General features: G+C 45.2%; 1 protein-coding gene across 2 annotated transcripts; it reads left to right on the plus strand.

Moving 5' to 3' along the window:
- The first annotated feature begins 13,956 nt into the window (after positions 1-13,956).
- CLTB (clathrin light chain B) lies at positions 13,957-57,283 on the plus strand. 2 transcript variants are annotated; one of them, XM_069764205.1, is made up of 6 exons: positions 13,957-14,283; positions 48,025-48,074; positions 53,038-53,155; positions 53,778-53,889; positions 56,190-56,243; positions 56,718-57,283. In XM_069764205.1, the coding sequence occupies exons 1-6, from the start codon at positions 14,100-14,102 to the stop codon at positions 56,887-56,889; spliced, it is 690 nt and encodes a 229-aa protein (XP_069620306.1). In that variant the 5' UTR covers positions 13,957-14,099; the 3' UTR covers positions 56,890-57,283. The 2 variants fall into 2 exon arrangements, with proteins under 2 accessions (XP_069620306.1, XP_069620307.1); XM_069764206.1 differs by lacking the exon at positions 56,190-56,243.
- Positions 57,284-72,089: the final 14,806 nt, after the last annotated feature.

The following is a 72,089-nucleotide window of genomic DNA, read 5'->3' on the forward strand; positions in this document are numbered from 1 at the left end:
TTCTTACGAAGCCACTCCTTCGTTGGCCTGGTGGTGTGCTTTGGATCATTGTCATGTTGAAAGACCCAGCCACGTTTCATCTTCAATGCCCTTGCTGATGGAAGGAGGTTTGCACTCAAAATCTCACGATACATGGCCCCATTCATTCTTTCATGTACCCGGATCAGTCGTCCTGGCCCCTTTGCAGAGAAACAGCCCCAAAGCATGATGTTTCCACCACCATGCTTTACAGTAGGTATGGTGTTTGATGGATGCACCTCAGTATTCTTTTTCCTCCAAACACGACAAGTTGTGTTTCTACCAAACAGTTCCAGTTTGGTTTCATCAGACCATAGGACATTCTCCCAAAACTCCTCTGGATCATCCAAATGCTCTCTAGCAAACTTCAGACGGGCCCGGACATGTACTGGCTTAAGCAGTGGGACACGTCTGGCACTGCAGGATCTGAGTCCATGGTGGCGTAGTGTGTTACTTATGGTAGGCCTTGTTACATTGGTCCCAGCTCTCTGCAGTTCATTCACTAGGTCCCCCCGCGTGGTTCTGGGATTTTTGCTCACCGTTCTTGTGATCATTCTGACCCCACGGGGTGGGATTTTGCGTGGAGCCCCAGATCGAGGGAGATTATCAGTGGTCTTGTATGTCTTCTATTTTCTAATTATTGCTCCCAATGTTGATTTCTTCACTCCAAGCTGGTTGGCTATTGCAGATTCAGTCTTCCCAGCCTGGTGCAGAGCTACAATTTTGTTTCTGGTGTCCTTTGACAGCTCTTTGGTCTTCACCATAGTGGAGTTTGGAGTCAGACTGTTTGAGGGTGTGCACAGGTGTCTTGTTATACTGATAACAAGTTTAAACAGGTGCCATTACTACAGGTAATGAGTGGAGGAAAGAGGAGACTCTTAAAGAAGAAGTTACAGGTCTGTGAGAGCCAGAAATCTTGATTGTTTGTTTCTGACCAAATACTTATTTTCCACCATAATATGCAAATAAAATGTTAAAAAAACAGACAATGTGATTTTCTGGATTTTTTTTCTCAGTTTGTCTCCCATAGTTGAGGTCTACCTATGATGTAAATTACAGACGCCTCTCATCTTTTTAAGTGGTGGAACTTGCACTATTGCTGACTGACTAAATACTTTTTTGCCCCACTGTATATAACTACAGCTGTTCATAAATTGTAACAACTCTGCTGGCATAACTGCATAGCCTCCCATGTTTTTGTGTTGGGATTTCTGTCTGTTGCCGGCTCCATATTCTGTGCCTCTGCTCTCTGCATGCTTCCTGGCTGTGTGCAGGTACGGACTGGGGCTGAAATTCAGCCCTGGCATTTGAAATCACACAGGCTCATGTTGTCTCCGTCCCCAAACACCAGATGGGGATATATTACCAATATTACTCTGGATGGAGGAAAGGAAGATTTTCTACAAGACCAATATTTCTAATGATACCTGTGGCCTGCTGGGGTAAGTGATGGAGTCAGTGACTTTGTGCTGAGTCGCCCGCCAGGGCCGTGTGGTACCCGGTACCGGGTCCGGTGTTCTCAGGGGGATGTCACGGTGGCTACCTGGTCCGTGGCCCTGGGAGCCCATGTAAAAGGGCAATAAAGTTTATGTTCGTGACGCCACCTGTGGTATTCGGTCAGTGGGGACCGACGCTGCTTTAAGGGGTCCTCTCGGGTGACGGTATGGCAGCTAGATGGTTCAACTTCCCACAGGTGAAGTATATCCCCAGGGCTCCCGGTGTGTAGATGGAAGATGGTGAATGGCGCAGTAAAGAACGAGGACACAGGTTTGCAGTCTCTTGACCTGGTTTACTGAAGACTTCAGGCAGCCACAGTCCAGGGTACCAGATCACAGGGTAGGCAGGGTCCAGCCGGCTTGGAAGCGAATCCAGGGTCCCCTTTACCAGGTGGAGTTAAAAGCCTTCCTCTAGGGTGGTGGTGTTGTAGTCCCTTACTGCCTATGGCTTCAGATAAGGTCCTCACAGGTCTTCTCTCTGTCCCCCTTATAGGATAGGACAATACCTGCATGACAGGTAACTTGAGCCTTTTGACAGGGACTCTATCACGCCCCGGGTTCTATGTGTTACTGTGTCTCAGGTGTGTGTGGCGGACAGGTAACTTGCACTTCAGCTGTCCTGACGGTTTCTGATGTAAGTCTTAGGGCTCCTTCTCACTTGCGAGAAATACGTCCGAGTCTCGCAGGTTAAAACCCTGCTCTGGCGCCGGCACTCCAGAGCGGAGCGTGCAGCTCCATGTATTGCTGTGCGGCTGCACACTCCGCTCTGGAGTGCCGGCGCCAGAGCAGGGTTTTAACCTGCGAGACTCAGACGTATTTCTCACAAGTGAGAAGGAGCCCTTAATGTCCCTTACAACCTCGGTGGTCCGGCTACCGGTTATCTGCGATTTGCCAGGGAGACAGTCTGCTCGCTGCTGTCCTCCGCCTGGTGTCACTCTCCTGCGCTTTGCTCTCCTGCACGCTCACTGAACAATGTTCGGCTTTCTGTATGTCTCTTTCCAGGAGCTGCAGCACTTTCTCATGGCTGCACGGTCCCTTCAGACCTTCTAACACTCTATGTCGGTCTGCTCTCTTCTGTCTCTCTGACAATCTGACTTATCTTTCCCTCCAAACCACAATATATATTGGGGAGTCACCTAGGAATTGGATCAAAAGCTCCCCCTTGTTGCCTGGAGTGTGAACATGTTGTGTGTATGGTGGTTACCTGATAAGAGTTATCCTTCATCGCTTCAAAACGTAACATCACTCTCCCCGTGAGGAAAGTAATGCTACTGTGATGACCAGGACCCTGGGGCGTCCCAGTGCTCCGTCACAACTCTTAACAGTATGAGTGTCTTGAGAACACAGAATCTGTCAGCAACTTAGCAGTCAAGGCAGCCCATGACCAGACAGGCCCTTCTGGCATATGCCAGAATTGCAATTTGGCCAGTCCAGCCCTGGCTGTGTGCATAGGGGGCGGCACCAGAACTCTCTGGTTCTTATGGAATCAGGGTGCACCTGTCTAATGCGTTCCTGACCAATTACCAAGGGCCTCTAGTAATTAGGGCAGCTCCACCCTGTGGACTGGGCCTGTGCAATGTCTAAACTCAGTGTCTAGCTTCTGAGCTGCCAGGCCTTGCTCTGTGTTCCTCCTTCTCTGGAGGCTTTTCTCCTTGCCTTGCCTTGATCTTGTTTGTGTGCCCTCCAGGAGGCTGTATATCCTGGACTCAGTGTCTGTGTCCTTGCTTTGCCTTGTTTTGGTCTGACCGCCCTCCAGGAGGCAGAATATCCTAGTCCCTGTCTCTTTGTTCTTGTGCCTTGTCTCGTTCCATTACCTTGTCTGAACTTTGTCCTATGTGTCTCCCTCTCTCCTTGTCTGTGGCTTCTTTCCCCGCTGTGTCTTTCCTTGTGTCCTCTCTCTTTGCCTGGGCTCCGCTCTCTTGCAGCTTCACCTCTGCTCTGCACTCCTGTGGTTCTGTTCTTTCAGCTCTGCTTTGCTCCTGCTGCTGCAGAACCTCTTGCTGCAGCTCTTCTCCGCATACCTTGCGGTTCAGCTCTGCTTTGTTCCTGCTACTGCAGAACCTCTTGCTGTAGTTCCTCTCTGCTTACCTTGTGGTTCTGTTCTGCTTAGGCCCCGCTGCTGCAGAACCTCTTGCTACAGCTCTCCATATACTGTTGTGAATTCTGTGGCTGAGTTCACTTCTGTGGTCACAAGTGGTATTGCAGTCTCTGGGCTTCCTCCCTCAGGTGTTTTGGTGAGCTCGTTGGCTGCCTTGCTATTTAGCTCCACCTGAGTCTGTCTTCCTTGCTCCTTGTCAATGTTCCAGTGTTGGATCTGAGCTACTGCATCTTTCCTTGGGCCTGCTGCTCTGCTAGATAAGTGCTTCTAGTTTGTTTTCTGTTTTTTTCTGTCCAGCTTGCTATTGTCTTTTGCTGGAAGCTCTGAGAAGCAGAGGGGTGCACCGCCGTGCTGTTAGTTTGGCACGGTGGGTCTTTTTGCCCCTTTGCGTGGTTTTCGTTTTAGGGTTTTTTGTAGACTGCATAGTTCTCTTTGCTATCCTCGCTCTGTCTAGAATATCGGGCCTCACTTTGCTGAATCTATTTCATTCCTACGTTTGTCTTTTCATCTTGCTAACAGTCATTATATGTGGGGGGCTGCCTATTCCTTTGGGGTATTTCTCTGAGGTAAGTCAGGCTTGTATTTCTATCTTCAGGCTAGTCAGCTCCTCAGGCAGTGCCGAGTTGCATAGGTAGTTGTTAGGCGCAATCCACTGCTGCTTATAGTTGTGTGAGGATAGATCAGGTACTGCAGTCTACAGAGATTCCACGTCTCAGAGCTCGTCCTATTGTTTTTGGTTATTGCCAGATCTCTGTATGTGCGCTGATTACTGCACGCTGTGTTGCCTGATTGCCAGCCATAACAGTACAAGGAGCCACACCAATGATTCCCAATAGAGGGAAAAAAGAAATCCTGACATCATTTTTTTTTCTTAGCTCTGTCTTCAGTCTTTTTTTTCCCCTAGACATTAGAGTGCTTCAGGACACAGCTGTGGACATGGATATTCAGGCTCTGTGCTCCTCAATGGATAATCTCGTTGTAAATGTACAAAAGATTCAAGATACTATTGATCAGAAATCGATGCTAGAACCAAGAATTCCGATTCCTGATTTGTTTTTTGGTGACAGAACTAAGTTCCTGAGCTTCAGAAATAATTGTAAGCTATTTTTGGCCTTGAAACCTCATTCTTCTGGTAATCCTATTCAACAGGTTTTGATTATTATTTCTTTTTTGCGCGGCGACCCACAGGACTGGGCGTTTTCTCTTGCACCAGGAGATTCTGCATTGAGTAATGTTGATGCATTTTTCCTGGCGCTCAGATTGCTTTACGATGAGCCTAATTCAGTGGATCAGGCTGAGAAAAATCTGCTGGCTTTATGCCAGGGTCAGGATGATGTAGAAGTATATTGTCAGAAATTTAGGAAATGGTCAGTACTCACTCTGTGGAATGAATCTGCACTAGCGGCTTTGTTCAGAAAGGGTCTCTCTGAAGCTCTTAAGGATGTAATGGTGGGATTTCCTATGCCTGCTGGTTTGAATGAGTCTATGTCCTTGGCCATTCAGATCGGTCGTCGCTTGCGCGAGCGTAAATCTGTGCACCATCTGGCGGTACTGCCTGAGAGTAAACCTGAGCCTATGCAGTGCGACAGGACTATGACTAAAGTAGAACGGCAAGAACACAGACGTCTGAACAGACTGTGTTTCTATTGTGGTGATTCTACTCATGCTATTTCTAATTGTCCTAAACGCACTAGGCGGTTCGATAGCTCTGCCGTTATTGGTACTGTACAGTCCAAATTCCTTTTGTCCATTACCTTAATGTGCTCTTTGTCATCGTATTCTGTCATAGCGTTTGTGGATTCAGGCGCTGCCCTGAATCTGATGGATTTGGATTATGCTAAACGTTGTGGATTTTTCTTGGAGCCTTTGCGGTGTCCTATTCCGTTGAGAGGAATTGATGCTACACCTTTGGCCAAGAATAAGCCTCAGTACTGGGCCCAGCTGACCATGTGCATGGCTCCTGCACATCAGGAAGTTATTCGCTTTCTGGTACTGCATAATTTGCATGATGTGGTCGTGTTGGGGTTGCCATGGCTACAAACCCATAATCCAGTATTGGATTGGAACTCTATGTCGGTAACCAGCTGGGGTTGTCAGGGAGTACATGGTGATGTTCCATTTTTGTCTATTTCGTCATCCATTCCTTCTGACATCCCAGAGTTCTTGTCGGACTTTCAGGATGTATTTGAAGAGTCCAAGTCTGATGCCCTACCTCCGCATAGGAATTGTGATTGTGCTATCGATTTGATTCCTGGTAGTAAATTCCCTAAGGGTCGTTTATTTAATTTGTCCGTACCTGAACACACCGCTATGCGCAGTTATGTGAAGGAGTCCCTGGAGAAGGGACATATTCGCCCATCGTCGTCACCATTGGGAGCAGGGTTCTTTTTTGTAGCCAAGAAGGATGGTTCGCTAAGACCGTGTATTGATTACCGCCTTCTTAATAAGATCACTGTTAAGTTTCAGTATCCCTTGCCATTGATTTCTGACTTGTTTGCTCGGATTAAGGGGGCTAGTTGGTTTACTAAGATTGATCTTCGTGGTGCGTATAATCTGGTGAGAATCAGGCAGGGAGATGAATGGAAAACGGCATTTAATACGCCCGAGGGTCATTTTGAGTATCTGGTGATGCCGTTCGGACTTGCCAATGCTCCATCTGTTTTTCAGTCTTTTATGCATGACATTTTCCGTGAGTATCTGGATAAATTCTTGATTGTTTACTTGGATGACATTTTGATCTTCTCAGATGATTGGGAGTCTCATGTGAAGCAAGTCAGAATGGTTTTCCAGGTACTGCGTGCTAATTCCTTGTTCGTGAAGGGATCAAAGTGTCTCTTCGGTGTGCAGAAAGTTTCATTTTTGGGGTTCATCTTTTCCCCTTCTACTATCGAGATGGATCCGGTTAAGGTTCAGGCCATCCAGGATTGGACTCAGCCGACATCTCTAAAAAGTCTGCAGAAATTCCTGGGCTTTGCTAATTTTTATCGTCGCTTCATCTGTAATTTTTCTAGCATTGCCAGACCATTGACCGATTTGACCAAGAAGGGTGCTGATTTGGTTAATTGGTCTTCTGCTGCCGTGGAAGCTTTTCAGGAGTTGAAGCGTCGTTTTTGCTGTGCCCCTGTGTTGTGTCAACCTGATGTTTCTCTTCCGTTCCAGGTCGAGGTTGATGCTTCTGAGATTGGTGCAGGGGCGGTTTTGTCACAGAGAGGTTCTGGTTGCTCAGTGTTCAAACCATGTGCTTTCTTTTCCAGGAAATTTTCTGCTGCTGAGCGTAATTATGATGTGGGCAACCGAGAGTTGCTGGCCATGAAGTGGGCATTCGAGGAGTGGCGTCATTGGCTTGAGGGTGCTAAGCATCGCGTGGTGGTATTGACTGATCATAAGAACTTGACTTATCTCGAGTCTGCCAAGCGCTTGAATCCTAGACAGGCCCGTTGGTCGTTATTTTTTGCTCGTTTTGATTTTGTGATTTCATACCTTCCGGGCTCTAAAAATGTGAAGGCGGATGCTCTGTCTAGGAGTTTTGTGCCCGACTCTCCGGGGTTATCTGAGCCGGCGAGTATCCTCAAGGAAGGAGTCATTGTGTCTGCCATCTCCCCTGATTTGCGGAGAGTGTTGCAGAAATTTCAGGCTAATAAACCTGATCGTTGTCCGGCCGAGAAACTGTTCGTCCCTGATAGGTGGACTAGTAAAGTTATCTCTGAACTTCATTGTTCGGTGCTGGCCGGTCATCCAGGAATCTTTGGTACCAGGGAGTTGGTTGCTAGATCCTTCTGGTGGCCATCTCTGTCACGGGATGTGCGTGCTTTTGTGCAGTCCTGTGGAATTTGTGCTAGGGCTAAGCCCTGCTGTTCACGTGCCAGTGGGTTGCTTTTGCCCTTGCCGGTCCCGAAGAGGCCTTGGACACATATTTCGATGGATTTCATTTCTGACCTTCCCGTTTCTCAAAAAATGTCGGTCATTTGGGTGGTCTGTGATCGCTTTTCTAAAATGGTCCATCTGGTGCCCTTGGTTAAATTGCCTTCCTCCTCTGATTTGGTGCCTTTGTTCTTCCAGCATGTGGTTCGTTTACATGGCATTCCTGAGAATATTGTTTCTGACAGAGGTTCCCAGTTTGTCTCGAGGTTCTGGCGAGCCTTTTGTGGTAGGATGGGCATTGACCTATCTTTCTCCTCGGCCTTCCATCCTCAGACTAATGGCCAGACCGAACGAACCAATCAGACCTTGGAAACATATCTGAGATGTTTTGTTTCCGCTGACCAGGATGATTGGGTGTCATTTTTGCCGTTGGCTGAGTTCGCCCTTAATAATCGGGCCAGCTCGGCTACCTTGGTCTCTCCATTTTTCTGCAATTCTGGGTTCCATCCTCGTTTCTCTTCAGGACAGGTTGAGTCTTCGGACTGTCCTGGTGTGGATTCTGTGGTGGACAGGTTGCAGCAGATCTGGACTCAGGTAGTGGACAATTTGACCTTGTCCCAGGAGAAGGCTCAGCTTTTCGCTAATCGCAGACGCCGTGTGGGACCCCGACTTCGTGTTGGGGATTTGGTTTGGTTATCTTCTCGTCATATTCCTATGAAGGTTTCCTCTCCTAAATTTAAACCTCGTTTTATTGGTCCGTATAGGATTTCTGAGATTCTCAATCCGGTGTCTTTTCGTCTGACCCTCCCAGACTCCTTTTCCATACATAATGTATTCCATAGGTCGTTGTTGAGGAGATACGTGGCACCTATGGTTCCATCTGTGGAGCCTCCTGCCCCTGTTTTGGTGGAGGGGGAATTGGAGTATATTGTGGAGAAGATTTTGGATTCTCGTGTCTCTAGACGGAAACTCCAGTATCTGGTCAAATGGAAGGGTTATGCTCAGGAAGATAATTCCTGGGTTTTTGCCTCTGATGTCCATGCCCCAGATCTTGTTCGTGCCTTTCATGTGGCTCATCCTGGTCGGCCTGGGGGTTCTGGTGAGGGTTCGGTGACCCCTCCTCAAGGGGGGGGTACTGTTGTGAATTCTGTGGCTGAGTTCACTTCTGTGGTCACAAGTGGTATTGCAGTCTCTGGGCTTCCTCCCTCAGGTGTTTTGGTGAGCTCGTTGGCTGCCTTGCTATTTAGCTCCACCTGAGTCTGTCTTCCTTGCTCCTTGTCAATGTTCCAGTGTTGGATCTGAGCTACTGCATCTTTCCTTAGGCCTGCTGCTCTGCTAGATAAGTGCTTCTAGTTTGTTTTCTGTTTTTTTCTGTCCAGCTTGCTATTGTCTTTTGCTGGAAGCTCTGAGAAGCAGAGGGGTGCACCGCCGTGCTGTTAGTTCGGCACGGTGGGTCTTTTTGCCCCTTTGCGTGGTTTTCGTTTTAGGGTTTTTTGTAGACTGCATAGTTCTCTTTGCTATCCTCGCTCTGTCTAGAATATCGGGCCTCACTTTGCTGAATCTATTTCATTCCTACGTTTGTCTTTTCATCTTGCTAACAGTCATTATATGTGGGGGGCTGCCTATTCCTTTGGGGTATTTCTCTGAGGTAAGTCAGGCTTGTATTTCTATCTTCAGGCTAGTCAGCTCCTCAGGCAGTGCCGAGTTGCATAGGTAGTTGTTAGGCGCAATCCACTGCTGCTTATAGTTGTGTGAGGATAGATCAGGTACTGCAGTCTACAGAGATTCCACGTCTCAGAGCTCGTCCTATTGTTTTTGGTTATTGCCAGATCTCTGTATGTGCGCTGATTACTGCACGCTGTGTTGCCTGATTGCCAGCCATAACAATATACCTTGCGGTTCAGCTCTGCTTTGTTCCTGCTTCTGCAGAACCTCTTGCTACTCTACAGCTCTTCTCCACAACCTTGCGGTTCCCCTCCTGTGTGAACAGGTCTCTACCTGTTTCTCCATATACCATTCCTTCCTATCAGAACCAGTACCTGCACCCGCTGTTTGAACAGGATCCTACCTGTTCCTCCATACACCATTCCTTCCTACTAGAACCAGTACCTGCACCTGCTGTGTGTACAGGATCATACCTAATTCATACACCACTTTTACCTGTTTCTTCTCTGCCATGTCTGCCTGCCCTGTGTCTCTGCCGTTCCTGCCAGCCATGTGTCTCTGCCGTTCCTGCCAGCCCTGTGTCTCTGCCGTGCCTGCCAGTCCTGTCTCTGCCGTGCCTGCCAGCCCTGTGTCTCTGCCGTGCCTGCCAGCCCTGTGTCTCTGCCGTTCCTGCCAGCCAGGTGTCTCTGCCGTTCCTGCCAGCCAGGTGTCTCTGCCGTTCCTGCCAGCCCTGTGCCTTTGCCATTCCTGCTTGCCCTGTGTCTCTGCCGTTCCTGCTTGCCCTGTGTCTCAGCTGTGCCTGCTTGCCCTGTGTCTCAGCCATGCCTGCTTGCCCTGTGTCTCAGCCGTGCCTACTTGCCTACTCATCCAAGTTTCAGCAGTGCTCATCTGCCAGTCCTGCCTGTCACCCGCACCTGTCCTAGTATTCCTGTCTCCCAAGTCGGATCAGCAGCCAGAGCCAGACACCACCCTGGAGTGGCACCTGGCAGCTGCCTGCCGCACAAGCCTGACCTCACCATCAGAGGCTCCAGTGAAAACCAAGGCAGCTGTCCTAGTCACGCCCCTTCCAGAGCAGTCTGGTTTGGGGCACAGTGGGTCCACAAACCCCCTGGCTCACGCCCACCAGTCAGCGCCAGAGTCTGACAGACATAAATATTATACTGTAGCCTCCTCTTTACCCCATACAATCTTGTTCACATGCACTTTAACTGTATAGTGCAAATGGCACTTCGCCCAGCATTGTTATCATTGTTTCTTTTTACAATACCATATAATTAAGACATCTCTTACTGGATTCATACAGTTATTATGCATGGGATTAGTTTGACCACTTTGTTAAGTTAAATTTAGTATATCATCTTGATTGTGTTGCCAATCTTTGCTGCATCTTTTTTGTCTGACATGAGGCATCCTTTTTAATTGATTTTAATTGTATTAATAAAATCTCGCTCATTATTCTACACACTCCTTCTTTCTCGGTTTCTTCTGAGTTTTGTTAGTATCTTTTGTTACTGAGTGTAACCTATGCTGCAAAGGTGGTCTTATGGACAAATATGTGTATCTAAATAATAAAATATGATGCAAACAAAGGTGCCCCCAAACAAAGTATGACACAGCCAAAGTGAATTCATCCATGGTACCCACCACCCTTAATCCCACCTACAAAGAATGGAGAGGTGACCTAATCACAGTATGATTCTCCCCAGACAGCCCACCATACAGCAGATTGTCCACATAGTCCTCCATATAGTATAATGGGCCCCACATAGTGCTTTATACAAAATAATGGCCCCACATAGTACTCCATACAGTATAATGGCCCCACATAGTGCTCCATGTAATAATGAGTCCCACATAGTGCTCTATACAGTATAATGGCCCCAATAGTGCTTCATACAGTATAATGGCCTCACATAGTGCTCCATATAGTATAATGGCCCCACATAGTGTTCCATACAGTATAATTATTTATTATCATGCTTTGTTTATATAGCGCTATCTTATTCCCCAGCGCTTCACAAACATTATCATCACTGTTCCCAATGGGGCTCACAATCTAAATTCCCTAACAGTAGGTCTTTGGAGTGTGGGAGGAAACCAGAGGATACCCACCCAAACATGGGGAGAACATACGAACTCCTTGGAGATGTTGTCCTTGGTGGGATTTGAACCCAGGACCCCAGCACTGAAAGGCTGCAGTGCTAACCACTGAGCCACTGTGCTGCACTACATGGGCCCCACATAGTGTTTCATACAGTACAATAGCGCCACATAATGCTCCATACAGTATAATAGACCCCACATAGTGTTCCATAATGTATAATGGCTCCACAGAGTGCCCCATACAGTATAATTGCCCCACATGGTCCTCCATACAGTATAATTGCCCCACAATGTCCTCCATACAGTATAATTGCCCCACATAGCCCTCCATACAGTATAATTGCCCCACGTAATCCTCCATATGGTATAATTGCCCACATAGTGCTCCTTATTGTATAATTGCTCCACATGGTCCTCCTTACAGTATAATTGCCCCACATAGCCCTCCATACTGTATAATTGCCCCACATTGTCCTTCATACAGTAAATTTCCCCATATAGTGCTCCATACTTTGTTTCTCATTGTCAGAATGTTTGTTCAGTTCTCCATGAACTTCAACAAAATGAGCGATATGCAAGACTCGAGAAATGCCTCTTTGAATGCCAGGGGTTACCATTTCTAGGTTATATAATTTCCTCTGAAGGTTTGCAGATGATTCTTTCAGAAGATTTCAGCAATTCTAGGCTGGTCACGAATGGTGGGCTTTTAAGTTCTTTACAAATTGCTTGACTTTGCCTATTACTAACGGATAGTTGACCAAGAACTATTCCCAATTGATTCTCTCACTGTTCTGATGGGGAGGGGCGTGAATGCTCAAAGTGGATGGACTTTACAATTCAAGCATTCAATCTCCTTTGCACAGTGCCATTCCTGGCTTCCTGCTGCACAGGTTACCTACTTGATTTTTTTATGGACACATTGGACAATCTTAACAATTATTATTATTTTATGTAATGAGCACTTAATTTTATCAAATGTGAATGGTACAATCAAGAGATAACTGCCATCACAATAATTGCTACATGTTCCTGTTTTAAAAAAAATAAGAATGTATTATTTTTTTTCATAGGCACTGAAAAATGTGTGCTATTTTTTACCGACTGTCCAACCCTGCAGCAGCTTAGCGCCATTCAGCTCAAGGCATAGCCACGTGGCTGAAAGCAATGCTCCACAAGTAAAAACTGTGAAGAGAACTTATCCCATACATTTGACTCTCAGTCACTTGTCAGCCACAAGATGTGAGCCCTTAGAATCACCTCTTACCTGATGGCATGGTAACGATGTCATCACTGCCTGGTACGATATCATCTCTGTGGCATATTGCCTTGTACGATGTCATCGCTGTGGCATATTGCCTGGTACGATATCATCGCTGCAGCATCATGACTAGTACGATGTCATCGCTGTGGCATATTGCCTGGTACGATGTCATTGCTGTGGCATATTGCCTGGTACGATATCATTGCTGTGGCATATTGCCTGGTACGATATCATTGCTGTGGCATATTGCCTGGTACGATATCATCGCTGCAGCATCATGTCTAGTACGATGTCATCGCTGTGGCATATTGCTTGGTACGATGTTATCGCTTTGGCATGATGCACATGTATTATGGTGACAGACTGGCTAATCAAAAGAAGAGTTACGTGTGCCATCAGTTAGGAGATGGTTTTCACTGCTCCTGCCTGGTGGCTATAGATTACGTACGTGGCTGATGGAGCACGTCCTGTGAGTTGATTCCCACCTTCTTAACCCTACTACTATGCCATATATCACAGAGATGAGAATACTAGTGACGAGCGAGTATACTCGTTGCTCAGGTGTCCTCCGAGTATTTGTAACTGCTGGGAGATTTAGTTTTCGTTGCCTCAGCTGCATGATTTATGGCTGACAGCCTGAATACATATGGGGATTCCCTAGCAACCAGGCAACCCCCACATGTACTCAGGCTGGCTAGCAGCCGTAAATCATGCAGCTGAGGTAACGAAAACTAAATCTTTGAGCAGTGACAAATACTCGGAGGACACCTGAGCAACGAGTATACTCGCTCATCACTAGAGAATACCACTTTAATTGTATGTAAGTCCGCAAGGACAGGGTCCTCTCCCCTCTGTACCAGTCTGTCACTGTAAATTTGTTTACTGTAAATGTCGCTATCTATAACTCTGTATGTCATGTACAGCACCATGGAATTAATGGTGCTCTATAAATAAATAATAATAAACACAGAGAAGTCTCCAATCAGGGGCCTTATCTGCACAGCGTCTCTCACGCTGGAGGACCCCAGCCTCCTATAGCCAGCGCAAGCTCATCAATTTCAATGGGAACGTTGCAAAGTGTCTCTTCAGAGAGGAAGAGGACTAGAACTCTAGCGCCACCTACTGGAAGTAGCGATCGATACTTCTTGGAATGGGAACGTTGCAATGCCACCTTCTTCCTGCTGTGGCGCTGCAGGGAAATAAAACACCTGCGTGAACGCTAGTCCGGGTTGCAGCATACGTAAAGGGTTTGTACAAACCAAAAAAACACCGTGTTTATTGAAAACCGGATGATGGCGGCGGCAGACTTAGCGGAATGCTCAGCGCACGCATACACCGAGCATAGTGAGAGACGGTGGACGCTGGACATGACACAGCAGAATGACGGAGTTCCGGGGAATGGCAGGCAGGACAGCACCACCTGGCGGAGGATCCCGGCCCTGCAGCCGCTCTGATGTCACCGCTGTGGTCCTGCCTCTAGAGCGGGTGCCGCTCATTGTGCCCTGGGAATGGCTCGCACCTCCTGCTAGGATCTGCCCCGATCGTGCGCTCCCCGGCTATAAGGTCAGACATACAGCGCGGCTGAACGGAACCGAACATGTCTGACGATTTCGGCTTCTTCTCCTCCTCCGAGAGCGGAGCTGCCGCAGAGACAGAAGAGGACCCTGCCGCCGCGTTCCTGGCCCAGCAGGAGAGCGAAATAGCTGGCATCGAGAATGACGAGGGCTTCGGGGCAGTGCTGGTGGGCAGCCAGGCGTCTTCTATGGAGCAGTCCGATCTAGGTAACTCCACAGCAGAGCTTGTACAAGTGCTCACATCCTCAAGGTCAAGGGTAGATGAGCAGGTGCAGGACTGTGTGCACCACTGTGTGCATGCTGGGATTCATGGCTGCTAGGATTGCTGGTGCTGGGACCATGGTACAAGCAGTGAGGTCCAAATAATCACTGTGCCAGAGGAAGTAAATAGAGCCATAGCGTCGGACCATCTGCCGTAGCGTCGGACCATCTGCCGTAGCGTCGGACCATCTGCCGTAGCGTCGGACCATCGGCCATAACGTCGGACCATCGGTCATAACGTCGGACCATCGGTCATAGCAGCGGACCATCGGCCGTAGCGTTGGACCATCGCCGTAGCGTTGGACCATCAGCCGTAGCGGCGGACCATCTGCCATAGCGTCGGACCATCTGCCGTAGCATCGGACCATCTGCCGTAGCGTCGGACCATCGGCCATAACGTCAGACCATCGGTCATAGCAGCGGACCATCGGCCGTAGCGTTGGTCATAGCAGCGGACCATCAGCCGTAGCGTTGGACCATCGCCGTAGCGTTGGACCATCAGCCGTAGCGGCGGACCATCTGCCGTAGCGTCGGACCATCGGCCATAACGTCGGACCATCGGTCATAGCGTTGGTCATAGCAGCGGACCATCAGCCGTAGCGTTGGACCATCGGCCATAGCGGCGGACCATCGGCCATAGCAGCGGACCATCGGCCATAGCGGCGGACCAAAGGCCATAGCGGCAGACCATCGGCCATAGCTGCAGACCATAGGCCATGGCGGCGGACCATAGACCATAGCGGTGGACCATTGAGATGCAACAAATATTTCACGTAAAATCGAGATACATGGCCATAAAAGTGGTTGACATTTTTCAAATCTCATCCTTTTTTTTTTTTTCTTTCTCCCCACCGCCTACCCTTACTGCTAGAGTTATGTTTGGCGAAACCTAAATCCAGGTGTCCCACAAAATGTAAGGATGTCTGCTATCAGCAAAGTGTACATGGAGATTTGTGGCTAGCCCTTCCCCCGCTGTAACGTCTCATACCCACAGGGACCCCTACAACTTGCCTAGTCACTGGTGCATATTTGTGAGTGGGTCTAGCCATAAAGCAAGGCTGCTCAGAGGATGTCTTTTATTTCTGTGTGTAACTTTAATTAGCCCACCATAAAAACCTACCCCCTAGCCACAAAATCAGTTTCTGATTGTTTGGGGCCCATTGCTGGAATCCCTGCCAATCCTGAGAACAGGGATAAGTTGTTACGGTGGGTTAACCCCTTTAACATGAAAGGATGAGCAGCTGTAAGTACAATTTGCCTATTTTATGGACTTGTCCTACTTCTATTCCAAAGAAAGAAGGATACGTTGACTTTCCAAATCTCCGGAGACCTCATCCTAGTGTAATATTGTCGGAATGATGTCTCTGCTTGCTGGTGTGACCGATGCCGCAGAAGCCTGGCAGCGTGCCTGCTCTCGTACACTGCTCCCTTGTAGAAGGGCTGCTGCTCGGACATAACGCCGGCGTCCTGATTCCTGCCGCCGCTTGGCACTCAGACCTTTCTTAGTATTTCCACGTGATATTTGCACTCAGCCGTGGAAAGGTACATCCACTGCAAGTTCCCGCAGCTTTCCTCCCAGATTTCTGTGCTGGGCCAGTAGAAACCCACATCACCTACTGCACAGCCATCAGGGGTCCTGTTCTAGAAATAAATCTTGTAAACCAAACACAAGTTGTAATATTTTTCAAGTGGAAGGAGACAAACTTTGTAAATGTTTACAGACTGAGCCCACTGTATTCCCTGTTCCCAGAAATGTAATATGTGTAAACACAAGTCTATAGAAAATAGACCCGATTGTAGCAATGTGTGCCATTAGGAGCGATAATACTCTGAGCACTGCTATATCTCCCACATCTGTTATTGAGGGGTCCACTTCCTTGGCCACATTGTAAATCGCTGATATCTCCCATAGAGATTGATAGGCCATAGTATAACTGAGGGCAGGGACAGACGGCCGTATAAATCGGAGCGATATGGGAACACTGTGCACAAACTGGCTGGCGGCTCTCCGAGTCTGCAAGCTTCATGTATTTCTATGCAGCTGTCACGCTCAGCTCCAGACAGCGGCACGCTAGTCCGGGACTAGGTTCAGATATTGCTCTGATTTATACGGACGTCTGACTCTCAGACTAATGTTATTCAATGGGGTTGTGCACATGTCTCAATTTTTTCCGTGGACCGGCCTTGGGAGTCAGTGAGTCCGTGGAAAGAAATCAGACTGCACGCGGATAACGTCCATGTGCTATCCAATTTTCACAGACTGACAGAATGGAGAAAATGGAGACCCTTTTTTTTTTTTTTTTTTTTCTATCATCTCGTGCGTGAAAATCGAAACTCACTTTCATCAATCTCTGATCATAGTGTATTTAGCATAATCAGACCGATTCTCTCGTAGGAGAGAAAATGCGGTCGTGTGATCACTCACACTGGTCTATATTACGGAGGAGTGCAATACAAGAAATTCTCACATTGCACTCCGACCAGTCAAAGAGGCAGATCTGCGGTTTTTTTTTTTTATATATATATTTTTTCTCATGCCGATTCATCATGAGAAACAAACCGCATGCTGCGATTAGCAGCAGCATGTCTCACACGGGGCGCACCTATTGAAGTCAATGGGTGGTTGCAAAACATTGAACTGCACTCGGATGTCATCTCAGTGCAGTCTGATGTACGCCGAGACAGGCAATGGACAAGATGGAGAAATTAATCTCTCCTCCACATCACCTGTGATCCAATTCTGGCATACGAGATGATCAGATCACAATAAAATGACACTTCCCACACGCAGCAGATTTTGGGCTGAGGGTCATTAGTATATGGCATCCGATGCTATACGGTAATGTTACCATGTCCTAACTCTGAGTGTGGCTTAGTACTGTTTAATGGCACCATAGATTGGCCTATAACCATTCTGTATGGAACTAAAGTGATGCCATATGGGCTCGGTGCCCACATCTCTACCAGCTGAATAGAACCTTGGGGCTCATATTTGGATATACATATGTTATTTTTTTCCACATATAGCTGAAAAAGTGAGAAATGACTCATTATACTGTGCAGGCTGTATGCCAGTGTATGTCTCCACAGATGGGTCATTCCATGGTAGCTTACGTTACAACACAATATAGTAACTTACGCTACAAAGATGATGGTAACTTACCTTACAATAAGTTTAATCCGTAACATATTGTAACGTAAGTTACCATCAGCTTAGTAACGAAAGTTACCATACTGTGCAGTAACGTAAGTTATCTATATTTCTAGTAAGAAAAACTGTTGCTTTTAACTTGAGAGGTTAAAATAAATCTTTTAAAGGGAACCTGTCACCCCATTTTTTCAGTACGAGATAAAAATACTGTTAAATGGGGCCTGAGCTGTGCGTTACTATAGTGTATTTTGTGTACCCTGATTCCCCACCTATGCTGCCGAAATAACTTACCAAAGTCGCCGTTTTCGCCTGTCAATCAGGCTGGTCAGGTCATATGGGCGTGGCGACATCGCTGTTTCTTCCCCCAGATCTTGCATATCTTTCCGTTGGTGGCATAGTGTTTTGCGCATGCCCATCTTCTGAATCCACTGGGCAGGAGAGGAAAAAACGCGCAATCTGCGCTATTTCCCTGGTGATCTGTGGGGGCGGCCATCTTCCTGAGTCCATGCGTGCGCATATGGAGTCCTCTGCTGCCCGGGGCTTCAGGAAAATGGCCGCGGGATGCAGCGCGTGCGCAGATGGAGATCCCTTTCCTTTTTTTGTAACGTAAGTTACCAAGTAATAACACTGTATTTTGTATTTAATTTTATTGTTGAAAAATCAAACTGTTGAAATCTATTGCGAATAGTTTTATGTGCAATATACATTCACTCCTTTTTGTGCCTGCCTTCAAAGAACAGTCTGTAGCCAGTTTTTGGCTTGAGAATGTAAGGTAAGTTACCATGGAATGACCCAGATCTATTTGCTAATACAGCTGATGGGTTATTACAATACATGCTCTAAGAAATCGTATATAAATTGATCAACAGCTTCTCAAATATCTCCTTAGGGCCTATTCACACAGTGCAGTCAAAGCACCAGGTTTCAGACTAATATTTGTATGTTTGTATACACTGCTCAATAAAATAAAGGGAACACTAAACTACCAGCTACCCTAGATATCACTGAATGAAATATTCCAGTTTCAAATCTTTATTCATTACATAGTGTAATGCGTTGAGAACAATGAAACATAAAAATGATCAATGTAAATCAAAATGAATATCTATTGGAGGCCTGGATTTGGAATGATACTCAAAATCAAAGTGGAAAATCAAATTACAGGCTGATCCAACTTCAGTGGAAATGCCTCAAGTGCTTACTTACAAGAAACCCTATCTAAAATATAGCTTTTATTCAGTTAATAAGAAAAACAACCCAAATGCCCACTCTGTGAAGGTGATACGGTGTGCGCAAAGAAAACACGAATAAAATATATATTCTCCAGGGCTAACTACCACCCAAGGAAGTCTTCAATGGTAATTTTGAACACTTAACCTCCCAGGGTTAAAATAATGCTACTGTATTGTTTTTATAGCTCATGTACAGATCCCTGCTTAGAGGATAACATGCAGAGAATAGCCCTTACGGACACCTAGCCTCTAAAGAAAAACTGATTCTTTTTTTGCCCTATGGTCCTGGGTACTGGCTGATGAATTACCAACCTGAACTAAAGACACATCCCGGTGTACAGCTCTGATAGAGCTCCATATATCACAATCTTACCCAGCCGGAATGCAGAAATGAGTGATATGACCCTATATTTGCATCTGTCTGGACACCTACCTAGATGCAGATGTTGACATCCTAAGATGGTGAGAAATAGCGCCCCCGCTTGTACGTCGGCTATCCCTTCTCTCCTATCTGGCTCTATAAGGCGTTCAGTCAGAAAAAGAGGGCCAAATGGCCTGTATTTAATATATGTATATAATATTTTAGTACAGAAAAATTGAAAAAACGATGTAACAAAGGAAAGCGGTTCAGACAGGTGCAGTTCATTCATACCAGATGCCCGAGATACGTACCCCCATACTTGCTAAGGTACCATATAAACCAAGGACAAAAAATTATTTACTGATATCTAGTGCCTCAAGACAAGGAAATTATGCTCAGTAGTGTGTGTGACCTTCACATGCTTTTATGACTTCCCTACAACGTCTGGGCATGATCCTGATGAGGCAGCGGATGTTCTCCTGAGTGATCTCCTCCCAGACCTGGATTAAAGCATCAGTCAACTTCTGGACAGTTGTGCTCGATTGGTTTCAGATCTGGGGAATGAGCAAGCCAGTCCATAGCATCAATGCCTTCATCATGCAGGAAATACTGGCACACCAGCCACATGAGGCCTTGCATTGTCATGCATCAGAAGGAAACTAGGGCCCACTGCACCTGCATATGGTCTCACAATGGGTCTAAGGATCTCGTCAGGGTACCTCTGGCTAGCACATGGAGGGCTGTGTGGCTCTCCACACCATTACTAACCCACTGCCAAACCGGTCATGTAGGATGTTGCAAGCAGCAGAAATTTCTCCACTCTTTTACATCGGTCATGTGTTCAGTGTGAACCTGCTTTCATCCGTGAAGAGCACAGGGTGCTAATGTCGGTGGTGTTCTCTGGGAAATGCCAATCGCCCTACCCAGTGTTGGGCTGTAAGCACAATATCCACTTGTGGACGTTGGACCTTTTTACCACCCTGATGGAGTCTGTTTATTACAGATTAAGCAGACACATGGATGTTAGTGACCTGCTTGAGGTAATTTTGTAGGGCTTTGGCACTGCTTCTCCTGATCCTTCTTGCACAAAGGAGGAAATGGCGGTCCTGCTGCTGGGTTGTTGCCCTCCTTTGGCCCCCTACACATCACCTTGTGTACTGGACTGTCTCTTTGTATCTGCTCCATGCACTGCACACTGGGCTGACAGACACAGCTACCCTTCTTGCCACAGCTCGCATTGATGTGCCATCCTGGATGAGCTGCACTACCTGAGCAACTTCTATAGTTTGTAGACAATGCCTCATGCTACTGTACAGTACTTCTCAGAGTAAGAGTAATGTCAAAATGCACAAGTGACCAAAACAGCCAAAAAGGATGAGAACAGAGAAATGGTCTGTCAACCCTTGCAGAACCCCTCCTTTATAGGGGTTGTTTTGTTAATTGCTTATTATTTCTACCTGTTGTCTGTTCCATGTGCACAACAGCAGGAGACATTGATAAACAATCGGTGTTGCTTAATAACTTGACAGGTTGAATTCTCTGACTTGTGATTGATTTTGTTACAGTGTTGTTTAAGGCTGTGCGCACACAGTGCGTTTTTGATGCTTTTTCGCAGCATGTTTTCCGCACGGAAATGGGCCAAAAAAACTATGGAATCCTTAAGCAAGCTAATTCAATTATAATCCTGAAGTGTTGTGCACCTGATCAGTAATTTTCCTTGAGTATTTGCAGTGCATTTTTTGCTGCAGCATGTCAATTTTGTGTGCGTTTCTGCAGTGTTTTTCACCCATTGACTTCAATTGAGTCCATCAAATCTGCAGCAAAAACGCATGTATAAAAATGTTCGCAGATTTGCTGAGTTTTTGTTTGTGTTTTACCATCTTCCTATGGTATTTCCCATGCTGTCATCTGTGTGACAGCTTGGGAAACACTGGCACAGTTGTTCTTATCGGCAGTAATGCTACCGTCGATCAGAACGCTGCGGGATCATGCTGTCAGATGTCAGCGTGACCCCGCATCTGTGACATACAGTGGTGACCTGTGGTAAAAAGCTTACTGGTGGTCGTCAGTCATGGGCTGATGAGACTACTGCTCCCATCAGGCTAAGTCTGCTGACACTGATAACATCAGGTGCAGCTGATGGGAGACGTAATATCATTAGTCAGCGTCTGTGCTCACAGTTAAAAAAATAAATAAAAATTAATTACATACCGTATTTTTCGGACTATAAGACGCACCGGACCATAAAACGCACCCCAAATTTTCAGAAGGAAAACAGGAGAAAATAAAGTGTCAAATGGGGGTCCATCTTACAGTCCGAATTCAGCTTACTGTGGAGGGGTTTTAGCACAGGTGAAGGAGTGGTCACAGAGGTTGTTCGGTGGTCCAGGCTGGTGCGGTGGCCTTCGGGAAATCCCATCCCAGGCTGGTGCGGTGGTGCTTCTCTGTGGTGTGGTGGCATTCCACCAGCATTTTGCGACAGGTGCTCTGTGGGGCTGCGGTGCTCTGTGCAGTGGCAGTGCTCTATGGGACGGCGGTGCCCTGTGGGGCGGCGGGTCTCCGCCGGCATTTTGTGAATGCCAGGAGGCCCACGCAGATCCATTCCTGCGTGGCCTCCGGGGGCGGCGATGCTTAGTTTCAGATCTCGGGAGACGAGATCTCGTTGTTGAGATTTGAATCTGAGCATGCGCCGCCACCCGGCGCCATTTTCCCAGAGGCCACCGCATTGCAGAAATTAATCTGCGTGGGCTTTCGGGCATTCACAAAACAGGCCGCCGCAACAGAGAGCCACACCGGCCTGGGAAGGGAGGCTGCAGCGTCAGACCGGGACCGCCGCCATGGTATTTGTAAGTATATTCAGACTATAAGACGCAACCCCCATTTTCCCCAAAAAATTTTTAGGAAAAAAGTGCATCTTATTGTCTGAAAAAATACGGTACATGTTCAAATAAAAACCCATTTGTTTTGTTAGGTTCAAAGAATTGTGATAATTAAATAAATGCTCACACGTCAATTGAATAACCTAATATGAATTTACTTAATAATAGATAATAAATATAAAGTCACTCAAAATAACACATAATCAATAATCATACATTGCATAGCATGGTAGGAGTTCATCACTGACCGTCCAGGAAGCAAGAGAGGGCCCAAGCACATGTGCTCTTCTCTTATATCTCTCCAGCTACCAGAGGTGTGTCCAGCCCCCACGTGTGGGGAATGAAGTCACCAGTCTCTTGTCCACTCGCAAAGGTACATCCCCTCAATCCCCAATGAAACCTGATTTACCAGCTTTTTGCAACTGGAGGAGGGGGCTTCATGTAGGACACATGGCAGAAATTCAACAACTGGGGGATGGGCCTCTGAACACGTGGGGAAAATATATACAGTGTATGTGTGTGTATGTATATATATATATATATATATATATATATATATATATATATATATATATATATATATATATATATAACCATTTTAATAACTATAATTCGTATTAATTGGAGTATTGAAATCATTTAAAATATATAACATACAACACACCATTATACTCACCTAACACCAAATCCTCGATGCCCTCATCTCCTAGAAAAAATGTAAAATAATAAACCATATACTCACGTGTCCTCCATAGTCCACGTAATCCCGAGTTTCCTGCGGTGATCTCACGTAAAGAACAGTCACATCGGGAGATGTGCCTGCTCTACCCGGCCGCCAGCGATACATTGACGGGAGCTAATCGTTCCTGCAGTGTGTCACTGAGCTGCCGTGAGAGAGTTCACCGGAGTTCATCAGCTGATCAGCTCCGATGCTCTCACAGCACCGCTGCGTGAGAACTTTCTCATGCAGCAGTGGTGCCATAAGGGAGATCACCCGAGCTGATCATCTGATGAGCTCCGGTGAACTCTCATGGCAGCTCAGTGCTATACACTGTGGGAGCGATTATCTCATGTCGGTGTATCGCAGGCTGTCTTTGAGCGTAGTAATATCAGTGACTGCTTTCAAAGTGATCATGATTGTCGTGGGACATTATGGATGATCTTCGCTGCGGACAGATGAGGAATATTGTGGTCTATTTTATTTTTGTTGCAGGAGACGCCTCTCCATTACTAACCTGTGGGCTTGTTGTCACCTGACAATACAAAGGTGACATCAACTCAACAATTATGAGCCCCACTTGCCACCTCTACAGGGCAAGTGGTTAGAGCAAGGCTAAGTGCCAGATTTAGCGCATTTTATAGATGCGCCTTTTCTGGGCCGGCTGAGAGCTAATGCTTTTTAGTCTGGGAGGGGCCAATATCCATGGCCCCTTCCTAGGCTATTAATATCAACCTGAAGCTGTCTGCCTAGCCTTTGCTGGTTAGATTTTATAGGGGGACCCTATGTCAATTTTTTTCTGGGGTTCCCTTGTAAACTAGCCAGTAAATACTTAGCAAACAGTTGTGATCTGATATTAATAGACTGGGAACATTAATGACTATTGGCTCCTTCCCATAATATTAACATCAGCCGTCGACTTACCTTCTGCTGGTTATTAAAATTACGCAGGAGCCCACTCAATTTTTTTTCTTTAACAGTTGCTGTCTGGTTACAGCCTATGTAGGTTTGATCTGTTAATGCTCCTACATAGGCTGGTGTGTTTGCTTATCGGCTTAGTAATGAGGGTGTCTGGCTGACACGTTTTCATTACTAAGCCCTAAGGCTAGGTGTCAATGACAACTGCTGACATCAAGCCCTAATCCCATTACGCTGATGCCACACTGCATCAGCATGAAAAAGGTGGTGTTGAACCAAGAAATTAAATCACAAAACTGAGATTTTCAGCACACTTTTTTTTGTGCTGAAAACGCCCCCTCGGCTTATACACGAGTCACGGTCCCAGAATGCCGGCCGGGGAGGGGGAGCAGCGGCAGGAACCGGAACTGTGACATCATACTCACCCTCCTCGCGAGGTCCATCACATCCCTGCATTTCCGTTGTCCAGCAGCTCTCCTCTGCTCAGTGGTCATGTGGTACCGCTCATTAATGTAATGAATATGCACGTGCCTCCACTCCCATAGACGTGACGGGGGAGGACACTGAGCCATGGATAGGAGGAGGATGGGGGATGCCCAGCCATGCATACAAGGGGGAGGACACCGAGCCATGCATACAACTAGACCGGGGGAGCCACACAGCAGGACATGGATAAGGGAACAATGCACACGCGGATTAAACTCTAGTCAATAAGCTTAACCAGTTTTCCTTGGCAAAAGTAAGTGCCTCGGCTTATACTTGGGTCGGCTTATACTTGAGTATATATACGGTATCTTTATTTAGCTAAAAAAAGCCTTCATTGCTGTACAAAATTGCATGCCAAAACGCAAACAAAAAACACACGTTTTTTTCCGTAGCGTTTTTCCTGCCAAGAGATGCAGAAATTTCTGCAAGCACATACTCAACGTGCTAAGTGTTCCCTTTTTATTTTTTTTTGCGTATATACAGGTGCTTCTCATAAGATTAGAATATCATCAAAAAGTTAATTTGTTTCAGTTCTTCAATACAAAAAGTGAAACTCATATATTATATAGTCATTACAAACAGTGATCTATTTCAAGTGTTTATTTCTGTTAATGTTGATGATTATGGCTTACCGCCAATGAAAACCCCAAAGTCATTTTCTCAGTAAATTAGAATACTTTATAACACCAGCTTGAAAAAATGATTTTAAAATTCAAAATGTTGGCCTACTGAAATGTATGTTCAGTAAATGCACTCAATACTTGGTCGGGGCTCCTTTTGCATCAATTACTGCATCAATGCGGCGTGGCATGGAGGCAATCAGCCTGTGGCACTGCTGAGGTGTTATGGAAGCCCAGGTTGCTTTGATTCCAGCCTTCAGCTCGTCTGCATTGATGGATCTAGTGTCTCTCATCTTCCTCTTGACAGGTTCAGGCGAGTTTGCTGGCCAGTCAAGCACAGTAACTATTGTTTTTAAACCCGGTATTGGTACTTTGGCAGGTGCCAAGTCCTGCTGGAGACTTGTCCTACTTGTTGACAGAGGGAAGCACACTTGAAAATCATGGTCCCAGAGTCTGGAGGAGGAGTGGAGATGCACACAATCCAAGCTGGAAGTGGTCTAGTGTGAAGTTTCCATTCCACAATCGGTGATGGTTTGGGGAGCCATGTCATCTGCTGGTGGAGGTCCACTGTGTTTTATCAGGATCAAAGTCAGTGCAGCCGTCTACTAGAAAATTTAAGAGCACTTCATGCTTCCTACTGCCGAGTACAGAAGTGATGACGTGTTTCTCCTGATTTTGGCTTACACATACTGATATAAAAGATTTACCAAATATTGAGTGTGTGAACGTGGCCTAAAGCAGTCACCTACACTAGTCCTATGCTGGCAGACTTGTGTTAACCAAGCCATGCGATAGGTTAGCTTGGCTGACATTGGCTTTACGTTTATATGTACAGCTCTGGCAAAAATTAGGAGACCACTGCAAAATGTTCAGTTCATGATTTTTCTCTTTATAAGTGTATTTTTGAGTAAAATGTAAATTGTTTATTTATTCTATAAACTACTGACAACGTGTCTCCGAATTTCCAAGCAATAAATTTTGCATGTTTTTTCTGAAAAGGAGAAATGGTCAAAATTAAAAAAAAACAAACCAGTGCTTTCAGTCCTCAACGAATGCAAAGAAAACAAGTTCAGAATCATTTAGAAACAACAATATTAATGTTTTAACTCAGGAAGAGTTCTGAAATCAATATTTTGTGGAATAACCATGATTTTTAATCACAGCGTTCATGCGTCTTGGCATGCTTGCCACCAGTCTTTCACACTGCTCCTGGTGCAAAAATGTAAGCAGTTCGTCTTTGTTTAATGGATTGTGATTATCCATCATCCTCTTGATTACATTCCAGAGGTTTTCAATGGGGTTCAGGTCTGGAGATTGGGCTGCCCATGACAGGGTTTTGATGTGGTGGTCTCTTAATTTTTGCCAGAGCTGTGTGTGTGTGCATTTTAGACACTTTCCCAGTCATTTTGTGATATGGAATGTGTATATTGTTTTTTATTTTCCTTAGTTTGTTTTAATCTTAGGTTTCCCGCTTGTTGTTTTCCTTTATGTTCTGATTACTTTGTGATAGACAGTAAAGAGGAGCATGCCGAACTATATCAAGTGATCCAAAAGTACCGTAAATCAGATGGGCCAATGGGTTTATTATAGGATGGATTAGTGACCTGTAAACACAAGTCCTAACCACGTGAACAGAACCTTTTATATATAATATGCCCCCATGCAGAATCCTTCATTACCTGTTGCCTCACCGTGGGCAGTGACCCTGGGCAAAGGCTGCAGCAGGAGATGAAAGCTTGTGTGTTAGATGTAACCAGGGAGGGGTGAGTTACAGGAATGGTAAAAAACATGTTTATAATGGAGGGAGGAGGCCATTTAAGAGGTGGGAGCCACACCTTGATTAGATGATTACTACTTGCCAGGGCACCAGCTACTCATTCAGTCTATTTCCCCTTCCGTGTAGTTGGATGTAGCGTTCATGTGTCTCAATTTACAATAAATGCTCAGAAATGGCCACAAAGGTAAAAAAAAAACAATCTTTATTGGAGCATTGTAATTATTACAAAACATAATGATCAAAATATTACAATAAGGGCTCAGTCACAGCCAGAACATGGAAATATTCCATATTCACATGTCCTTTTTTGTGGACCACCCAATGACCTAACCCCAAGATGCAGAAACATAGCCTGTTTTGATCCAATTTGCAAATCAAAGTAGTGCATTGTGAATCGTGTCCGTGTAAAAACGGCTGGCACTCTGATGCTACCTATGTGCTGTCCAAATGTGTACTCAGTCATGGCCACCAACACTTTTATGTGCACACGTATTTTTTTTTAGGTCTGTGGATTTTTCCGCAGCGGATTTGTGAAATCCGCAGGTAAAAGGCACTGCGTTTTACCTGCGGAATTATTGTGGAATTAGTGCGGATTCCACTACGGTTTTACACCTGCGGAATCCTATTGAGGAGCAGGTGTAAACCCCAGCGGAATCCGCACAAAGAATTGACATGCTGCGGAATATAAACCGCTGCGTTTCCGCACGTTTTTTTCCGTAGCATGGGCACTGCGGATTGCGTTTCCCATAGGTTTACATTGTACTGTAAATGCATGGGAAACTGCTGCGGATCCGCCGCAAAATCCGCAGTGTGCACATAGCCTAAGCTATGTTCACATGCATCATTTTGCAGTGTTTTTTATGCATCTGAAAATCTGTGTTTACAGTAATGCAAAGCTCTGAGATTTCGGAAATCTCATGCAAATTTTTTTTTTTGTTCCTGTACTGAATTTCAGAACTGCACCTTTTTTTAAAAAAAATCTGCAGTATGTCAATTCTTTTTGCATATCTTGCTGCATTTCTCACCCCTGGAAAGCGATGAGAAAGTGGGAAAAAAAGTTGCAAAAAAACGGCACAAACCTTTTTGTAAAGTAAGCTGCGGAGACACCATCACGTGTTTCTCAACGCAAGCAATGAATAGCCAGGCCTTTCCCCGGGAAGGAACAACCACGGGAAGGGCAGCATCCAATAAAGGAAAACATCCAATAAAGGAAAACCACCTATGCCAAGCATACCATGTGTTCTGGATCACTGCGTTGAGAAACACGTGATGGTGTCTCCGCGGTGTTGGATGTTTTGGTCTCCCCGAGGTCATTCATCTGTACCTTCACAGCCTTTTACTAGGCACTGCTCCTAATAGCCAGTTTCCTACTCCACACTGATGAGGGGCAAAAACCCCGAAACAGCTGTCTGTGGATGGATACCATGCTTGGCATAGGTGGTTTTCCTTTATTGGATGTTTTCCTTTATTGGATGCTGCCCTTCCCGTGGTTGTTCCTTCCAGGGGAAAGGCCTGGCTGAAAAAAAATAAAAGGACATGTTCAAATCGCCACCTTTTGCCGCATTAAAAATGAAACTAAAAAAACAAATACACATTTGGCATTGCTGTATTTTTAAAAGTCAGATTTATCAAAATATGAAATAAGTTAATCGAAACTGTAAATGGTGTAAAAAGTAAACAAAATCATAACGTCAGAATTGTGTTTTTTGGCTGACGCAACATTGCAATAAAACGAAAAATCAAAACAAGGTATTTTGGCCCAAAATGGTATCAATAAAAATGTCAGCTCAGTACACATAAAGTAAGCCCTCACACAGCTCCATATCCTGAAAAATGAAAATGCTATCTGTCTTGGAAAATGGCGATATAAGCTAATTTTTTTCTTTATTTCATCACTTAAATAAAAAAAAAATGTTTGGCATCTGTGTAATCATATTGACCTTGAGAATCCTATTGCCTGGTCAGATTTACTATATAGTGAACATAATAAAAAATAAAAAAATTTAAAAAATTGTGGAAATTCACTTTTTTTTTTGCAATTTCCACGCACTTGGAATTTTTTCCCCTTTTCAGTGTATCACATAGTAACATAGTTAGTAAGGCCGAAAAAAGACATTTGTCCATCCAGTTCAGCCTATATTCCATCATAATAAATCCCCAGATTTACGTCCTTCTACAGAACCTAATAATTGTATGATACAATATTGTTCTGCTCCAGGAAGACATCCAGGCCTCTCTTGAACCCCTCGACTGAGTTCGCCATCACCACCTCCTCAGGCAAGCAATTCCAGATTCTCACTGCCCTAACAGTAAAGAATCCTCTTCTATGTTGGTGGAAAAACCTTCTCTTCTCCAGACGCAAAGAATGCCCCCTTGTGCCCGTCACCTTCCTTGGTATAAACAAATCCTCAGCGAGATATTTGTATTGTCCCATTATATACTTATGCATGGTTATTAGATCGCCCCTCAGTCGTCTTTTTTCTAGACTAAATAATCCTAATTTCGCTAATCTATCTGGGTAGTTCTCCCATCCCCTTTATTAATTTTGTTGCCCTCCTTTGTACTCTCTCTAGTTCCATTATATCCTTCCTGAGCACCGGTGCCCAAAACTGGACACAGTACTCCATGTGCGGTCTAACTAGGGATTTGTACAGAGGCAGTATAATGCTCTCATCATGTGTATCCAGACCTCTCTTAATGCACCCCATGATCCTGTTTGCCTTGGCAGCTGCTGCCTGGCACTGGCTGCTCCAGGTAAGTTTATCATTAACTAGGATCCCCAAGTCCTTCTCCCTGTCAGATTTACCCAGTGGTTTCCCGTTCAGTGTGTAATGGTGATATTGATTCCTTCTTCCCATGTGTATAACCTTACATTTATAATTGTTAAACCTCATCTGCCACCTTTCAGCCCAAGTTTCCAACCTATCCAGATCCATCTGTAGCAGAATACTGTCTTCTCTTGTATTAACTGCTTTACATAGTTTTGTATCATCTGCAAATATCGATATTTTACTGTGTAAACCTTCTACCAGATCATTAATGAATATGTTGAAGAGAACAGGTCCCAATACCGACCCCTGCGGTACCCCACTGGTCACAGCGACCCAGTTAGAGACTATACCATTTATAACCACCCTCTGCTTTCTATCACTAAGCCAGTTACTAACCCATTTACACACATTTTCCCCCAGACCAAGCATTCTCATTTTGTGTACCAACCTCTTGTGCGGCACGGTATCAAACGCTTTGGAAAAATCGAGATATACCACGTCCAATGACTCACCATGGTCCAGCCTATAGCTTACCTCTTCATAAAAACTGATTAGATTGGTTTGACAGGAGCGATTTCTCATAAACCCATGCTGATATGGAGTTAAACAGTTATTCTCATTGAGATAATCCAGAATAACATCCCTCAGAAACCCTTCAAATATTTTACCAACAATAGAGGTTAGACTTACTGGCCTATAATTTCCAGGTTCACTTTTAGAGCCCTTTTTGAATATTGGCACCACATTTGCTATGCGCCAGTCCTGCGGAACAGACCCTGTCGCTATAGAGTCCTTAAAAATAAGAAATAATGGTTTATCTATTACATTACTTAGTTCTCTTAGTACTTGTGGGTGTATGCCATCCGGACCCGGAGATTTATCTATTTTGATCTTATTTAGCCGGTTTCGCACCTCTTCTTGGGTTAGATTGGTGACCCTTAATATAGGGTTTTCATTGTTTCTTGGGATTTCACCTAGCATTTCATTTTCCACCGTGAATACCGTGGAGAAGAAGGTGTTTAATATGTTAGCTTTTTCATCGTCATCTACAACCATTCTTTCCTCACTATTTTTTAAGGGGCCTAAATTTTCAGTTTTTATTCTTTTACTATTGATATAGTTGAAGAACAGTTTGGGATTAGTTTTACTCTCCTTAGCAATGTGCTTCTCTGTTTCCTTTTTGGCAGCTTTAATTAGTTTTTTAGATAAAGTATTTTTCTCCCTATAGTTTTTTAGAGATTCAATGGTGCCATCCTGCTTTAGTAGTGCAATATGCTTTCTTTTTACTGTTAATTGCCTGTCTTACTTCTTTGTTTAGCCACATTGGATTTTTCCTATTTCTAGTCCTTTTATTCCCACAAGGTATAAACCGCTTACAGTGCCTATTTAGGATGTTCTTAAACATTTTCCATTTATTATCTGTATTCTTATTTATGAGGATATTGTCCCAGTCTACCAGATTAAGGGCATCTCTAAGCTAGTCAAACTTTGCCTTCCTAAAGTTCAGTGTTTTTGTGACTCCCTGACAAGTCCCCCTAGTGAAAGACAGGTGAAACTGTACAATATTGTGGTCGCTATTTCCTAGATGCCCGACCACCTGCAGATTTGTTATTCTGTCAGGTCTATTAGTATTAGGTCTAAAAGTGCTGCTCCTCTGGTTGGATTCTGCACCAATTGTGAAAGATAATTTTTCTTGGTTATTAGCAGAAACCTGTTGCCTTTATGGGTTTCACAGGTTTCTGTTTCCCAGTTAATATCCGGGTAGTTAGAGTCCCCCATAACCAGGACCTCATTATGGGTTGCAGCTTCATCTATCTGCTTTAGAAGTAGACTTTCCATGATTTCTGTTATATTTGGGGGTTTGTAACAGACCCCAATGAGAATTTTGTTACCATTTTTCCCTCAATGAATTTCGACCCATATGGACTCGATATCCTCATTCCCTTCGCTAATATCCTCCCTTAAAGTGGACTTTAGACAAGACTTTACATAGAGACAAACCCCTCCTCCTCTCCGATTTTTACGATCCTTTCTAAACAGACTGTAACCCTGTAAGTTAACTGCCCAGTCATAGCTTTCATCTAACCATGTCTCGGTTATTCCCACTATGTCAAAGTTACCTGTAGATATTTCTGCTCCTAGTTCTTCCATCTTGTTTGTCAGGCTTCTGGCGTTTGCGAGCATGCAGTTTAGAGGATTTTGTTTTGTTCCAATCTCCTCGCTGTGGATTGTTTTAGAAATGTTCTTACCTCCCTTCTGAGTATGTTTTCCTGGGTCTTCTTTGTTCGAGTCTAATGTTTTTCTTCCCGTCCCCTCTTCTTCTAGTTTAACGCCTTCCTGATGGTGTCATTCAAAAATACAACTCGCCTCGCGCTAAGTGGATCGAAAAATAAAAAAGTTATGGCTCTTGGAATAAGGGGAGGAAAAAATTAAACCGGAAAATCGCTATGTCATGGAGGAGTTAAAGATGTACTGTAGACAAAGCACACCCAATCTGCATGCAATGGACCAGAAAAATATGCAGCAAAAACACACACAAAAAATGTTTTCAAGGCAGTGTTTTACTTGCCTAGAGAGCAGAAAAAAACTGCATATAAAGACCACAACAAAAATGCTTCATGTGAACATAGCCTAAACTGGCATGCTGTGCTTATTTAAAAAATTATTGTAAAAATGACTGAATCTGCAAGGCAGGCTCCTGGTTCTGTATTTTCTTCAAAGTAAGAAATCCGAAAATGACCTATTGTTTGTCAGGTTTTTGTATTGAATGTATTTTTAAAAACTGTTGATGATGTGTTTTGTTTTTTACATATCACAATCTGTATTATTGACCCCTTAGTGAGAGCCAATTTGTAGCTTAATGACCAGGCCAATTTTTACAATTCTGACCACTGTCACTTTATGAGGTTTTAACTTTGGAACGCTTCTCAGAATTAGCGGGATCCGTTGATTTTTTTTCGTGACATATTGTACTTCATGTTAGTGGTAAAAAAAATTTTGATATGACTTGCGTTTATTTATGAAAAAAAACGGAAATATGGTGAAATTTTTTAAAATTTCACAATTTTCAAACTTTTACGGTATATACTCGTGCATAAGCTGAGATTTTCAGCACATTTTTTTTGTGCTGAAAACGCCCCCTCGGCTTATACACGAGTCATTGTCCAGAACACGGGAGGGGGAGCGGCGTAGCAGAGGCAGGAGTCGGCGGCTTTGGCACAGTGACAGCTGCAGCTGCCGGCTAACAGAAGACATCATACTCGCCCTTCGTTGCTGCATCTCTGTCCCTGCATCTCCGTTGTCCCGTCACCGGCGGCTCTCCTCCTGTGCTGAGCGGTCACGTGGTACCGCTCATTAAGGTAATGAATATGTATGCGTCTCCACTCCCATAGAGCTCATATTCATTACCTTAATGAGCGGTACCATGTGACCGCTGAGGTGAGGAGCGACGCCGGGACAACGGAGATGCAGGGACGGAGATTCAGGCGCGAGGAGGGTGAGTATGATGGGGGGGCAATGCGAGCCATGTATACAACCGGGGGAAGGGGGAGAGCCAAGCCATGCGGACCAGGGGAGCTGAACAATGCGGAACCGGGAAAGCCACACATACCAGGACAGGGGGAGCCACAGGGAGAGCCACATACCAGGACAGGACGGGGGAGCCACGCATACCAGGACAGGGATGAGGGAACAATGCGTTCCCGGCTTATACTCGAGTCAATAAGCTTACCCAGTTTTCGGTGGCAAAAGTAGGTGCTGTAACGGAGTACCACCTCTGCCCTGATTTCATAGACCATACTTCATTAACATTTCCTACCCTGCTTCTGGTGGGGGGCATTGTGTTCCTTTGTTGCTCTCTGCAGGGGGCTTCTCAGACTGGCTGGGACTAGACATCTGGAGCCTCTTTTGTACTTTCAGCTCCAGGTAACAAATGTTTGAGGGTGGGTGTGAGCCCCTCCACCCATCCAAGGGGCTGATCCCTAGAGGGTGGAACAATAAGCCCATGGATATACTATCATTCTTCTGGGACCTGTGTGGTGTGAGGAGCTAGGATCTGTTGCTGCGGCCAGATCCTGGTGCCTGTCTATGAACTAGTGTTTTGTTTTCCCTGGAGTCGGATTATCTGGTGTCGCCCTGGATTTGTTATTTTGTTGCGTCCTTATTATAAGTTGAAAAACCTGATCACTGTTTGACAGAATATTCTCTCAGTTGCAATAAAAGTCTCGTAAATAAAATAAATGTACTGCCACAGTCCTCCAAATAGTAGAATACACTCCTCATAGTGCTCCATATAGTATAATGCACCGCCATTGTCATCCATGTAGTACAATTCACTTCCCATAGTATAATGCACCCCATAGTTCTTCATATAGTATAATGTATTCCCCATAGTCCTCAATACAGTATAATGCAGCCCACATATAGTATAATGATGCCACTCCAGAGTATAATGCAGCCACCCCACAGAATATATTGTAGCCCCCTGAGTATAATGTAACCCCCCAGAGATTATAATGCAGCCCCCTCATATAGTATAATGCAGCCCCTGCATATATATGGTAGCCCCCTCATAGAGCATAATGCAGCCCCCATAGGATATAATGTAACCCCTCCATAGAATACAATGCAGCCCTCTTCATATAGTATAATGCAGCTCCCCATAGAATATAATGTAGCCCTCTCATAGAGTATGATGCAATCACCCCTCATACAGGGCCGTATTTGCCACTAGGCACTCGAGGGCATGTGCCTAGGGCGGGGACGATGCGGGGGGCGGCAAGTGAGCAAGGGTTTTTTTTTTTACCGACTGCCCCCCCCCCCGCCAGTCCCCCCGCATATTCATGATCTTAATAAGCAGTGCCACATGACCGCTCACTCAGAAAGAAGGTGCTGCGCGTGACATAGCCAGAGGGATGTCTGCGCGGCCGTGCGGTGTTGCCGTGGGACAGCTGATAGGTGAGTATGAGGGACAGGGGGGGATGAAGGAAAACGGTAAGCCGCCCGCACCATGCAAGATGGTAGAAGGAGCGGGGGGGAGAGATGAGCCATGCATACAGGGGAATATGAGCCATGCATACAGGAGGGGGGGATATGAGCCATGCATACAGGAGGAGGGGGGAAAATGAGCCATGCGTATGGGATGGGAGGGAGATGAGCCATGCATACAAGATGGGATGGGGGCATTATACACTATTGAGCATCATGGGTCATTATACAGTATGGAGCATCATGTGTGGCCATTATACAGTATGGAGCATCATGTGGGGTCATTATACCGTATGGAGCATCATGTGTGGCCATTATACAGTATTGAGCATCATGTGTGGCCATTATACAGTATTAAGCATCATGTGGGGCCACTATATAGTATTGAACATCATGTGGGGTCATTATACAGTATTGAGCATCATGTGTGGCCATTATACAGTATGGAGCATCATGTGTGGCCATTATACAGTATGGAGCATCATGTGTGGCCATTATACAGTATTGAGCATCATGTGTGGCCATTATACAGTATGGAGCATCATGTGAGGCCATTATACAGTATGGAGCATCATGTGTGGCCATAATACAGTATTGAGCATCATGTGTGGCCATTATACAGTATGGAGCATCATGTGTGGCCATTATACAGTATGGAGCATCATGTGTGGCCATTATACAGTATTGAGCATCATGTGTGGCCATTATACAGTATGGAGCATCATGTGTGGCCATTATACAGTATTGAGCATCATGTGTGGCCATTATACAGTATGGAGCATCATGTGAGGCCATTATACAGTATGGAGCATCATGTGTGGCCATTATACAGTATTGAGCATCATGTGTGGCCATTATACATTATGGAGCATCATGTGTGGCCATTATACAGTATGAAGCATCATGTGTGGCCATTATACAGTATGTGGAGCACTGCATAGCCATTATACAGTATGGAGCATCATGTGTGGCCATTATACAGTATTGAGCATCATGTGTGGCCATTATACAGTATGGAGCACTGTGTGGTCATATTTTTTGGGGGTTATAATTATTGTATATGAAACAGTGTGATCAGCAGTGCTAAATGGGTGTGGTTGGGACTTGGATATGGGTGTGACTAGTTGTGAAATGGGTGTGGTCAGAGGCATGGCCTAAAGTTCGCCGCGGCGCAACCTTTACACCTCTTTCCCTTCCTCAAAAGTTGGGAGGTATGGTACCGCATTTGCCAGATCACAGCAAGTGCCACAAATCCCACAGGGAATGAATGAAGCCAAACGCAAGTGTTGCCGTAGACTTGTATTAGTGTCAGATTGTGCCTGATGGCCTCACGTTTCATCCGTTTATTTGCCGGATCCGTCCAAAATTAGTTTTACGGCGGCCGGAGAAAACGTTCAGAGGAACATTTTTTTCTGTCCGGCGAAAAAGCGCACAGCGACGGATCCTGCGAAAAACAAATGAAACGTTAGGTGAAATGAGTGGATCCGGCTACCTATTCCATTTTTTACATTGAGCATGACCCGTAACTGCATTTTCCATTCGCTCTCTCTCTCGAACAGGAAGTCCTAACTGTATCCCTGGGTTAAAAACAAAAAAATGGATCCGTCGCATCAGTTTTTCACTATTTGCAATGGATCCGTTTTTTTCAAAAATTAGCCGGATTGTGCCTGACAGCAAAAACCTGATGTGTGAAAGTAGCCTTAGAGAGTTAAAAGGGTTAAAAGTTGACCAGCGATTTCTCATTTTTACAACACCATTTTTTTTTTTTTTAAGGACCACATCACATTTGAAGTAACTTTGAGGGGTCTATATGATAGAAATGATAGTATATGTCCAAAAGTGACACCATTCTAAAAACTGCACCCCTCAAGGTTCTCAAAACAACATTCAAGAAGTTTATTAACCCTTCAAGTGCTTTACAGGAATTTTTGTAATGTTTTAAAAAAAATGAACATTTAACTTTTTTTTCACAATAAATTTACTTCCCATCAAATTTGTTTTATTTTATGAAGTGTAACAGGAGAAATTGGACCACAAAAGTTGTTGTATAATGTGTCCTGAGTACACCGATACCGCATATGTAGGGGTAAACCACTGTTGGGGCGCATGGCAGAGCTCAGAAGGGAAGGAGTGCCATTTGACTTTTCAATACAAAATTGGCTGGAATTGAGATCGGACGCCATGTCGCATTTGGAGAGCCAGTGATGTGCCTAAACAGTGGAAACCCCCCACAAGTGACAACATTTTGAAAAGTAGACCCCCTAAGGAACTTATCTAGATGTGTGATGAGCACTTGGAACCCCCAAGTGCTTCACAGAAGTTTATAATGTAGAGCCGTAAAAAAAAAAAAAAAAACATTTTATTATTTTCACAAAAATGATCTCTTTGCCTTTTTCAAAGCTTATTCGGAGAAATTGGACCCCAAAAGTTGTTGTGCAATTTGTCATGAGTACTCTGATACCCCATATGTGGGAGAAAACAACTGTTTGGGCGCACGTCAGGGCTCGGAAAGGAAGTAGGGACGTTTTGGAATGCAGACTTAAAGCTTAGTCACACTAAACGACTTACCAACGATCACGACCAGCGATACGACCTGGCCGTGATCGTTGGTAAGTCGTTGTGTGGTCGCTGGGGAGCTGTCACACAGACAGCTCTCTCCAGCGACCAACGATCAGGGGAACGACTTCGGCATCGTTGAAACTGTCTTCAACGATGCCGAAGTCCCCCTGCAGCACCCGGGTAACCAGGATAAACATCGGGTTACTAAGTGCAGGGCCGCGCTTAGTAACCCGATATTTACCCTGGTTACCATTGTAAAAGTAAAAAAAAAAAAACACTACATACTCACATTCTGATGTCTGTCACGTTCCCCGCCGGCGTCCACATGGGTTAAAACTGCTTTCGGCAAGAGCGCTGCTTATGCACGCGCAGCTGCCGAGAGCTTCCCTGCACTGACTGTGTCAGCGCCGGCAGTAACAGCGGTGACGTCACTGCCGTGCTCTGCTTTATGGCCGGCGCTGACACAGTCAGTGCAGGGAAGCTCTCGGCCGGAGCGCGTGCATTAGCAGCGCTCCTGCCGAAAGAAGTTTTAACCCTGTGGACGCCGGGGGACGTGACAGACATCAGAATGTGAGTATGTACTGTTTTTTTTTTTTTTTTAACTTTTACAATGGTAACCAGGGTAAATATCGGGTTACTAAGCGCGGCCCTGCGCTTAGTAACCCGATATTTACCCTGGTTACAAGTGAACACATTGCTGGATCGGCGTCACACACGCTGATCCAGTGATGACAGCGGGTGATCAGCGACCAAAAAATGGTCCTGATCATTCCCCAACGACCAACGATCTCCCAGCAGGGGCCTGATCGTTGGTCCCTGTCACACATAACAAGATCTTTAGCGGGATCGTTGCTACGTCATCAAAAGCGTGACGTTGCAACGATATCGTTAACGATATCGTTATGTGTGACTCCAGCTTTAGATGGAATGGTCTGCGGGCATCATGTTACGTTTGCAGAGCCACTGATGTGCCTAAACAGTAGAAACCCCCACAAGTGACCCCATTTTGGAAACTAGACCCCCCAAGGAACTTATCTAGATGTGTTGTGAAAACTTTGAACCCCCAAGTGTTTCACTAAAGTTTATAAGGCAGAGCCGTGAAAATAAAATGTCATTTTTTCCCACACAAATAATTTTTTAGCCCCCAATGTTTTATTTTCACAAGGGTAACAGGAGAAAGTTGACCACAAAAGTTGTCCAATTTGTCCTGAGTACGCTGATACCCCATATGTGGGGATAAACCACTGTTTGGGCGCACGGCAGAGCTCGGAAGGGAAGGAGCGCTGTTTTAGTTTTTCAGCGCAGAATTAGCTGGAATTGAGATCGAACGCCATGTCGCGTTTGGAGAGCCCCCGATGTGCCTAAACAGTGGAAACCCCCAATTCTAACTCCAACCCTAATTCCAACACACCCCTAATCCGAGCCCTAACCACACCCCTAACCCTGACACACCCTTAACCCTAATCCCAACCGTAAAGGTAATGCAAATGTTAGCCCCAACCCTAACACTAACTTTAGCCCTAACCATAATGGGAAAATGGAAATAAAAGAAAAAAATATATTTTTAGTATTTTTCCCTAACTAAGGGGGTGATAAAGGGGGGTTTGATTTACTATTTATAGTGGATTTTTTTGTTTGGCTGCTGCCACACACTAAAATACGCTTTTTATTGCAAAAAGTAGTTTTTGCATCACCAAATTTTGAGAGCTATAATTTTTCCATATATTGGCCCACAGAGTCATGTGAGGTCTTGTTTTTTTGGTGCATGACATTTTTTGATTGCTTTTTATTCCGATTTTTGTGAGGCAAAATGAACAAAAAACAGCAATTCATAAATTTCTTTTTTGGGGGGCGTTTATACCGTTCTACATGTGGTAAAATTTTTAAAGCAGTTTTATTCTTCGGGTCAGTACGATGACAGCGATACCTCATTTATATCATTTTTTTTATGTTTTGGCGCTTTTACACAATAAAAACTATTTTATATAAAAAATAATAATTTTTGCATCGTTTTAATCTCCAAACATAACATGGCGGCCGCTAATTATGCCAGCAAATTTTACATTCAAAAAGTGAAATGGTGCTTCCTTCCCTTCCGAGCCCTGCCGTGTGCCCAAACAGTAGATTTCCCCCACATATGGGGAATAAGCATGCTCAGGATAAACTGCACAACAAATTGTATGGTCTATTTTTTCCTGTTACCCTTCGCGAAAGTAAAAAAAATACCGTAGGTCAAAAGGAAATTTTTTGAGAAAGAAAAGTAAATGTTTATTTTTTCCTTCCACATTCCAAAAATTCCTGTGAAGCACCTGAAGGATTAATAAACTTATTGAATTTTGGCTTTGCGCACCTTGAGGCTGCCGTCACACTAGCAGTATTTGGTCAGTATTTTACCTCAGTATGTGTTAGCCAAAACCAGGAGTGGGTGATAATACAGAAGTGGTGCATATGTTTCTGTTATACTTTTCCTCTAATTGTTCCACTCCTGGTTTTGGCTTACAAATACTGAGGTAAAATACTGACCAAATACTGCTAGTGTGATGGCAGTTTTTAGAATGGTGTCACTTTTGGGCATTTTCTGTCATATAGACCCCTCAAAGTCACTTCAAATGTGAGGTGGTCCTAAAACAAATGGTTTTGCAAATTTAGTTGTAAAAATGAGACATCGCTGGTCAACGTTTAACCCTTATAACGTCCTAACAAAAAAAATGTTTCCAAAATTGTGCTGATGTAAAGTAGACATGTGGGAAATGTGATTAACTATTTTGTGCGATATGACTCTGATTTAACGGCATAAAATTTAAGTTTGACATTTTGAACATTTTTGCCAAATTTCCACAATTAAATGCAAGTCATAAAAAAGAAATGTTACCACTATCATGAAGTACAATATATCACGAGAAAATATTCTCAGAATCACCGGGATCCATTGAAGCGTTCCAGAGTTATTACCTCATAAAGTGACAGTAGTCAAAATTGTAAAAATTGGCCGGGTCATTAAGGTGAAAACAGGTTTCGGGGCGAAGGGGTTAATTTAGCAGAAAAATATAGGTTATTTCTTGTGTACATAAAAGGTACATCCTTTCATTGGTTGTAGGAGAGGGTGATGCTCACTGTGGCTCAGGGGCTATGACTTGGTTCACTGAGAATCCTTATGATGCAGCATGGTGGCGCAGTGGATAGCACTACAGCCTTGCAGCGCTGGGGTCCTGGGTTCTAATCCCACCCAGGACAACATCTGCAAAGAGTTTGTATGTTTTCTCTGTGTGGGTTTCCTCCGGGCACTCCGGTTTCCTCCCACATTCCAAAGACATACTGATAGGGATTCTAGATTGTGAGCCCCATCGGGGACAGTGATGATAATGTGTGCAAACTGTAAAGCGCTGCGGAATATGTTAGCGCTATATAAAAATAAAGATTATTATTATTATGATGCTGACACCTGTAGTAGCATTGTTCGGGTAAATTCGCATACCGTAAGTAGATTTATTGCTGAACGCTTTCATTCATCTGAATGGCTGCAAGTTTTAGTTACAAAAATGTTGCAGATTTCAACTTTTTTGGTTAAATTCCCATGGTGTGAAAACATGAAGGATTCTCCACTGTGAATTCGATTGTGGAAAGTCTGCCTCCTTTCACAGCGCCTGGAAAGTGCATGGGATTTTAAGACTGCTCATGTACGTGTCCAAAATATATCCTCAGTGTATATTGACAGGAGCTCTGGGTTTGAGATCTGCAGCATGTCCATTTAAATGGATTCTCAGGACAGAATTACTGCTCAAACCAAGTACAAGCAGTTTTAACAATAATTCTGTATTGACAGCCCCGTTAAGCTGTGGCTGTAGATGCAAGCTTCACTCTATAAAATGGCAAAGGGTGAAATTTGTAACTGCCTTGGATCTTTTTGCAATTATCTCTGCAACAGTAAACTACAGAACCTTTACTGTCAGCAGTCTGCAGTAAATACGTATTCTTATAATTAATATCCACACCACTGGTGAATTTGTGCTTCAGTTTTTGTTGCTCAGCTATTTAAATTAGATTTCTTAGGGTATGTTCCCACGGTCAGTAAACGCAGCGTCCAACCCGCAGCTTCCAGATGTTACAGCATAGTGGATGGGATTTAGAAATCCCATCTCCACTATGCGTGCAGGGACACCTCCGGCTTCCCTGCGGAGACGGACATGTGGCGCGTCTTTCTAGACCGCAGCATGTCATTTTATCTTGTGGAGATGCTCAGTATCCGCAAGATAAATGTCACCCATACAATGTATTGGACGCAGTGATTCCGCACGGTTCAATGAACACATGCGGAATCACCGCGTGTACAAAAGCCAGCAGCGCTTTAAACGGAGCAGACATGTGCTGCCTCTAAAGTGCTGCCTAATACTGACATTGGGGACGTAACCTTAAAAATGAGAAGCAATGCTTGGAATAGTTAAAGGAAACCGGTCATGTTAAAAAAAAAAACGCTATTAAACTGCAGACATGGTGTGATCTGCAGGTTATTAGCAATCTAAAACCATGCGGCCGCTGCACCGAGAGCCCGGCTGCCAAGAGGAAATTAACTTTATTCCTCCCTACCGCCTCCTGCTTTCAGTCACATGAGTAGGCCGGCACGGCTTAAGTCACCGCTCGGCACATAGTGAGCGGTAGATGTAACCACACACCAGCACTGACTGACAGCCGGCTCTGCACTGATGCACTGCTGAGGCGGCTGTCAGTGCTGGGAGAGTGGTCACAGCCGCTGCTTACTATGTGCTGAGTGGTGACTGAAGCCACGCCCATATGACCAAAAGCCAGAGGCTGCCGGGAGGAACAAAGGTAGTTTCCTCTCAGTAGCCAGGCTTTTATTGTAGCTGCTGTACAGCTTTAGAATGCTATTAATCTGCAGATTAACCCCATATCTGCAGGTTGATAGCATTTTTTGACACACCAGGTTCCCTTTATAGAAAACTTGACAATACTCACCTAATCTGGTTCAGGCGCAAGCATTGTTTATACACAGGAAGCAGAGCCGATGCAGCATGTGATTGGCTGCAGTGGTCAGATGACCTCAACAGCGTGTCATCACGTTTTATGATAAAGTCACATAACCACTGTAGCTAATCACTGGCTACAGTGGTCCGGCTGTGCTGGAAAAGTGGCAACGCCGCTTCCTAGCTCTGCCCAGACAATCCCTTGTATAGGCTTCATCATTGGAAATGATATTTCTGGTCATTTAATGAAAATGTTTAGATAATTTGTACACTACATATAAAACCCTGAGTTCTTATTTAAAGCCATTTTCTTTCAGACTTTGCATGTAAGAGGAGTTTGATAGCTGTGTCATTAGCCCATAGCAGTCACTCACATTCTCTTTCATATGACATAGGGCCTTTGGAAAATAAAATCAGCCACCTGATTGGTTGTCATGGGCAAGAAATCTGCTGTGTACCAGTTTTGATAATATATTTTCCAGCGCCTTTTTAAAAATAAATGTTGAGCTCTGGTGACAGTGACCAGCTAGGCACAGCGTTGTAAATAAGGATGGAGTCCTGTATAGTGGGTTAGTCCATCCAGAAGCCTTAGCTAATGGTCCCAGTTCAAGGTCTACACAATTAGATGTGAAAACCTGGCTTTGTTCCCTGTAAGTGATATGCATCTATATACGGGAGCGCCGCTCTTTCATGAGGTCCAGGTCATCACAGGTCCAGCATTCCTGGTGCAGCTTCATTTTTGGGGATACATAGACCCGCCATCCCCCCGTCATTCCTTCATGTCTACTACAAAATAGGATTTTTACATCCTCTCAACGCCTTAAGGTACCATCACATTAAGCAACTTACCAACGAGAACGACAACTATCCGTGACGTTGCAGCGTCCTGGATAGCGATCTCGTAGTGTTTGACACACAGCAGCGATCTGGATCCCGCTGTGACATCGCTGGTCATCGCTGAAAGTCTGGAACTTTATTTGGTCGTCAGGTCGGCATGTATCGTCATGTTTGTCAGCAAAAGCAACGATGCCAGCAATGTATTTCCATGGAGCGAACAACCAGCGAGAACGTTAAGTACGTCACTGGATCGCTCCTGCATCGTTCTGCTGTTGCCGTGTTTGACGTCTCCTAGCGACCTAAACAGCGACGCTGCAGCGATCGGCTCGTTGTCTATATCTCTGCAGCGTCGCTTAATGTGACGGTACCTTTATACCAAGTGACAGGATTTACATTAGAGAGATTGCCCTCCTGCTCTCCTTCTTTGCCATTTATGTACGCACATCTGGAAACAAGTAACCTCATGAATAAGACCCTGGTGAGTCGAAACGTTGGGTTTGGTTTCGATTTAAACTTACTGCCCTTACTATCCTGTGGCTACCTTTTTTGTTATAAAAATAAATTTGTTGAACACTTTTTGCATCACATCAAGTCTGAGTGTGCGGTAATTTTTGGTATATGACTTTTTGGGCCACTTGGTCCGTCTTACCAGCACCTCTATTATTTTGACCTGAGTGCATACCATTATTCTCCCTAGTGGGCAGAGCTGGGGCAGGATGGGGATATATTAACCCTCGTTTGTCAAATTCATGATGAGCAACGGTGTTTCTTGCTCCACAAATCTTACTCCATGTGTGCGCCTTGTAATGAATTAGAAGTGTCTAACTCCCAGCATTCCCCCCTTATCAAGAAGGGTGTGAACAACATCGGTTAGGTCTTGATGAGTCAGTGCCATAGATACCTCTACACCTTAGGCCGGTTTCACACGTCAGTGGCTCCGGTACGTGAGGTGACAGTTTCCTCACGTACCGGAGCCACTGACACACGTAGACACATTAAAATCAATGCAGCTGTGCAGATGTCATTGATTTTTTGTGGACCGTGTCTCCATGTGCCAAACACGGAGACATGTCAGTGTTCGTGGGAGCGCACCGATTACACGGACCCATTAAAGTCAATGGGTCCGTGTAAAACACGTACCGCACATGGACGTTGTCCGTGTGCAGTCCGTGTGCCGTGCAGGAGACAGTGCTACATTAAGCGCTGTCCCCCCCACTGGTGCTGAAGCCGCCATTCATATCTTCCCTGCAGCAGCGTTTGCTGTAGAGAAGATATGAATAATTGTGTGTAAAATCAAGATCCAGGTCTCCACTCCCCTCCCACCCCCTGTGCGCCCCCCCCTATGGGAGGTGGAGCCGCATATTCATGACTGTAATCGGCAGCCCCACGTGACCGCTCATACAGTAGAAGGTGCGGCCAGGACAGGAAGCAGCGCCAGCCAGCGAGGGAGCCGGGTGAGTATTTTCATCACAGCGGAGGCAGGGGCGAACGGGGTGGGAGGGGGTTGGGGACCTGGATCTTGATTTTACACACAATTATTCATATCTTCTCGACAGCAAACGCTGCTGCAGGGAAGATATGAATGGGGCTTCAGCACCAGATGCAGGGGACAGCGCTAAACTTTAGCGCTGTCTCCGGCACGGTGCGTGTGGTACCCAGTGGGCACACGGGCGGCACGCGTGTGCCGCACGTGTGCCACACTGATGTGCCACAGAAACGCACCGGCACACGGATAATTCCGGTACTGATTTTTCCGGTGCCGGAATTATCTGGACGTGTGAGACTGGCCTTATACAAATGGACCCCAATTCACCAAGATTCATAAAGACGACGACATGCCATCATCCTTCTGCTATGTCAAAATGGGTGGCGGTAGGAGAAACTAGCGTCACAACATTTTTGCATAACTTCACATTGTTTAAAAATGTTGCCAATTTTCAAAAGCCAAAATGTTCGTGAAATTGCTTTGGATGATATGCATTTCATTTTCAAGGAAGTCAATATTTCGATGTTAATTGGAAAATATAGTTGTTGCCTATAGCTGCCAAACTGTGGAATACTTCCCCTTCTTTCTATAAACTGATGCGTCCACCTCTTTCATTTTTCTCAGTGGCGTTTCAGAGGAAAAATTCAGTTGAAATTGCGGCCTGTGGACGGGGGGCCTAGTCTAACCACTATGTCCCCACCAGCTTCTTCCCACCCGCTCAGGTAAAATTACAAGTCTCTCCCTATGAAAATTTCCTCTTCAGAGAGGAAGAGGACTTGAACTCTATAGTGCCACCTGTTGGAAGTAGCGATCCTACACGTCACAATCAAACCTTTAACGAGTCGTGCAATATGATTTATGATAAAAGCCAAATCAGAATCTCCATTTGCAGACATGGTGTTTCGGGCTGTTGGCCCTCATCAGTGCAAAGTATGAGAACTGATCTGGCTAGGTGAGAGGCTCTGGACTCGGGTCTATGGGGTAAAGTTTCTCCTTGCAGAGAGTGACATACCAGCTCTGGAATGACTCTCCCTATATACAGATTGGGAAACACCTAAAATCTTACTGAGCAGGCAGAGAGAAGTTGGCAAAGATATACCTGTTAAACTAGGCACCTCGTCCTCAGCCTTGCTCTTAGCTATGTTTTCCCTGAATGCAGGAGCCAGTCTTTGATTTATGCTGCCTGTGTTTTGGGTCTCAAATAAAATCATCCGACAGGTTCCCTTTAATTGCATTTCAATACTCTTTCTTATATCAATTTTGTTATGTGGCTATATAGGACCTTGAGGTTTACAGATAAGGAATGCCTTCTAAGGCCGGGGTCACACTTGCGAGTGCAATGCGAGAAACTTGCTCTTGTCTCTCGCCTCAATACCCGGCACTGTCGCCGGCGGTTCGGACAGGAGCGTTCAGCTACATAGAAATACATGCAGCTGCACACTCCGGTCCCGAGTGCCAGCGGCAGTGCCGGGTATTGAGGCGAGAGACACGAGCAAGTTTCTCGCATTGCACTCACAAGTGTGACCCCGTCCTAAAGCAGACACTCTTAGAGTTATTTTATGGCCTCAATAGAGCCCTTTCATTTTGGAAATCACCGGTCCAAGACCTGATATTTCATTGTCACTTATAAGAAGATTTAATTGGTGAAGTGTAAGCTCTTGGACCACCATTGGGTTTTTCTATAATGGGTAATGATCTCTTTCGTACTGCAGGGGTCATTTTGACTGTAGGTGTCTATTCACTTTAGAAAATTACCGAAAAAAAATGATTTGCCGGTATTTACCTGCTGGCCCCTACATTACTATAAGGCCATGTGAGAATGTTATGTATATAGAGCCTCATTCAGACTTCAATGTTTTTCACGTAAACAAAAAATGGTACCAATGTCATCAGAGTTTTGCATTGGTGTTTCTTCCGTGATTTTCCCACATGGATAAATGCGGTAAATAAGTGACATGGCGTCTCCTTTCCGTTACAATGTTAGACAGGAACAGCACATAGATGCCTTCAGGGTGCTCTCTGTGTTTTAGATGACCCTATTACCTTGTATTACTTTTCATCCATGTTGCTGGAAAAAAACGGACATGTGAACAGCAGCATAAGCTTTCATGGGTATGGATCGCCCCCCCTAAGGGCAGTGGGGAACTCTGAGCCGGGCCCTTCGGTTCTCAAGGGGGATGTCATGGTGACTGACCCGGCCCGTGGCCCTAAGGGCGTCCATTAATAAATGTGGGGAAAGGTCTTTAAAGGGGAAATGTTCGTGACGCCACCTGTAGTATTCGGTCAGGGTTCGCTGGGATGATGTGATGGCAGCTAGTTGCTATACCTTCCCACAGGTGAAGTATATCCCCAGGGCTTCCCAGAGTGTAGATGATGGATGGTGAAACGCGCAGTGAAGAACGAGGACACAAGGTTGCAGTCTCTTTACCTTTACTGAAGGCTTCAGCGTCCTCAGTCCAGGGTACCAACCACAGGGTAGGCAGAGTCCGGCCGGTCTGAAGGCAAATCCAGAGTCCCCTTATCCAGGTGGAAATCAGTAGCCTTCCTCTAGCGCCTGAGTGTTGTAGTCCCTCCCTGCTGAGCTTCTCGGTGAGGTCCTCACAACTGTTGTTGGTGTTCTAGATGTTAAGTGTTTCTCTTTGTCCCCCAGATGGATAGGAACAACCCGTATGACTGATGGCCTGAGGCTTTTTACAGGGACCCTATCACGCCTCAGCCCCCACAAGTTGCCACCGTGCCTCCTGGTAATAAGGTCGGGCAGCCAACATGGAATTAACTGTCCTGCCAGTCTCTGAAGTAAAGCATAGAGATCCTTACTCCCTCGGTGTTCTGGCTACCAGCTTCTGCGCCTCAGAAAGGAGGCAGCCTTTTACAGGGCAGAACTCCTTCTGGTTTCCTCTCCTGTGCTCTGCTTTCCTGCACACTCTCTGCAATATGTTCGTTTAGTGTCTTCTTCCAGGAGCTGCAGCACTTCAGGCTCCGGGACTCCGTCCTGTCCCTCTGTCTTCCTGACAGGAACTGAACTCTGCACCCCTTTTCCCTCCAGATCAGGATGTTTTATAGGGGAGTTCACCTAAAACAGGCTTAGAGCTCCCCCTTCTGGTCTGGAGTGTGAACATGTTGCATGCATTGTGTTTACCTGGTAAAGAGATCTCCTTTATTGCCTTCAGACGTAACGTCACTCCCCCTGGTGGAAGAATGACCTTACTGCAATGACCAGAACCCTGGTGCGCTGCAGGTACATGTTGTAGCCAAGAAAAACACAGATAGTACACATACGTGCAATACCGACATCTGAGTCCTAAAAGTTACATACATAGTTATTAAGGCATAGGTATAGTTACATAGTTACATACATAGTTATTAAGGTTGAAGGAAGACTATATGTCCATCTAGTTCAACCCATAGCCTAACCTAACATGTTGATCCAGAGGAAGGCAAAAAAAAACCCATGTGCAAAGAGTAAGCTCCACATTGGGGAAAAAAATTCCTTCCCGACTCCACATAAGTGTTTGTGATTTGCTTTTTGTTTCTCAGTTCTTTATAAACCGAGCTATATTCTAAGTTCATGTTCGGTAAGAGGTAAATCACATATGTAAAATTAATATTCAACATTATGGGAGATTCACGTTTGAAGGTTTTTTTTTTTATTGTTTTTTTAATTAGCGAGGTTATATTCATAAGAATGCATGTGTCTTCATAGCCACATTAATGACTTGTTTTTGCTCACATTCTATGTTTTTTGCTAAAAAGTGGAATGGAGACCAACTTGGGGAATAGCTTTAAGAGTACTGTCACCTGTGTGAAAATTCACTCCAAGCATAAGCGACTAGGTGACACAGTAGCAGTAAAGCCGTACTTGTAGTAGTTAGTGTGGATCTCATGGCTTTTTATGCCTACCATGATTTTGTATGTTTTTCTTTGCAGGGGGATTTGATGACTTAGTCACTACTCCAGTTAACGGAGACTTTGACCAGGCAAGTATAAATTTTATCATGAAGCTGTGTCTGTGTTGAGAGTATCTACACCAATCTGAGGATGCCCTGAGTGGATAGCCCCGTACTGGTGATTTTACTAAATATTAGTTAATTTCAAAAGTGCTCCTAAGTAACCTAATGGCCCTAGCAAAAGTCGGACCTGAACGTCCGTGTTGTGGTATCTTGTCATAGGGGGTCCTACAGCACTCTTCGGACGCTCTCTCCGTGAAAGTGCGAGAGCTTACTCTGTACTAACCCAGCTCTGCTACGTATTTTCCGAAGATGTTACCAGCCAGAAATCTCATTAGAGCGGTTACTGTTTTTATCGTGAAAGAGTGTTTTTAAGAACGCTAGTTTCACAGTAATCTTTCAGTGCAAACAAGCCGCCGATCAAGCAATGAATGCCTCCATGTAAACGGACCCTCAGATCAAAGAGCGAGATCTCACAAGATATTTGTCTTTTATCATGAAACGGGTCCCTGAAGTGTTTGGGATCTTGCATGCCGGGACCCCACAACCCAGGAATTCGTGCCCGCATTTTGCTAAAAAAAAATGCAGTTACGTGGGGCCTTAGGATTAGTTATGAGCACTTCTGACAGTAATTTATATTTAGTATAATCGCCAGTACAGGTGTCCAATCTTTTAATGATTAAAAAGAGCAGCCCTACTGGTGTTAGGTACACGTCAAGGCCCAGGCCGATAATTGATGCTCATTTCCGTTTATTGGCATTGTCTAAAGATACTAGCGATTACCCAGTGAACAAGAAAAACATTTGTTTGTCAGGTCACAGGTGCAATGGTTTTTAAGTAGGCTAAAAATTCCTGATCGATCACTGTGCACAGTATTCACCCCTTAACGACCAGAGGTATTTTCATTTTTGTGTTTTCGTTTTTTGTTCCCATAGCCATAACTTTTTTTTTTTTCCTTTCAAAATGGCCATGTGATGGTTTGTTTTTTGTGGAACAAGTTGTACTTTTGAACGGCACAATTGGTTTTAACATATCGTGTACTGGAAAACAGGAAAAAAATTCCAAGGGTGGTGAAATTGCAAAAAAGTGCAATTCCACAGTTGTTGTTTTGTTTTTGTTTTTTTTACCATGTTCACTAAATGCTAAAACTGACCTTCCATTATGATTCTCCAGGTCATTACAAGTTCATAGACACCAAACATGTCTAGGTTCGTTTTTATCTAAGTAGTGGAAAAAAAAAATTCCAAACTTTGCTAAAAAAAACAACAAAAAAATTTGTGCAATTTTCCGATACCCATCTCTATTTTTCGTGATCTGGGGCTGGGTGAGAGCTTATTTATTGCGTGCCGTGCTGTCGTTTTTATTGATACCATTCTGGTGTAGATATGATCTTTTGATCGCCCGTTATTGCAATGTAGCGGCAACCAAAAAAAATGTAATTCTGGCATTTTTAGTTTTTTTCTCATTACACTGTTTACTTTTTTTTCTATTGATGGATCGGGCGATTCTGAACACGGCGATGACAAATATGTGTAGGTTTGATTTTTCTTTCATTGTTTTATTTTGAATAGGACAAAAGGAGGGTGATTTGAACTTTTATACTTTTTTAATATTTCATTTTTATTTTTTTTTTGACTTTTTGTATGCTTCAATAGCCTCCATGGGAGACTAGAAGCTGACATAACTCGATAGGCTTTGCTACATACAAGCGATGATCATATCGCCTGTGTGTAGCAGAAATGCTCACTAGCTATATGAGTGCTGACCACTGGGCGACGCTCATAGCAATCCGGCTATGACAACCATAGAGGTCTGCTGGAGACCTAATGTTGTCATGCCAACCCATCAGTAACCCGCGATCATGTGGCGGGGTCATGATGGGCAGGATTTCCGGCATGCTTCTGGTAAGCGCAAGGTAAATGCTGCTGTCAGAGATTGACAGCGGCATTTAAGAGTTTAACAGCCGTGGGTGGATTGCGATGCCACCCACGGCTGTTAGAGGCACATGTCAGCTGTTCAATGGAGGGATTCCGACGTGGGCATATTATTACGCCCAATGTCGGAAAGGGGTTGCCCCACGAAGAAAAGTATATATATTAACCCTTTCACGTCATGCACCGTACTAGTACGGTGCATGTCGTGTCTCCCCCCTTGATGCAGGCTCCGGCGCTGAGCCCACATCAAAGTCGCGACATGTCAGCTGTTTTGTACAGCTGACATGCGCACGCAATAGCGGCAGGTGGAATCGCGATCCACCTGCCGCTATTAACTAGTTAAATGCCGCTGTCAAATGCTGACAGCGGCATTTAACTTCCGCTTCTGGCCATCGGGCCGGAAATGCAGGCATCGCCGACCCCAATCACATGATCAGGGGTCAGCAATGCGTCGGCATGACAACCTGAGGTCTCGTTGAGACCTCCATGGTTGTTGATTCTGGCTAGCTGTGAGCGCCACCCTGTGGTCGGCGCTCGTAGCAAGCCTGTAATTCAGCTACATAGGAGCGATCTGATGATCGCTGCTATGTAGCAGAGCCGATCAGGCTATGCCAGCTTCTAGCCTCCCACGGAGGCTATTGAAGCATGGCAAAAGTAAAAAAAAAATGTTTTAAAAAATATGAAAAAAATATAAAAGTTTAAATCGCCCCCCTTTCGCCCCATTCAAATTAAAACAATAAAAAAAATCAAACATACACATATTTGGTATAGCCGCGTTCAGAATCACCCGATCTATCAGTAAAAAAAAGGATTAACCTGATCGCTAAATGGCGTAGCGAGAAAAAAATTCAAAACGCCAGAATTACGTTTTTTTGGTCGCCGCGACATTGCATTAACATGCAATAACGGGCGATCAAAAGCACATATCTGCACAAAAGTGGTATCATTAAAAATGTCAGCTTGGCACGCAAAAATAAGCCCTCCCCTGACCCAAGATCCCAAATAATGGAAACGCTACGGGTATCGGAAAATGGCGCTATTTTTTTATTTATTTTTTTAGCAAAGTTTGGAATTTTTTTCACCACTTATATAAAAAAGAACCTAGACATGTTTGGTGTCTATGAACTCGTAATGACCTGGAGAATCACAACGGAAGGTCAGTTTTAGCATTTAGTGAACCTAGCAAAAAAGCCAGACAAAAAACAAGTGTGGGATTGCACTTTTTTTGCAATTTCACCACACTTGGAATTTTTTTCCCGTTTTCTAGTACAAGACATGGTAAAACCAATGGTGTCATTCAAAAGTAAAACTTGTCCCGCAAAAACAAGCCCTCACATGGCCATATTGATGGAGAAATAAAAAAGTTATGGCTCTGGGAAGGAGGGGAGTGAAAAACGAAAACGCAAAAACGAAAAAGGGCTGCATCTTGAAGGGGTTAATCAACAGATCTTGGAATGATAAGTTCCACAATAGGATGTCTCTAAATAAAATGTTCTTGTGCTGAGATAATCTTATAAATGTGCCCCTGCTGTGTACTGTGTAATGGCTGTGTCTGACCATGCAGGACATAGTGTGATCTTAGTTCATCTTCTTGGGCAAAAGAACGTTCCGGATATTACAGCATGGGATCAAAACCAAAAACAGCTTCTTCTGGGCACAAAGGTATCACCGCAAATAAACAGTTCATTTAGCAGAGCACATATGTCGGCGGGGGTTCACCTGAGCAGATTACAGTCCTACACGAACAGATTACAGTGCTTTCTTATGTAACAAACTTCATACACAAAAGAGGTATGATGCCACCAGTCTCTGTGTCAGCCCGTGCTCCAGCAACTTCCAGATCCAAGCAGAAGTGTTCAAGTCCAGGCACAGTTCACACTGAACAGGCTGCATTTCCAACACAAATACTGCTCAACTTTCCTAGCTGGCCCTTGCAGTTTCCATTCAGAGGAAGACTCTGGCTTGTCTCCCACCTCCAGCTCATATTTTGGCTGGTCACTCACCAGCACACTCAACTATGCTTCATTCAGCAGATTGACACCCCTAAGGAACACAGGCCGTAGATTTTAGTGAAAGTAAGTTCGGTGTATCTAATCAAGACATGCACTAAAACGATTTACACCTATATTGGAACAGCAAAGTGCTTATTCGACCGCTTCTCCGTTTATTTTCTATGGAGTTGTTGAGTGCTGAGCTCAGCTTTGTCTGTCACCCTAATAGTAGATCACCCATCATTCAGCCATTTATCACTTATCCCGTGGATAGGTGATCACTTGTTTTAACTGGACAATTCCTTTGAACAGCATGATGGTGCTGTATGAACCCTGCCTAAAGGCACATTTAATACTGTCCACGATTTGCTCATTTCATGTCCAGTTGCTGGGTGTACAGCAGCCCTTACAGCGTTGCCACCAGCAGTGTATTCTGTATGCCATGACGGTGAGGCAGAGAGCGAGAAAAGCGGAAAATAACCATGGATTTGATTTAGATTGTATTTTGCCTAGTGATTGTTATAGCCGTGAATTGTCAAGTGATGTCATAATGCTGACATGTCATAGAAGATCCGAGTACTAAGTAGGTAATACTTGTTCTATCTTATTCCATCGTTACCTCCTCCACAGCTATGAAAAGGGCCCAAGAGTTTGCCATGTTTGCAAAAGAATGGTTTTTTCCTGTAAAGGTAAAATATACAGTATATGACCTAAGATATAACTTGAAGCCAGGCCCCTAACTGATACAGATCTGTAATTGGTCTTCCTATACGGGCCAGAGGGAAGTTGTGGTCCCTCTTAGGCTCCAGGGCCTGGGCGCGACTTTAACGGAGTACCTGCTATAAATACATTATGTCCCTGTACAAGAAAATAAAGCACTTTTGACCTTGTGTGGTTTTTTTGCTTTCTCCTCCCCCCCCTGTATTTGTGTTTTTTTCTGCCAACTGTCAGGCAACACCGGCCATGTATTGAATTTGATCATGGTGCAGAATAATTATTTGCAGTAATACATTTTAGAGATCCATATAAAGTAACATGAGCATCACATACCTAGCCTGTCTCTTATAGGACCTCGGTGGGGCCAATGATGGATATGCCGCTATAGCCCAGGCTGATAGACTAATCCAGGAACCTGAAAGCCTTCGTAAATGGAGAGAAGAACAGAAGGTGCGCCTGGAAGAGTTGGGTAGGTTGTGAATGGACATCAGAGTTAGGGTATGTGCAGGCGATCAGTAATTGGCAGCACTTTGGACGCAGCACATGTCCGCTGCGTCCAAAGCGCTGCCGGCTATTGAACGCAGGTGAATACACTACACACGTGTTCACTGACCCGTGTGGAATCACCGCGTCCAATACATTGTACTGGTGAGATTTCTCTTGCGGAGACTCACATCTCCACAAGAGAAATAGACATGCTGCGGTCTGGAGAGACGCATGCCCGTCTCCGCGGGTGATCCTCGGGCGCCAGAGCACGCATAGTGAACATCACATTTCTTGAAATACCGTCCACTATGCTGTAACATTTGGACGCTGTGGGTTGGATGCTACAGAAGTAACTCGCAGCATTTACTGATTGTTTGCACATACTCTGAGATCTACAGTTTACAGGAACCTTCTAAACAGAGAAAATGGTTCAAGAACGGTTAAACCAGAAGCCTAAATTTTAGGTGGAAAAATAAACAACTAGTTTTTATATTGCTACAAAGGCATTGTGATTTATGTGTTAGTTTTTTTTTGTTTGCATGAAAAAGAATTCCATACCATTGCCAGATTGCTCACTAATATTTTATGACTGTTCTCTTGTACAGATGCAGCTGCCAAGGTGACAGAACAGGAATGGAGAGAGAAGGCTAAGAAAGACCTAGAAGAATGGTACCTGCGCCAGAGTGAGCAAATAGAAAAGAATAAGGTTACAAACAGGTCAGTGACATCATTTTATCAACTCGTGTCCCAGTCATTTGACAAAGAATACAGAATTATTGTACAAGTTACAGCAAGTTTGTCATCCACAATGCAGGAGTTCAATTACTTGTCCAGTCCGATAGGGAATTTGGCCCATATAAAAATCATATCTGCAGTGTAGATTTTACATCGATTTATTTATTTATTCTGCTTTGCTTACATAGCGCTATCTTATTCTGCAGCGCTTTACATACATTATCGTCACTGCCCCCGATGGGGCTCACAATCTAAATTCCCTATCAGTATGTCTTTGGAGTGTGGAAGGAAACTGGAGTGCCTGGAGGAAACCCACGCAAACACGGGGAGAACATACAAACTCCTTGCAGATGTTGTCCTTGGTGGGATTTGAACCCAGGACCCCAGCGCTGCAAATCAACAGTGCTCTTGACCATTCCAAGGATGCACCGAGGAGCCCTCATTTCCATATGAAAACACATTTTTTTGTACAACTAAAGATTTTTATAGGGGCCAAGTCTCCTACAGGACTGTACAAATAAGAGTTAAAACTCAATTTAAACTGTGCCCAATATTCTCCTTTCCTTGTGCTTGTCTGCACTAATCAGGAAGACAGCGCTACATATACATAGGTGTGGTAGACGTGCTTCTCTTGGCACCAGGAAAGCAAACGTCTTCTCCGAAGTGTCCATGTATCTAAACAAAGGCCAATATCTAGAGGAGGGCAGCTAATAAAACATGTCCTTAAATCATCAGTTGGATGTTTAGTGTGGTTAAACAGCGCAGTTTTTATGGCGGTTTTTCAGTCTTTTCCGCAATGGCAGAAGTAGATGTAGCAGGAATGAGAAGTAGAAATCCTTTAATTTGTATTTCCCATTGCTTGTAAATAAATAGCTGTTTACAATGGATGCAAGGATTGCGGAGTAAGTAGCTTTATAGCATCACTATGTTATTACTATAGTTTACTTAGATCAGTATATTAACGAAACATAAAAACTTACAAGATATAACAATATCTTGTATATAACAATATAGCAGAAAATGAAGGATTTAAAGTTTCAAGTCGGACAAAGCAACCGAACAATCCCTTAGCATGCAGGATCTTTGGGGACCCCGCTGTTGTGCACGTGTTAGGGTAGATCTTGTAAGGTGGAAACCGAGCTTACATATTATAAGTACTACTCTCATTGTCTTGATATTCGCTATTATTCGCTTTTTAGTAAACTTTGCACAAGAGGTGAAAATAGTCTTTGCCCCTTATTTTCAATCACAGAAAATGTTGTCATATCCGCCCAGTGTAAATATATCCTTACTGTTAGTAAGGTGACCGCTAAATTTCTGTTCTAGGTAAGGTGCCAGCTGTCGGTCAGTGTCAGGCATGCTTACAGCCGCTGCTCTCAGTGCCGTGAGCGGTGACTATAGTCGCTCTGGCAGACCTGCATGACCGAATGTCAGCGGCTGCCGGGAGAGATAACGTTTGTGCTCTCCTGGGTGCCATACCTTCATAACACTATTAACCTGCAGGCTAACCATATATTTTCAGGTTTAGGGAACAGTCACACGGCCGTATAACTTTGACGAGGATTGCAACGCAGTGCTCGGACTGGCCATTGGCTTTCCTGACCCGAGTGTGACAGCATGTATTTCTATGCAGCTGTAACGCACGGGTCAGTAGATCCGACAGCCAGTCCGAGCTCTGCTTTGCGATCCTTGTCTGAGTTATACGGCCGTGTGACTCTCCCCTAATAGCATTATCAGACCTGACGAGTTCCCTGTAAGGCCGGGATCACACGTGTGAGAAACTCGAACGAGTCTCACATCTCATTACGTGGCACTCGAGACTGAAGCGTGCGGTTGTATGTATTTCTATGCAGCTGTCATGCACGGGTCAGTAGATCCGACAGCCAGTCCGTGCATTGCGTTGCGATCCTTGTCTGAGTTACACAGCCGTATGACTCTCCCCTAATAGCGTTATCGCACCTGACGAGTTCCCTGTAAGGCCGGGATCACACGTGCGGCACTGCCACCGGCACTCGAGACCGGAGCGTGCGGCTGCATGTTTTTCTATGTAGCTGAGTGCCGTGTATTGAGATGCGAGACTCGTGCGAGTTTCTCGCACGTGTGATCCTGCCCTAAGACAGCAAAAAGTCTCCTGAGAAAGGGATCAGCACCAACTCTGTTTCTCTATAAGGGAGTATTATTCTTTTCATCTTTCTTGTTTACACTGCTGTTTTATTACCCTTCTTCCTTATTTTCACATTTGTCTTCTCTTTCTCTTTCTCTTTTTTATGCTACTAACCCAGGATTGCGGACAAAGCATTTTACCAGCAGCCTAATGCTGAAGTGATTGGTTACGTGTATGTTGTGCTTGTCTTATTCTCAGTGTTTTGCTTCTGCCAATCCCCATGCGACAGTATGAACTAGCAATGAATTAGATAATATAGAATTCCATTACACAGTTACTGTATGTATACTCTATAGGAAGTGAGTTATGTAATCAGTGCCAGCTAATTAAGTTTCCGAATGGGAACTACCCCCTATTAATTCAGAATTCCCATGCAATATATTGGAAAAAAGTGTTTTAGTCCAGATCACTCCTTTTAAAGTGAGCCATGAAGCCTTTACAGGTGTAAGCACCCAGCATACGGCACCTATACTATAGACATGTGCTTGTAGGGTAATATAGCTGCCTCCGTATGCATTTGGAGGCTTACATGGCTCTGTACAGTTAAGTAATACTGCCATGTGCACGAGCCCTACACATAAATGTCTGGTCTTGTACGTTCTACCTAAGTTACATTGCTAACATTCCTTCTGTTTTCTCAATGAAGAGCGTCGGATGAAGCATTGGTCTCCGAGACAAAGGATGAAGATGCCGGTTCTGAATGGGAACGTGTTGCCCGCCTTTGCGATTTCAACCCCAAAAGCAGCAAGCAGTCTAAAGACGTGTCTCGTCTGAGATCTGTACTGATCTCGCTGAAACAGACGCCGCTGTCTCGCTAGTTTTCTCATCCAACCGCACCTACTCACCTCCCTGCTTCACACCAAAGAATCCATCCTCGCAGGTCTGAGGCCCATTCACTTCTGCCCTTAACGTGACCAAGATCCAGCCCCTAACACTCCGTCACCTCCCTGAGATGAACTGTAAAGCAATCGAAACACCACATCGGATTTCCTTGAGTTACTCCATTAGGCTAATGTTTGGTAATTTAAGGCAGTGTTAATGGAAGCATGCGGTGGCCGTGAGCTTTTGTGTGGGGAGATTTCTGTTATTTTTATTTTCCTTTGTCTATGTGTGCCTGGCTTTTAACAATGCTTGTCCATATATTTTACTTAAGGTGTGCTGGAAATGAAAAGCCTGTTTGCAAGCAGATTGCACATTAAACTCTAAAACAAATGGGGTTACAAATGTACTGTAATTTCCCATGATGCGGGGGTAAAGAAATCTATGCACATACTGTACGATGCACAATGCAAAGGAGACTGATCCGAAAATCTCACACACGACACAATATCAACAAGTATCTTTGTCATACATGAAACTACTTTCCTGAAAATTACAGAACAATGTTGTAAAGGGTTGCCTTACTAAACAGGTAAAACATATCGTCTCTGGGGGTCCCACTATTGGCTCCCCCACAAATCCCAAGACCAGGTTTCCCTAATGGTACATTTTCATTGAAAGGTTTACAAGTATATATACAGCGGGGGAAATAATTATTGAACACGTCATCAATTTTCTAAATAAATATATTTCCAAAGGTGCTAAAGACATGAAATTCTCACTAGATGTTGGTAACATGCACACAGACAAAGAAATCAAACCATAGATGTCCATAAATTGTGTAATAATGAGTTTAGAAATATATTTACTTAGAAAATTGGTGGCAAGTTTTATACTTAATAATAATAATAATAATAATAATAATAATAAAAAATAATAATAATCTTTATTTATATAGCGGCAACGTATTCCGCAGTGCTTTACAGTTTAACAGCTTCAAACACAACAGTCATAAGTAACAATGTTAACAATACAATAATTAAAGCAACACAAGATGACCCTGCTCGTGAGAGCTTGCAATCTGCAATGAGGTGGGGGAGATGCAAAGTACAGGTGTGTATTTACAATGATGTATTTACATTGATGGTCCAGCCATCTTCAGGGAGTGGGGGATAGATGGAAGTAGGGAATGGGCTACACACAAACAAAATAACTGATTAGGGAACATGATATGCCGCTCTGAACAAATGTGTTTTGAGAGAGCGCCTAAAACTATGCAAATTGTAGATGGTCCTAATATCTTGGGGTAGAGAATTCCAGAGGATTGGTGTAGCACGGGAGAAGTCTTGTAGTCAGGAGTGGGAGGTACGGATTAGTGCAGAGGTTAGTCGAAAGTAATTTGCAGAGCGCAGCGGTCGGTTAGGCCGATAGACAGAAATGAGGGAGGAGATGTATGGGGGTGCTGCACTGTGAAGAGCGTTGTGGGTGAGAACAAGTACTTTGAATTGTATCCTGTAATGAATGGGCAGCCAGTGTAATGACTGGCGAAGAGCAGACGCGTTTGAGTAACGATTAGAAGGATAGACTGGAGAGGGGAAAGTCGAGTGAGGGGGAGGCCAATTAATAGAGTGTTGCAGTAGTCCAGGCGGGAGAGGATCAGGGCGACAGTGAGGGGTTTTGTTGTTTCTATAGTGAGAAAAGGGCAGATTCTAGAGATGTTCTTTAGGTGTAAGTGGCAAGAGCGGGCAAGAGATTGTATATGGGATGTGAAGGAGAGATCGGAGTCAAACATAGCACCCAGACAGCGAGCCTGCTGCCGGGGTGTTATTATGGTGCCTCCCACGGAGAGGGAAACGTCAGGTTTTGGGAGGTTAGTAGATGGTGGGAGCAGAAGAACTTCAGTTTTGGAGAGGCTGAGTTTCAGATAGAGAGCGGACATGATGTCAGAGACTGCGGACAGACAGTCAGTGGTGTTCTGTAGTACAGCAGGAGTAAGGCCAGGGGATGACGTGTATAGTTGTGTGTCGTCGGCATAAAGATGGTACTGAAAGCCAAATCTGCTGATGGTCTGTCCAATTGGGGCCGTGTAGAGGGAGAAGAGAAGGGGCCAAGGACTGAGACACCCCGACAGTGAGAGGAAGAGGAGATGAAGTGGAGCCAGAGAACAGAACACTGAAGGAGCGGTCAAAAAGATATGAGGAGAACCAGGAGAGGGCAGTTTCCTTAATGCCAAGTGACTGGAGCCTAGAGACTAAGAGAGGGTGGTCAACAGTGTCGAAAGCTGCAGAAAGATCGAGAAGAATGAGCAGAGAGTGGTCACCGTTACATTTTGCTGTCAGGAGGTCGTTGGTCACTTTGATGAGTGCAGTTTCTGTCGAGTGTAGGGGGCGGAAGCCGGACTGTGAAGGGTCTAGGAGGGAGTGAATGGAGAGGTAACAGGTAAGGCGGTAGACTAGGCGCTCCCAGAGTTTAGAGATGAAGGGGAGATTGGAGACCGGTCTGTAGTTGTTTGTGCAGGATCGGTTGAGGGTGGGTTTCTTTAGTAACTGAGTAATGATAGAGTGTTTGAAGGAGGACGGGAAAATGCCTGAGGAGAGTGAGAGATTAAAGATTGTAGTTTGGTGAGTAGTGACGACTGGAGAGAGAGACTGGAGGAGATGAGAGGGAATGGGGTCGGTAGAGCATGTAGTCGGACGAGAAGGAGAGGAGCCTGGAGACTTCTTCTTCTGTGATGGGATCAAATGCGGAGAGTGAGCTAGGGGAGATGCAGGGAGGGATGGGAGTCACTGAACTTGGTGTCTGGGAGCGGATTTCCTGACGGATATTGTCTATTTTCTCTATAAAGTGGGAAGCCAGGTCATCATCACAAATGTCTGTGATAGGAGCTTGAGCTTTTGGCCTGAGAAGGGAGTGAAAGGTGTCAAAAAGTTTCTTGGGGTTGTTGGATAGTGAGGAGATCAGGGTGGTGAAGTAGGTCTGTTTGGCGAGGTGAAGAGCAGAGTTATAGGTTTTTAACATAATTATTCATACTTATTAACATACTTAACATGCTTATTCCACCCGCTGATATAATATACTTACCGTCTGTATTTTTCTTGCCTACCAATATGCCTTTATGTTTTGTGTTGATAAGGCCACAGTGATATTAGGTCTGTAGTGATCTCTATCCCCCAACAGTCATTGGATGAGGCATATGACATTGTGTCACCCTCATTATGCATAGTGGTGTCATATAAATAATACTGCCTGCATGGGGACAGAAGAATTTCCCATGGTATGTATACTTTTCTGTCTTTTGGACCTCGAAAACAATGCACTGCAGCTGCACCATCATGAACTGCTGCCTATATCCATTATGTAATACTAAAGATAGTATTTAAAGGGTTTTGGTGAGAAATAAGGAAAATGAAAAAATACATTTTTGTAAATAAGTTGACAGAAAAAAAATATTTATATAAGCTCATCTTGTCTAAGGTGCAATTATTAAGTTGCCTTCCTGTCTAAGTGCCTGTTGTTTGAGTACATGTAGTGACGTGCAGACAGGAAGAGTTGTCATCTTTTTAAAGTTAGCCATGTAGAAAAAAAGTTGTCGAGAATAGAAAATTTAAACTAAGTCAATCAGCTGTACGTGAACTATTGTTTGTGAAGGCCAACCGCAAACTGCAATTTGCCAAAAATGTAATGTTGTGTTGACATTTTTTTTTCTTTCTTTCTTTTTTCTAGCCATTGCCAGATGACACAACACATGTATTATTACTTATTTATATAGCACCATTAATTTCATGGTGCTGTACATGAGAAAGGGGTTACGTGCAGAGTTATAGATATCGTTTACAGTAAACAAATTTGCAATAACAGACTGGTACAGAGGGGAGAGGACCCTGTCCTTGCGGACTTACATTCTACGGGATAATGGGGAGAAGACAGAAGGTTGGGGGAGTGGCAACTCTGGGGGTGGTGACGCGGCAGCTCAGGTGGTTGGTGAGGCGGCAGCTCAGGTGGTTGGTGAGGCAGCAGAATGGTTTTTGCAGGCTGTAGGCTTTCCTGAAGAGATGGGTTTTCAGGTTCCGTCTGAAGGATCCGAGGGTGGTGGATAATCGGACGTGTTGAGGCGTGGAGTTCCAGAGGATGGGGAATATTCGGGAGAAATCTCGGAGGCGGTTGTGTGAGGAACGAATAAATGTGGAGGAGAGTAGGGGGTCTTGGGAGGATCGGAGATTACGTGAGGGAAGATATTGGGAGTTTAGTTCAGAGATATAGGGAGGGGACAGGTTGTGGATGGCTTTGTAGATCAGTGTTAGTAGTTTGAACTGGATTCATTGGGGAATTGGGAGCCAGTGGAGGGATTTGCAGAGGGGAGAAGCAGGGGAGTAGCGAGGAGAGAGGTGGATTAGCCGGGCAGCAGAGTTGAGGACAGACTGCAGTGGTGCAAGAGAGTTAGCGGGGAGGCCACAGAGGAGGGTGTTGCAGTAATCGAGGCGGGAGACGATGAGGGCATGCACAAGAGTTTTAGTAGATTGCGGGCTGAGGAAGGAATGGATTCTGGCAATATTTTTGAGTTGGAGGCGACAGGAGGTGGCAAGAGTTTGGACGTGCGGTTTGAAGGACAGGGCAGAGTCGAGAGTTACCCCGAGGCAGTAGATTTCATGTGCGGGAGAGAGCGTGATGCCGTTTACCATAATAGATCAGGTAGGGGGATACGCGAGATGGGGGAAAGATGATGAGTTTGGTTTTGTCTACATTGAGTTTTAGGAAGCGAGAGTTGGAAGAAGGAGGATATGGCTGATGGACACTCTGGGATTCTGGACAGCAGAGAGGTGACATCTGGGCCAGAGAGGTAGATCTGAGTGTTGTCCACATACAGGTGGTACTGGAAGCCATGGGACTTTGAGTTGTCCCAGGCCGAGGGTACAGATGGAAAAAAGTAGGGGCCCTAGGACAGAGCCTTGAGGGACTCCAACAAAGAGAGGGCGGGATGAGGAGTTAGTGTGGGAGTGGGAAACGCTAAATGTGTGGTCGGAAAGGTATGAGGCAATCCAGGACAGGGCAAGGTCTTTGATGCCAAGGGAAGAAGGAATCTGGAGCAGTAGGCAGTGGTCGACTGTGTCGAAAGCAGAGGACAGGTCGAGAAGGAGGAGGATGGAGAACTGTCTGTTAGCTTTGGCTGTAAGTCATTAGTAATTTTGGTCAGAGCAGTTTCGGTGGAGTGGTGGGGGCGGAAGCCAGATTGGAGGTTGTCAAGAAGAGAGATGAGAGGTGGGAGGAAAGTTGAGCGTGGGCATGCTCCTCAAGGAGTTTGGAAGCATGGCATGATCGGTCAATTACTGTTTATTATTTCCCACTTTAATCAAAATCACACTTTAAAGACAACCTTCGTGATCTGTTAGATATGCCTGGTCTATTCATCGTCTGACTGTGTGCATGAACAATGTCAAGAGCAGATGATCAGCTACACTTACGCTTCCACTAATCTATGAACTTAAGGGATTCTGTTACCAGGTTTTTGCTACCTAATCTGAGAGCAGCATAATGGAGAGACAGAGACCCTGATTCCAGCGATATGTCACTTACTGGGCTGCTTGCTATAATTTTGATAACTTCACAGTTTTCTCAGCAGGAGATTATCACTAGCCTCCATATTCATGAACTCTGCATAACCCTGCCCCACCAATGATTAACAGCTTTCTTCCCATGCAGTGTACACAGAAAGCTGTCATTCAGTGGTGTGGGCGAGGTTATACAGAGCTCAGCATTCAGAGAACTGATAGATCTGCAACAATGATTTTATAGTGTTACAAAGTGTTACATTACTGGAATCAGGGTCTCTGCCTCTACATTGTGCTGCTCTCAGACGGGGTAGCAAAAACCTGGTGACAGATTCATTTTTAGAGTTCATTCACATGTCTGTTTTTCTCATGTACAAGAAGAATGAACTGATTATTTTGATCAGACTTTGATAAGAGTTTGATCAGAATGTGGTCCGAGTGTCATCAGTTTTTCTCATACGTGGAGAAAACAAAAAAAACGTTTTCCCCTTCTCCTTTCTGACAATCGGTGAAAATTACTGACTGCAGTCCGATTTTCTTCACAGACCCATAGACTTGCATTGCCGATTTTGATGCGATCCTTTAATCAAAATCATACATGCCTCTACGATTTTTCACATATCGCTCAATCTGCAATAAATCACTGGCCCCATAGACTATCACATGTATGAGTGCTATCCATGAAAACCAAGGGTAGCATTCGAACGCGAAAAACAGATGTCTGATTGATGGTTTAGGCCGGAGTCACACTAGCGTCCGATGCAAGATACGACACTCTGCGAGCGGGAGCCGAGGGTCAGCGCTCCGATCCTCTCGCATTGGAGAATCACAGCACAGGTGCGGAGGAGACGGAGAAAGTCATTTCTCCGTCTCCTCCATTGCTGATGTCCGTGGAAATCACACGGGTGATATCCGAAGACAGTGTGATGTTTCGCATGTACCCATAGACTTGTATGGGCGAGTGCGATCCGATTCTCGCAGCCATTCCTGCGATCGTTTTCTCACGCCATTCTGGCATAATAGGATAAGAAGGAGCGTCCTAACTTTTATTAGGTCTACGTACATAGACAATGAAGGCCATATTTGTGTGCCGTCTGTTTCCTGAATCTCCAGTTTAATTTTGTAGTGAATTTGACATTACATTGCAGCATTATTTTCTTTCAGAGAAAGATCTGGGCTGTGGCCATGGAAATCTCTCTGCAGTTCTATGCTTTGGCTTCTTGCCACAAAATTGTGCAGTTATCAACATACCCTAAGGCCAGCCTCACGTCCAGATAATTCTGGTACCGGAAAATCGGTACCGGAATTATCCGTGTCCATGTGCTCACGTTGCACATCATGCCAACTGGGTACCACACGGACCGCGCAGGAGACAGCGCTACAAGTAAGCACTGTCCCCTGCTTTGGGTGCTGAAGCTCCATTCATTTCTTTTCTCCAACAGCGTCGCTGGAGAGAAGATATGAAAAATCTTTTTTTTTTTGTTTTTGGTGTTTAAAATAAAGATCCCTGTCTCCAACCCCCTCCCACCCCCTGTGCGCCCGCCCGCTGTTAATAATATACTTATCTAGCTCCCTCGCTGCTTCCTCTCCGCGCCGCAGCTTCTCCTGTATGAGCGGTCATGTGGTACCGCCCATTACAGTGATGAATGGGGGTGGAAGGGGGTTGGGGACAGAAGAAATGCTGGAGAGAAGAAATGAATGGAGCTTCAGCACCACGCTGGGGGGGACAGCGCTTACTGTAGCGCTGTCTCCTGTACTGCACACGGACAACATCCGTGTGCGGTACGTGTTTTACACGGACCCATTGACTTTAATGGGTCCGTGTGATCCGTGCGCTCCCACGAACACTGACATGTCTCCGTGTTTTGCACATGGACATACGGTCCGTGAAAACACGCTGACATGTGCAGAGACACATTGAATTTAATGTGTCTACGTGAGTCAGTGACTCCGGTACGTGAGGAAACTGTCACCTCACGTACCGGAGCCACTGACGTGTGAAACCGGCCTAAGATGGTAAGAACTCCCTACCTCCATGTATATTCTACCATATCCATGAATTTACACCAGTGGTCTTGGCTTTCTGTATCCTCATTGTTCTAAAGGAAACATACAGCAAAATGTTCTAATTGGATACTACCGTGCTGTTCACTTTGTGAGAAGTAGTCAATACTAATAATCCTCGGGTTACCTAACAAGTCATGTGGATGCATGAAAGAAGAAAATATTAACTATTTTTCCCTATATTAAACACAACCAATACTTAACACTAATTTCTGTGGAAGTGCAGGTCAGAGGAGGACTCTTTTGTTTGGAAACTATTTTGCATAAGAGATCTTTTATTGGAATAAATTATGTAGCTATCATTGCTTTTTTTTCTCTTCTGGATGTAATTTTCAAGTATGTATATGATGAAACAATGCTAGAGAAAGGGTATAATGATTAAATCGCTTTTATTATCTGTTCCCTCATTAGTTTATGCATAAAACATATACTGTAGATACATATATAAAAACATATGGAGCGCCCCATCAGGGCAAAGGGGATACTCCGTACCGGGTCCTGTGGTTCACAGGGGGATGTCACGGTGGCTGACCTGGTCCGTGGCCCTGGGACGTCCGTATAAGAGGGAAAGGTCTTTAAAGGGATAAGGTTTATGATCGTGATGCCACCTGTGGTATTCTGTCAGGTGACCGACGCTGCTTTAAGAGGTCCTCTGGGGTGATGTTATGGCAGCTAGATGGTATACCTTCACACAGGTGACGTATATCTCCAGGGCTTCCCAGTGTGTAGATGGTAGAATGGTGAGAGGCGCAGAGAAGAACGAAGACACAGGATTGCAGTTTCTTTACCTTGTTCACTGTTGGTTTCAGCAGCCACAGTCCAGGGCACCAGATCACAGGGCAGGCAGGGTCCCCTTGTCCAGGTGGAAATCAATAGCCTTCCCTTGTGATGTAGTGGTGTAGTCCCTTACTGCATAAGCTTCAAATAAGGGCCTCACAAATGTGGTGTCTCTCTCTGTCCCCTGTAGTCGGATAGGACAAAACCCGTATGACTGGTGGCTTGAGGCTGTTTATAGGGACACTAGCACACTCCGGCCTCTGAGGGGTGCCACCGTGCCTCCTGGGTGTAGATGCGGACAGGTAACGTACAATTAGCTGTCCTGTCGGTCTCTGAAGTAAGGCATAGAGGTCCTTACTAGCTTGGTGTTCCGGCTACTGGAGTTCTGCGCCTTAGAAGGAGGCAGCCTGCTTGGGGCTGGTCCCCTTCTGGTATCCTCTCCTGTGCCTTGTTTTCCTTCACGCTCGCTGCAATACAATTCTGCTTTCAAAATGTCTCTTTCTGGGAGCTGCAGCTCTTAGGGGATGCACAGCTCCGTGGACCCTCTGTCCTCCTCAGATGGCTCTCTGGAACTTTCTCCCTTTCCCTACAGACTACCAGTTATATATATATGGGGATTCACCTAGTAAATAGGATCAAAAGCTCCCCCTGGTGGCCTGGAGTATGAATGTGTTGCATGTTTGTGATACCTGGATGCAGTTATCCTTCCCTGCCTCCAAACGTAGCATCACTCTCCTCGAGAGGAAAGCAATACCACTGTGACAACCAGGACCCTGGGGCGCCACACATACACCAATCACCCATAAGCTTTAAGGCCAGATTGACACAATTGCATATTTTTTGGGCTGTATACGGATCGCAAAGCCTGGACTGACTGCAGGTCCCCCGACCCAATCAGCGGTCACACCAGGCATGGCAATCTGGATCTGGACTGTGAAATATGCTTGTTTTAACAAAACCTAAAGTGGCCTCCAACCCTGGCACTTAGTCGTTTTTCACTACTACGACAACCCATTCTTAAACCTTTAGGCCGGTTTCACACTGGCGTATTGCATCCGATGCGAGATCATCGAATGCGATATGCTAATGACTCTCGGCTCCTGCTCGCAGCAGAGCAGGACCCGAGTGTCATGCGTCTGTGCTCCGATTCTCTTGCGCAGAGCGGAGCAGAGCACAGCTGCGGAGGAGGCGGAGAAATTAATTTCTCCATCTCCTCCATTGCTGGGGTCCGCATATAACGCACATCACTTGGATGATATCCGAGTGGTGTGCGCTGTCTCACTCACACCCATAGGCTTATATGGGTGCGAGTGAGCCGAGAGTTTTCCTCGGTCCGAGACAATCGCAGCATGGGAAAACGTCCGAAAACGGCCGCAAAAAGTCGGCTGTTGGGAGCTGCTCCATAGCTTAACATTAGTCCGAGTGCAATGCGATTTTTAAACGCATTGCACTTGACCGTTTAAAACGCCAGTGTGACACCGGCCTTAGGGTACCGTCACACACTGCCATTTCGATCGCTACGACGGTACGATTCGTGACGTTCCAGCGATATCGTTACGATATCGCTGTGTCTGACACGCAGCAGCGATCAGGGATCCTGCTGAGAATCGTACGTCGTAGCAGATCGTTTAGAACTTTCTTTCGTCGCTGGATCTCCCGCTGGCATCGCTAGATCGGTGTGTGTGACACCGATCTAGCGATGCGATCTAGCGATGCGTTCGCTTGTAACCAGGGTAAACATCGGGTTACTAAGCGCAGGGCCGCGCTTAGTAACCCGATGTTTACCCTGGTTACAAGCGTAAAACTAAAAAAAAACAAACAGCACATACTTACATTCTGGTGTCCGTCAGGTCCCTTGCCGTCTGCTTCCCGCACTCAGTGATTGCCGACCGTAAAGTGAAAGCAGAGCACAGCGGTGCTGTGCTTTCACTTTCACTTTACGGCCGGCAGTCACTGAGTGCGGGAAGCAGACGGCAAGGGACCTGACGGACACCAGAATGTAAGTATGTGCTGTTTGTTTTTTTTTACGCTGGTAACCAGGGTAAACATCGGGTTACTAAGCGCGGTCCTGCGCTTAGTAACCCGATGTTTACCCTGGTTACCCGGGTACCTCGGCATCGTTGGTCGCTGGAGAGATGTCTGTGTGACAGCTCCCCAGCGACCACACTACGATTTACCTACGATCACGGCCAGGTCATATCGCTGGTCGTGATCGTAGGTAAATCGTATAGTGTGACGGTACTGTGGCACCCCTAGGGGTATTTGCCACAAAAATAGTTACTGACAGTAAATGCAAATACTAAAATAGCAAGACTGCACTACCACCTCCGGCCAGAAGGGGGAGCTCCAGAGACTCCCCTTGATCCATTCTGGTCTGAGAGAAGAAATGGCAGTTGGGCTAAGGAGCTGAAAGTGAGAGGTCATACAGTTGAATCTCTAACAGCCCTGTGACTGTTACCAGGCCTAAATCACCGGCCTGAGGAGAAGAGGGATAGAGAAAAAGGACATTGTGAGAACCGGGTAGCATTAATCACTACCCAGAACAGGCGCAAAGACGGATACCGGATCCGTGGCTGTATTCATTACATATAATACAGCAACCGGAAAAACGTGAGGTGATATCAGCTTCACTAGGGCCGGACGCAGCAACAGACACAGAGTTCAGCGGTACTCCCAGAGGGGGTAAGCCGATAAAACGACTCGGGTTGCCCGTCGAACCAGGACCCGGAGGGGACAGATTGGGCCGGCAGCCAGTTCACATACAGCAGCAGGGCCACACAGATATTGCGTACAATAAGAGGCGAAGACCCCGGCAGGGTCAAAGTAACTCAGAGTTCCCATACAGACTCCGGTGACAGGACTGGTTGTAAATCCTTTTTTGTTAAAGTAAACTGGTTAAACGTTTCAGTGCCTCAGTCTTTCATTTGGACAATAGCCATCTATCCAGGATTGGGATCATCACCGCTGGGAGAACCTGCTGCTGATCAAGTAAGTGCCTGTTCCCTCACGATACCCTTTACACTGTGCATTGCCTGAGGCCACAGCACCGGGTCAAGCCACCCGTGACACCCCCCTCAAGAGACAGACCCCATTGGTCCGGTGCTGGGTACCCCGGTCTCTTGGGCGTCACAATTGGCGTCACGAACAGGATCTAGCCAGCCCTTATACCGGGTATTGTGTGCCGTGATTGGAGCCCAAAACTGTGAAAACTTGGATGAAAAATCTTGAAAATTGACTTTATTAAAGAAAAATCCATTCCCCATTGAAAACTATTGAAAGTGACTTTTCCCCATTGGTTGTAATGGAGTAAAGATGGCCGCCATCCCCTGAGGTAATCACTTCATAACCGTTAGGCACGAGACTGTTAATTGAGCTACGCCATCACCTGAGCCCCAGTCTAACTGAAAAACTTCAGAATCCGCCATTACAGAGCGCGGTGGGTGGGAGCAGCAGGGGGCGTGTCATTGTGGGCGGCACCAAGCTGAGCGCTCTGACATCAGAGCAAGGGGAAAATCGATCCTGCTGCACAGCGGAACGAATCTACACTATCCCGATGGAAGCGGAGGACCGGAAGGGTCCGGATTAACTAAGGGGGCACAGTATGTCGCAGCACAGAGACGCCGCAGCACCCGGCGACGCTAATGCAGCTGAAAGACAGAGTGTCGATAGAGAGTCCGGTAGCGCAGCGGTGCAAGGAGTGGCGCCCATCATGCCGGTGCTGATGCCATATACCCCGGGTGGCCCATGGCTTCCAATGTATGAAGGTGAGCCTAATACCCTTGACGATTTCAGAGAAAAGATGCTGGCCCATTTTGACATGTTCCCTGTGGGTGAAGTTCAGCGTGTTAGTTTCCTGATGATGCAGTTAAGTGGCCATGCTAAGCGAGAAGTCACAGCATGGGCAGCTGATCTAAAAGGCACTGTTGAACGCATATTTGCTGGATTAAAAGCTACATTTGAAACCACTGCCAGCAGCAAAGCTAAAGTACGATTCTTTAATTGCAAACAAAAAGTTAATGAGGGCGTGAGAGACTTTGCCTTAAACCTGCAGGAAGCCCTTAAATCACTTACACTGGCTGAACCCATTTTTAACACCGGAGCGGATAAACTGCTAAGAGATCAATTTATTGAGGGACTCTACACCCCTTCTCACCGGGGGCATGTGAGCATGCTTGTTTTTAAGAACCCTGAATTGACATTTGCCCAATTAAAGGAGAGCGTTATACGTCTCCAGCTGGCAGAGGCACCTCGGGATCAGGATCCTGCGCAACTCATGGCAGAGGCTCCTCAACAACATGGAGTACCAGTGACATCAGCTATGTCCGGGGCCATTGCTAAGCCCCTGGGGCCCAGTACTAATGAGGCTCTTCAACAAAAGCTTGACTCTTTAACTGATGTTGTTGCTTCAATGGCTAAAACCATGCAGGAGATGAGAGGACCCAAGATGGAGTTGTCAAACCGTAGAGAAGGTGTTCCATGGATGAGACCCCGGAGATACCCGACATGGAGAGGACGACCCCGCGACCGCTACCAACCGGATGGACAGCCCATTTGCCGCCGTTGCCAGCAGCCAGGCCACTTTGCACGAGATTGTGATTTAAACGGGAATCCCCTGGGAATGCGGGCCGCTTCGCAGGAATGAACTTTCAAGGCCCAACACCCTGGCATGACAGGTACATCGGAGGACAACCCATTATCCCTATCGTGCTGGACGGAATGCCCCTCAACGCTTTGCTGGACACAGGTTCCCAGATTTCATCTATACCGTATATCCTTTATAAGAGGTACTGGGCTGATGCAGATATTGATAAAGGGCCCTCTGATGTTGAACTAGATATATGGGCCAGTAATGGTAAGTTGGTACCGAAACTAGGATTCAGGGAGATGACCATAAAGATTGGTAAAGTAGAATTGAAGAAACAGGGTATAATTGTTGTTGATGTTGACCGGCGGAACTGTGAACCAACTGTATTGATAGGAATGAATGTGTTAGAGAACTGCTTTTCCGAAGTCATTTCTCTCTTACAGCAAATTGCTGAAACTGCCCAATCCTGCCAGCAGAGAGTTCTCCGGAGGGAAATAAGAGTATTGATGTTAAGGCAACAGGTAGAAGTTGCAGGTGGAGAAATCGGCAGTGTGAGGGTAAGTGATTCAACGTCTATTGTAATCCCACCAAAAACAGAAATGCTGGTATGGTGTAGAGCAGCCATTGGTACTAAGGGACGAGATTATCAAGCCTTAATAGAACCAGTGTACACCGACAGCAGGCCCACTATACTCACAGCACGAGGGATAGTCGAGGTACACCGGGGACGAGTGCCGGTACAGCTTTTGAACTGTGGAGAGGAAGAGGTCACTTTGCCAAGGTATGCTACAATGGCAAAGCTATATACTGTTGACAACAATGCCATCACAACCATTGAGCCCTTAGAACCAACCTGTCAGGTGGAAGGCAATGGCTCAGATGGAGAAATGGAGGATTGGTGCCAACAGCTACACGTGGGCATAAATTCAACACCTACCCATCAAAAACAAGGGGTGTATAGGCTAGTGACGGAATATGAACAAGTCTTCAGTAAACACCCATTGGACTTCGGACGGATAGAAGGGGTAGAACACACAATCCCCACCAGTGACCATCCCCCAATAAAAGAAAGATATAGACCCATACCGCCCGCTCACTATCAATGTGCAAAAGATATGCTGAGGGAGATGAAACAGGCCGGGGTAATAAGAGACAGCTGTAGCCCCTGGGCGGCCCCTCTAGTGATTGTCAAAAAAAAGGACGGAACCATGAGAATGTGCGTAGACTACCGGAAGATTAATAACATCACCCATAAAGACGCCTACCCCTTGCCTAGGATAGAAGAGTCCTTAACTGCTTTGAAATCTGCTAATTATTTTTCCACCTTAGACTTAACAAGTGGGTATTGGCAAGTCCCTGTGGCTGAGCGAGATAAGGAAAAGACGGCATTCACCACACCAATGGGTCTATGTGAATTTAATCGCATGCCGTTCGGACTCTGCAACGCATCCGGTACCTTCCAGCGGCTGATGGAATGCTGCCTCGGACACAAGAACTTCGAGACCGTCCTCCTGTACCTAGATGATGTGATCGTCTACTCAAAGACTTACGAACAACACTTAATAGACCTGGCAGAAGTGTTCGAAGCCTTATCCAGGTATGGCATGAAAGTCAAGCCATCCAAATGTCACCTTCTCAAGCCAAAGGTACAGTACCTGGGACACATCGTGAGTTCGGAGGGAGTAGCACCAGATCCCGAGAAAATAAGCGCCATAAGGGATTGGCCAAGACCTACCAGCGCAAAAGAAGTGAGACAATTCCTGGGATTGGTGGGTTACTATCGCAGATTTATAAAAGGATTTACCAAGTTGGCAGCACCCTTGCAAGACACCTTGGTGGGGCAGACGAAGAAACCTTCAAACCGAAACCCTCCTTTTCAGTGGAACGACGAAAGGGAAGACTCCTTTGAACAACTAAAGAAGGCACTAACCGGAGAAGAGGTTCTGGCATACCCAGATTACCATCAACCTTTCATCCTCTACACCGATGCCAGTAATGTGGGACTAGGAGCGGTGCTGTCACAAAAGCAAGAAGGTCGGGAGAAAGTCATCACCTTTGCAAGTAGAAAGCTCCGGCCTACTGAAAGAAATTCAGAAAATTACAGCTCCTTCAAATTGGAACTACTGGCAGTAGTTTGGGCTGTGACTGAACGTTTCAAACACTATCTGGCCGCTGCAGAATTTATTGTCTATACTGACAACAATCCGTTGACCCACCTGGACACAGC

The sequence above is a fragment of the Ranitomeya imitator genome, chromosome 4 (assembly GCF_032444005.1).
Source record: "Ranitomeya imitator isolate aRanImi1 chromosome 4, aRanImi1.pri, whole genome shotgun sequence".
Classification (NCBI taxonomy): Eukaryota; Metazoa; Chordata; class Amphibia; order Anura; family Dendrobatidae; genus Ranitomeya; species Ranitomeya imitator.

Coding starts and splice junctions, on each gene's coding strand:
- CLTB (XM_069764205.1), top strand. CDS start 14,100: ATGTCTGACGATTTCGGCTTCTTCTCCTCCTCCGAGAGCGGAGCTGCC. Junction 14,284..48,024: donor TATGGAGCAGTCCGATCTAG/GTAACTCCACAG, acceptor TTTTCTTTGCAG/GGGGATTTGATGACTTAGTC. Junction 48,075..53,037: donor TTAACGGAGACTTTGACCAG/GCAAGTATAAAT, acceptor TGTCTCTTATAG/GACCTCGGTGGGGCCAATGA.